The 72,089-nt window shown below is 35.6% G+C and overlaps 3 protein-coding genes across 3 annotated transcripts; 2 read left to right on the plus strand and 1 right to left on the minus strand.

The window, feature by feature from the left end:
• Positions 1-1,380: 1,380 nt before the first annotated feature.
• Positions 1,381-6,506, plus strand: LOC144564322 (uncharacterized). Its single transcript, XM_078313923.1, has 3 exons — positions 1,381-4,062; positions 5,223-5,279; positions 6,382-6,506. Exon 1 carries the CDS (start codon positions 1,413-1,415, stop codon positions 3,993-3,995), a length of 2,583 nt encoding a protein of 860 aa, XP_078170049.1. The 5' UTR covers positions 1,381-1,412; the 3' UTR covers positions 3,996-4,062; positions 5,223-5,279; positions 6,382-6,506.
• Positions 6,507-7,092: 586 nt separating this feature from the next.
• On the minus strand, positions 7,093-14,796 carry LOC144564323 (aspartokinase 2, chloroplastic-like). Its single transcript, XM_078313924.1, has 14 exons — positions 14,543-14,796; positions 13,661-14,080; positions 13,206-13,288; positions 13,061-13,101; positions 12,508-12,662; positions 12,115-12,264; positions 10,051-10,146; positions 9,854-9,970; positions 9,653-9,772; positions 8,613-8,705; positions 8,404-8,520; positions 7,843-7,959; positions 7,686-7,748; positions 7,093-7,447 (listed from the first exon to the last, which is right to left on the minus strand). The coding sequence occupies exons 2-14, from the start codon at positions 14,078-14,080 to the stop codon at positions 7,313-7,315; spliced, it is 1,707 nt and encodes a 568-aa protein (XP_078170050.1). The 5' UTR covers positions 14,543-14,796; the 3' UTR covers positions 7,093-7,312.
• A 15,027-nt stretch (positions 14,797-29,823) lies between these two features.
• On the plus strand, positions 29,824-30,896 carry LOC144563888 (uncharacterized). The gene is made up of 2 exons (XM_078313354.1): positions 29,824-30,637; positions 30,709-30,896. Exons 1-2 carry the CDS (start codon positions 29,824-29,826, stop codon positions 30,894-30,896), a joined length of 1,002 nt encoding a protein of 333 aa, XP_078169480.1.
• Positions 30,897-72,089: the final 41,193 nt, after the last annotated feature.

Raw genomic sequence — 72,089 nt, forward strand, 5'->3', positions numbered from 1 at the left:
TGTCATGTATTAATGTAATATTGGTTCTAGCACGACATTAACAGCAATGATAACACTAATAAATAATAATGCCAAAAATGACATTAAGAAAGACTCGAATCATGATTCTATTATTATTCCAATAACTCTATAGTGAGTTGGCAGCTGTTGCCATGAATTCTCAAAAAAGAAAAAAAAAACTCTATAGTGAGTTATTTTGGAAGAATATATCCTCAGAAGAATCGTCAATCGCATGGACGCTGTTTGGTAACAACAAATTAAATTTTCTTAAAATTTAATATATATATATATATATATATATATATATATATATATATTTAGCTTTGTTGGTCACTTAATTATATCGAACACCGGTTCTTGAGCGCGGATTAAGATTATCTTTTTTAACCTCATTTTGTCCAAAATGTAATCATCTATCCGGACTTTAAGGCACCTTTACTCTTTCCTTTAACTTCCTATTCTTTCACTCACAGATTAAGACAACTGAATATTGGTTCCTTAGCATTTTTTAAACTCTTAATCATTCACTCTTAATCTCTTGTTGACGAACAATCCCTGGGTTTAACTAGCTAATCGATACAGGAGTGGAGGTGGTCCAACGGGTATCACATCAAATTCAATATGATATCTGATCTAACGTGTGCACTTGATAAGTATGAATTCTAATGTTGTATGTACGAATCTTGATACAAATCAAGTTTCAACCGGATACCAGACCGAATTTGATTTGATGCCCATCGAACACGAATAAAGGCTTATTAGGCAAAGCAATGGAATAGATGAAAAGTGATGAAAAATAGAACTTGGAATAATCTTTCATTTCATACTGTTCTGATCGTGTGTTGATTGAAGGTGAAAAAGTGGAAGAGTATTGATAAATGAGTCAATTTCATTTTAAAAAAGACCAATTTCTTTATTTCACCTTTCATATGAAATAGAGAATTGCCTTGTGAAAAAAAAATGTTTGGTAAAAGTAAAAATTTGATTATAAAAGTTGAAACTCAAGAACTGGTATTTGATCTAGTGACAAACACACATAGTTTTTATGTGAGAAATCATGACAAAAATATTAAATAGTCAGATAAAAAAATTTCTTTATTTTAATAACAAAGATATTAAATAGTTGAATAATTTGACCTCCAACTTTAATAAAAAAAAATAAAAATGAAACTTAATTCCATTCATTTTTTTCCTTGTTCAGCTGGAACAGAATCAATTCCTCTATTCTTCCCTAATTAAACAGGCCTCATTTGTGATCGTTTTGAATAATGGGTGATGGAGCTTTAGTTATATCGGCCCATATCTTGCCCAATAAGATTTTGGTCCGATCGAGCCCAATAACATTTGCACCGGGTCGGATGTTAACCTTTGCGCCGGTCTCTTTCTCTCTTCTCCGTTCCTTTCTCCGCACCATGATCGGAGCTAGAACACTACCTCTAATCCGCTACGTTTCGATAAGAACCTCTCTCTCCAGCCAAACGCCTCATTCCACGTCAGCAAACTCAGCGCCAACCCTAGATGAGTTGGCGCGCCAAATCATCTCCGTCCTCTCCCACCCCTCCGACTGGCGCCCCTTCTTCGCTAGGTCTGATTTCCGCGGTAAGCTTGCCCCCTCCTTGGTCAATTGCGTTATACGAACCAGCGGCGACCTCGACCCCAGTAAACTCTTGAAGTTCTTCTACTACTCGAGTAAGAAATTTCCAAAAGATGCCCAGTTGTTGGATTCCTATTGTATCTTAGTCGTGAAGCTGTGCAATGCTTACCTACGTCATCACGCTGGCGGATTGATAGACAGATTGATCAAGACCCATCCGCTAGGATCTATTCTGAAATGCATAAAAGAATATCTCTCTGTGGAAAGTGTGAATACCAATTTGGTGGTATGTGATGAGTTAATTATAGCTTATAAGAAACAAGGTTTGATTGATGTGGTAAATGTTTTTCCTCTGATGAAAGAGCACAACTTGGCACCATCTGAGAGGTGTTGTAATGTATTGCTCAATGATCTGTTGAAGGCCAATTTGATGGATTTGTTTTGGAAAGTGCATGAATTTATGATAAATTCTCAAGTTGGATTTGATTTATACACCTATTGTTTAATTATAAAGGGGTACTTTGAAAGAGGTGAGCTAGAGTCAGCTAAACGGCTCTTTTATGAAATGGAGGCGAAAGGATTCGAACCCGGTTTGGTGATTTACAACACCATGATATTTTACTTGTGCAGATTTGGGTCTTTTGATGAGGCCCTAGAACTGAAAAATAAAATGGTGCAGAAAGGTTTTGTTTTGAATCATCTCACGTGTAGCGGGCTTATTGTTGGCATATGCAGGAAAAAGGGTGCAAAGGAGGCAAAGGGTTTGTTAGAGGAGATGCATAGGCATGGTGTTCCCCTTAAGGCCATAGTCTATAAGACCCTTATGGAAGGTTTCATGGTAGAAGGTGATATCGATGAGGTGTTTGCTTTAAAGCAAGAGATGGAGGCTAACGGAATAAACGCTGATAAGAATACATATGAGATCCTAATTCGCACGTTTTGTCATTTGGGTAATATGGAGGGTGCTCTTGCTGTTATTGATGGGATGGTTAAGGCAGGATTCACCCCCAACTCAAGGGCGTATAGTTACATTATAGAGGTGTATTCTCGGGAGCACAATAAAGAGAAAATCTTGTGGGTTCTAGATGAAATGAGGAGGCATAGCATAAAATTCAATTCCTCTACCTTCAGCTTTGCAATCAAGGGGCTATGCCTGTGTGGAGACACTGCTACAGCTGATAGGCTAATGGACGAAATGGTACAGAATGGCAAACATGCAAATATATCCCTTTGTTTGGCTCTTATTTCAGGCTATCTTAGAGAGGGGGATTTTTCAATGGCAATTGATGCCCTAAATAGAATGCATAAGAGAGGTGTTGGCCCAGATTTACGGTGTTACAATATGTTAATAGATGGTCTGTCTGAATTAGGTCAGATTGAATTGGCTACTATGTACTTCGACAAAATTCAAGAGATTGGCTTTGTCCCGAATCAGTTCTCATATGCTGCTTTAATGAAGGGATACAGCAGGTTGGGTAAAATGGAAAAGGTCGAGTTTTATTTAGAACAAATGTTAAAGAGTGGAACAAAGCCCGATCTGGTGATTTGCACGATGCTTATCTTTGGTTATCTCAAACTAAATGATATATCCAAGGCCATTTCAGTACTTTCTTCCATGGTCGAATTAGAGGTTAATCTGGATTTGAATACCTACAGTGTGTTAATTGACCAGCTATCCAAAAATGGACACATGAAATTGGCGTTTGAAATTTTTTCCAAATTAGAAAGCACCACAGGTTTATTTCCTGACGAGTACATATATAGCACTTTAATTTTGAGTCTATGCAAGGATGGGGAAATAAACAAGGCATTTGAGCTGGTAGAAGTAATGGGTACCAAAGGGGTTTCCCCAGATTTGGTCATATATAATACTTTAATTGATGGACTTTGCAGATCAGGTAATTTGCAACGTGCAATTGAAACTTTTGGTGTAATTTTGGAAAAAGGATTGGTGCCTGATTGTGTGACATACACAATTTTAATTAATGGAAATTGCAAATTTGGAAATCCTGATGAGGCTATTAGATTATATGAAGAGATGTTATCTAGAAAAATAGAACCGGATGCGAAGGTATATATCACCCTAATAGATGGTTTTGCCAGGCTGGGGATAGTAGATGAGACCGAGAAATTTTTAATCACTATGGTTAATAACAAATTTGTTCCGCCTGATAGACTCCTGGTAGATGTAATTAATGCATTTTGTAAGGTGGGAAGAACAGAACTTGTACAAAAGATTTTAGTGGGATTGAAGGAGAAATGTACTCTAAAGATTAACCAGCCGGTTTACTTGGCATTAATCGATGGACTTTGTTCAGAGGGGAAGGATGAAGAAGCTTCTAGATTGTCTAAGGAATTAGAGGAGATGGAGGGTTCAGGCCAGGGAACGAGCACTGCATAAGACCAGAAAATTGGCTCACAGGGTGGATTAATTAATGAGGCTAATACAGTCTTGGCCATGTTTTTGGGTAAAATTTTTTTATTTTATTTTTTACCTACTTTTAGGAGGCTACAAATTAGCACTTGGTGCCATAGTTTCTGCACCAACTAATGTATTGCAATTTTGGTAAAAGAGAGGGTTTGAGATGAATCTTATTTCTTTTGTTGCTTTCCAAAAGAAGGAAAATAAGCCAATCGGAATTTCCCTGGTTTGAAGATGTCATCTAAATTTCATATATTGTTTGAGCTTTCCTTGTTTGATTAATTGTACCTTACTGGTCATGGCCGCGCAGCTGTGAATACATGCAGTTTGGGGTTAAAACTCTTGATCTGTCTTAATAAGTTTGGACCTTGCATGGCAGATTGGACAGATCAAGTTAAAGATTGTACAGATCTTTGATCAAGTCTATGTTGGTAGTACATAGACTTGATCACTCTTTTTTCTCTTTATGCCAAATCTCTTGATCACGCTTTTTTTAATTTGATATTTTGGAATGCAGCAAGCAGGTGTCTTTGTTGTTTGTATGCTAAGGAACCTCATCCGAGTTACCACTTATTTTACACAAATAAGAAATAGGCTTTTGAAATTATCTAAATGATAGTTTATTTAAAATTTTCTTCCAATTACTTTGATTATTTTCCTATTTAAAAGGAGAAGTTTGAAGTTGCCTGCTTGGTAGGTAGGGGTGGCAAAAAAAGCTCATAGTTTGTAGCTCGATCGTCGCTCGTATGTGATTTGCTTGTCAACAGCTCGTTCGTTACTGAACTGAGCTGTTAACGAGGCAGCTCGCCACTAGTCCGGTTCATAATTGACGAGTTCGAATTGGGGCTTAGCTTGCTCGCCAACTCGCGATAGATACCAATTTGTGAATTTGTATAAATATGTGTGCATTTTATACGGTTTAACTCGGTCTGGTTCGGTCCAAAAAGTTTATATAATTTATTTTCTTTTTAAAATAAGATTTAGTCAAACTCTACAAGTCAGCTCATGAACTAGGTTAGTTAAGCTCATGACAATTTAAAGTTTAAATTTCAGTTCGTACCTCTAAAGTCATCTTGCTCGTGACTCAGACGAGCTAACTCGTGATGAGTTCAAGAGTCCAACTCGTTACCACCCCTAAATGATAAGTACCAAGTATAAATTTATTTCACTGTTTAATTGATGGCTCTTTTCTCGACTTTTTTTCAGGTTCGCCTTAGAATGGAAAATTTAAGCAGCTTAAATAGAGGCTAATACTCTTTTAAGGTTCATCTTTCTTTATTGCAAACAAAATCCTTATGGCCATATTTGATGATAACGCAAAAAATAGAGTATGTGCAAAATAAGAGAAGAATAAGTTAAATTATCACTTCAAAAAAAAAAAAAAAGTAACTTGCTCTACACTTCACGTATAAAGTTCACTATCATAAACAAAAATTCATTTTTCAATTTCTTTCTTCTCTAAATGAATTAATTTATCCACACTTATACTAGTGCATGGAAGTTTATGCTATTGCAAAAATACAGACATTCCTCTTTTCATACCATGTCTGAATTTTGGTCAATAATTTTCTCTTTAGAAAATTTAGGATCTATCAGTGTACAATATACCCCTGGCATCCGTACTTCTGTTTTGTTCTGGTCGGATATATGGTACCAAAATTGTCCCATGGCAACCAAATTCCCATATCTTTTTGAAATTTGCTCAACACCTGATATCACCCTACAACAAGTAATCAATTCCCAAAGAGATGCCCTTGGATTTAGGAGATCCCTTTATGACATATTATATGCAGAATGGATTGAATTGCTTGATATAATTAGTCATTTATCTTTTACGCATCTCGAGGATAAACTTAGTTGGAGATGGGATGCAAATGAAAAATTTATAGTCAAGTCCTTGTATAAATTCTTGAATTATAGAGGGGTCAAACTCAAACATACGATGCTTTGGTGGATAGTACCAATCCCTCTCAAGATTAGAGTCTTTATGTGGTTAACCCATAATAATAGAATTTTGACCACGGATAATTTGTTGAAAAAAGGTTGGCAAGGCAATACTATATGTCAATTCTGTAATCAGGCGGAATCCATTAACCATTTGTTTGTTACATGTGCATTTACTAAACAAATATGGTTTTTTCATGGGGTCATGTCAATCTGCTAGTATATTGTGGACTAAATTTTCTGATATTGTACATTTTGCTAAGCAGTTACCTAAACATCAAAGAGCTACCTTGTTGCTTGTTTGTAGTGCGGTTTGTTGGACACTTTGGAAACATCGCAACGAACTCTGCTTTGAAACAGGTAAGAAAAAATCACCACGACAACATTCTTCTAATTATCTCCCATGTGCATTATTGGACAGGTCGGGTCAAACCTCAAGTACAGGACTGTCTATCTCTCTGGTTGCCGGTGGATACGGAGGCTATTCCCATCTCTAGTTGGCATCCAGATGATCACTCCATGGAGCAGCAGACGACATCATCACCTGAGCACTATGGAACACCATCCGCTGTTGAGATTGAGCTCCCGATGGTTCTTTATGAAGAAGCTGCGCAATAGATGGCAGACTCTGGTTCTAATGGCCGATTTTGACTTAGCTAAAATTTACCCCAACCCTTTGTGGCTTGTTGTCAGGCCCTTTTTGTGGCTTAGAGTTATAGAGTTAGCTTTTATATTGCTGGTTTTATATGCAGTTTATCTTGTGAATTGCGTTTATCGCTGTTATTGGGCTCTCTTTTGTTGCGGATATTAGATAATGAACACATAATGCTGTAAATTAACTTTTTCTTGAATGAAAAGGGCTTCGGTCTCTCTTATCAAAAAAATGAATTAGTTTATATCACAACTTAAATTGCAAACAAGATGTAAAACAAAAATAAGATGAAACAAGCAACTTAATCCTCCCCAACACGGGCAGTTTATTATTACCGAGGATAACTTATTTAGCCAAACAAAGATACAAGGCAAAATGAACGATTATATTAACTACATAAAGAAATTATATATTAACTACATAAAGAAATTATTGGAACAGCTAATTGTTCACCAACTAGTACCGTCAATAACAATAGATACTCAAGCACAGATTATAAGTCGACAAACTATCCGCATTTTGGTCAACCAATACACTTTCTGAGTACCCAAGTTGCATTAAATTTAAACTCTAATGCCATTATGCTAATCTAAAATCACGTTTCAGCCATCTCCATTGAAAAAATGCCCTCCTTGAGTCAGTAATCACGACTCTTCAAATATCCACTTAAACTTCCATTCAAATTCATAATTATATTTTCTCACTGTAAAGACCCATTGTGGACAAACACTGGTGCATCAATTTCTGACTGGAAACCATTTTCAAAAAATGCTGAATGGAGGGCCTTCACACATTGTTTTGCTTCGCAATCATTGACTATCAAGGAGATGTTCACCTGCAAGTGCATAACCTGAAATTATTAGTATACAGCTAAATTTTATGTAACATCAATATATTTTTTTTGCTATCATTTTTTCATTGTTAAATGTTGCTTACTTTTGAAAAAAGAGTAATATGAATAACACCACCTTGTAAAAAATAACTCTTGCAGAATGCACACGTCATATATAAATTATAGGGCTTATGGTAAATAATGAAAAAATTTAAGGGCATCTAAGCAAAGGGATAAGTACCTTTGATGCCCCTTGCGATATCATCTGTACGTTTACTCCATTTCTTCTCAACACAGCAAATGCCTGAAAACCCAAAGTTTTAGAAGTGAGGAAGTTAAGGTGAAAAACCAAAAAAGGGACTTCAAAATTATATTATAGTGACAAGTAAAATAATTACCTTCTCAAGAATTAAAGAAGACCTCTGGACATTACCAATAAGTGAGATTATAGATCTGTGCTGAAGCAAACGAACTACTGCTATCTTCTCCAGTTCCTCCACTACATTATCTAGCTCCTGCAATTGAGAAACTCAGAATATAATTTTATGTTGAGTGAGGCTATGGTACTATGCATAGCACAGATTGGTCCGTACTATCTTTGTTTTCAAAGTCCAAACAGTCAATCTGAACCGTTCAACACGATCTCCGCATTTATATGTACGTGCAGACTAAGTTTTATGGTTTTTTAGATAGGTAGAACACTACTTTTGAATGGTCTAAAATCTTTAGATAAAGTGATTTTCTACCTATCTAAAAAATTAGTGAAAAAAATCTAAAAATTGTAAAATTTGATCTACAAGTACATATACATGCGGTGATCACGTTGAGCGGTTCAAATCGACTATTTAGACTTTAAAATGGAATATCGATCCATAGTACGGACCAATATGTGCTATGCATAGTACCATAGACTCACTATTAAACAAACTAAACTACACTCGACAGTAAAAAAATCTGACCTGTTGAATTAGTTCTCTACTCCAAAGCTTAGATGGGTCAAGTGTGAGAGAGACACTAACTTCACTTGTAGCCACACAGTCAACTGATATACCCAAGTCTTCAAATATAGAAAATACCTACTCCAGAAAAAATAAATGGAAAGAAATGAAATTAAACTAGAAAAAATATTTAGTTAGATTATTGAAGTCAATTACCAGCTTGCACGTACCTTAGCTAGGAAGCCAAATTGACCAAGCATTCTTGTGCTAACTATATCCAGCATTGTCACATTTGATTTCAAAACTATGCTTGTAAGTATGCTCTGCGAATATAGGAAATAAGGTCAACTTTGGAATAATTAATGACCATGTATAATAAAATTAGGAGAAAAATGAGACTGAAAATCAGGAATCAATTCAGAAAAGAAGAACAAAATTTGAAGGTATTATGGCACAAAAATTACAGAATTAAGAGGTATCTTGAACAAAAATATACAGCAATGCAAAAAACTTGCAAAAAACTCAAAAAAGTATAATGTACAACTGATAAGTTAGAATTACCATGCAAATTCTCAAACAAATATGAAATACTAAACAAACCCAACAATCATGAATGAATTGCTCATTGACATGTTCTTCTGAAAAACCAAACTAGCACGAGTTCTCAGCATAATGAAGGAGAGTTCAGGCTTAATTTGGGGTTTTTGATTTTAAAAAATTAGGAGAGTAGCCATGTGACAGGGTATGGATGTTTTATATTGAGTAGGACTTGTGGGGAAAGAGGATTTGACTTGTCAAATCCATTCCATTCCAGCAGGATTTCTTTTAATTCTGTTCCAACAAACAAAATGGAACCCACAAGTATTGATTCTGTTTGGGTCAAATTTTGGTCAATTCCAGCTAAAAAGCTAAAAATGGGAGGATTTCTGTCAATTCTGTCAGAGATTGGCAATTTTAATTTCCACTCCTGATTGTGTTCCATATCTATCAAAATTCTGAAGAAAAATGTGGTGGGAATCAAACTCTTGATGGTCACGTGCAAATCCAACAACCTTACCACCAAGTTTTACATGTTTTTCTTATAATATTAATATTATATTCCTACAGTAGTCTTTTTTAATATCATATACTGTAACAAATCTTAGTGTATGGAACTACTAAAATGAAATACAGAATTCTCTGAGATCCAAATGCTGTTCCAATGGGCAAGAAGGGCAAGCAGCCAGAATAAATTTCAAAATTCATAAATTTAAAAATGAATATTACACACCTTACTCAAGTCTCTTGATTTAGTGATAAGTGTACCGGGAGCTTGTGGATTGTATGAATTCTTTACTCTGACAGGTATTTCAGCTTCTCTAGCTGGTCTCATTGATTGAGGATGCAATACCTGTTAATATAAAAAACAAAAATCACTTAATATAGATAATTTCAAAAAAGAATAATCTAAAGAAAACAAGTAGAAATAAACCTGTGCACCAAAATATGCCAGCTCAGCAGCTTCATCAAAAGTCAAATAAGGCACAGGTTTGGCATTGGGGTATATAGTGGGGTCACATGTCAGTACACCATCGACATCCTTCCACACCTATAGAATGAGCAGTGGCATTATGACTAAACCCTAAAAACAAGTTCCAATTTTTTTAGCTTATGTTGAATTAAACAAACCTGGATTTCAGGAAGGCCCAAGGCTTTACCAATAGTTGTAGCTGTTAAGTCGCTGCCACCTCTACCTAAAGTAGTAATTGCGCATGATTTCCATCCCTGCCATTTTTGGCATATATAAACTATTAATTTTGTTGTTGTTTTATTTCATTGATAAGGTCTGTTGCAAAACAAGAGACCATTTTCTCGATGTTTAAATATTCATTCAGATGGGATCACTAGGCAATTATTTATTTTTACAATCTTAACAATTTAAAAAAAAATAAAGTTTAACCTTGGAATCCAATATTATAGGCATGATTTACATCATCCACATATTGTCTATATAAAATGATGAGATTTATATACTTCACCATAGATCAAGTGACTTAAAATTTCAAAAAATCCAAAAGTAAAGGTTGTTGAATCATAACATAAAAGAAACTTCCATTATATGAAATTTGATTGTTAGATATCTCTATGTCCAACAACATATCTATAAATATATTTTTCAATTTTCAATTTTATTTGAATATTTTGAAATACCATTGTCAAGTGATCCCTCATTCATATATAAATTATGTTCAGGAAGGACCTCATTAAGCCTCCTTAAGGTTAAAGGAGCCTCCTTTAACTTCCTTAGCCGCTTAATCCTGCTGAACTTGGATTAAGACAACCTCCTTTAGCTTCATTTTGCCCAGATCTTAATCCCCTGCCCCTTCTTTAAGGCACCTCCCCCATTCCTTTAGCTTCCTTTAGCTATCTTAATCCCCTACCCCTTCCTTTAGCTTACCAAACAACCCCTCCTTAGTGCGGATCAAATTTTAATCTCCCATGTGTTGCCAAACAACCCCATAATGTTTATTGAAACCTATGTTACCCAGATACGGCCCTGAGGGCTCCGTACCCGTGTCGGGTGCATATCGGATACGGATGCGTACCCGATACAGCCACGATACGTATCCGATACTCCAGCTGGCGTACTAGCTTACGTGGCGTATCCTTATTCTCTTGATACAGTCTCCGATACGGGTTGACTCGCTGGGATACGCCTCTGACACGCTTGGATACGTCTGGGATACGCTTGGTTCACGGTGCACCGCGCATGCAACTCTCACAGCCCATAGTCCACCATGCACCACGCAAAACCATTTTTTTTTTTTGTGACTGAGAAGAATCGAATCCAGGACCTATCGCCGCATATTAATAGCGCATTACCACTACACCACTTTGTGTTTGTTGTTAAATTACAGCATACACTGTATTTAATGTATACTAAGCTATAATTTTGTATTTTAATATGTAATTTATATAAACAAAATTAATAATATAATTAAAATAATAAAATATATATATATATAGAGGAGGGTTCCAATCCCTCAACTTTTTTATACCTCATCATACTTCATATTTTATATATTCATTTTCTTCATATTCAAAGTCTAAATTGTCGATCCGAACCGTTCAACATGATATCCATACTAAAATATGGTTAGGGGTGAAATTTTATAATTTTTGAAATTTTTTTACTATTTTTTAAGATGGGTAGAAAATCACTGTTTTTTGAACGGTTCAAAAACAGTGATTTTGTACCTATAGATTCGGATCGACAATTTGGACTTTAAAAACAAAAATATAAAATATGATGTATGATGAGGTATGAAAAAAATGAGGCATTGGAACCCTCCTCTCTCTCTCTCTATCTCTCTCTCTCTCTCTCTCTCTCTCTCTCTCTCTATATATATATAATAGACGTATCGTATCCTTGATTTTTGAAAATTGCCATATCGCCGTATCCGTATCGTATCCGATACAATACCCGTACCCGTATCCATGCAACATAGGTTGAAACAGTATGTACTGGTCAGTGTTGAACAGGCAATATGTTCGCTATTTGTAAAGCTTTTTTTGTGCTTTTCTTCTTGCTTTTTTTTTTAATTTTCTAATTATATATTGTCACAAAAAGCACCTGAATCACAATTGAGGATGTAGAAGTGAAGCTATGAATATGCAAAAGACAAACAACGATTATTTATTGTTGTTTATTTATATCTCTCAGTTTATTTGACAGTTTTGAGAAAGAGGTACCTTTCCAAGAAAGCCAGTGACAATAGGGATAGCATGATCTTTCACCCAGTCACTATGTAATCTCTTTGCTACAGCAGGATAAGTAGCCTCTAAAATGTCGGCATTAGTAAAGTCATCAGTAGTTATTATCCCAATTTCAAATGCATCATACTGCAACAATACATGATCACAACTATTTCAATAAAATAAAAGAAGTTGATAAAAAAAAGATACTCAATTTGAACATAAAACTTCTACATGTATTGAATTTTAAAATATATATTACTAATATAGAGCTCATGGATGTTACTTAACAATACACATATGAATAAGCATACACCTAGATGTTAAAACATGCAGGGTTACACACACACTTCAATTTTTTTCTTTCAAAGGATGAGAATATTTGCTTACCTGGCGAGCTTTTGCTCCAATTTTATTCAAATAGGCAGCAAAAATGCGGGTTGACATACATTCACCAAAAGAGACCAAAAAGTCTGTGGCTCGAGGTGTTAATTCCTTCATCATCGCAATGCCTTTTAGTAATTGTGCAAGCTCATCTAACAAGCCTTCAATTGAAGGAAAACAAATTTTTAAGTTATTAAATCCAAAAATTCCAGTAAAAAGAAAAAGAAACCAGCTAAAATGCACCACCACCAACAACAAGAACAACCAAGCCTTTATCCCCAAACAAGTTGGGGTAGGCTAGAAATGAAACCCAACTGGAGTTTAATGAAATTGTTGTTACAAAAAGAAAATGGGGCTAGCTAAAATGCACCAATAATGCAAAAAAAAAAAAACTGGTGTTTAAAGCTTTATGACATGCAACTGTTGTTACAAAATAAATTATAAATAAATGCTAGATACATGTATGCATGCCTGATAGAAAATGAAAAGCTACAGATTATACAAATGGAGAGGTGAAAGGCCTATTCCAAATTAATAAAAGAATCTTATGGTAACTAACCAGAGATTATTGCTTTATCTAGGCCTAGTTCCTCAATTGTCCTGAAAAAAGACGAAACAAAGGAAGATATTAACATTTGTCACTTGTGTACAATTGAGGAAAAAAAGTCAGTTTGATAGAAATCTAATGATAAGAAAAAAATTACCTATGATGCAAATCCCTTATAAAGCTTAATTCTTCAAGCTCATCTACGTTGGTCATGCCACAAGATACCGCCTTTTCTCCTGCCTAAGTCCATACATTAAAATTCCAAAATTGAGCCCGAGGATGCTAATATAAAGATGCATTATCAAGAATTTTCAGGAAAGCCCATTCTTTTTTATTATTTCAGTAATAATGTCTATTCTAGGAAGAATCTAATGACTGAGTCCCCAGTTCAACTAGTGCCACATGTGACCAAAGAAATCAGCCTACTCAGATTACAAAAATGATAGCTAGAAAGAACAACACTTCTAAATTCTGATATATGCAGCGGGAAAATCAATTCAAAGGAGAGTGACTTTTGGGACGGGTTAAATTTATTATTTTCCAATTTCCAAAGTGAATGCATCTCCACAATTTCTTTATAAAAATTACAAGGGTTTCAAAAATAGTTGATACCAGAAGGAGCTTGTTAGTAGTCTTCCCCATGGCCGAAAGAACAATTATGGGATTCTCCTCTGGAAACCCTAGAATCAAATCTGCCACATGTCTCATTCTCTCAGCTGACGCCAAAGAAGATCCACCGAACTTCATCACCACACTAAATTGATTAAAATTCTCATGGTTTCCATTTACTATTTTCTTGTCGTCTATTATTGCTGATGGCTCCCATCCTTTCTGACAGCACAAAGTTAGCTCTCTCCTCTTAGTTAAGTTTGATTCTCTCTCATCTCTCTTGTTGCACAGAAAGGTTAAAGTGGGGTTTAATTGGGGTTTATTAGATATTAAAAAAAGAGAATTGGGGAAGGAATTTGTTTTGGGTCTTGTACAGTGAGCATGTGCCCCAAATTGGAGAGTAGCCGCCATAGCTTCAAGCATCTGCATTACACAGTGTCAGATCAAATTGAACACATTATCAAGCAATAACTGACAAAATTATGAAAAAGTTAAAATAAATGCAACATAAAGGAGCTCTAATTTTTTTAAATTTCTAAAAGAAAAATAAAAACAACTGATTAATAAGGGTTAATTCGGTAAGCTACGTTGTGACATCTGAATTAGACAAACACAACACAATCATACAAATGCAAGCAGGAACCAAAATTACAACCTTGAGCTGTAACTGAGCTTGCTTTACTATTTTTTTTTCCCGATCCTAAACCATGAGCCAAAATCATATCTAATTATACCAGAAATTAGCTAACTCTTCATAAAAAAAGGGAGATCAAAATCTACTAAAGTTCGGAAGCTTATAAAAAAAAATCAAGTAATTTGTCTAAACAAGCTTGCATTGTTGTAAAAAGTTCGATAAAACTCAACGAGAAAAAACGCAAATAATACCAGATTGAAGCAACCAGTGCACGAGCCGACTCTGACTGAGCTACGGGCCCCGCCTAATTGCAAATCGTAAGGAGATCGGAAGAAATGGTTAAATTAATATAACATAAATTGTGTGATTCTGGCGCTTTAGGTTTGTTTCTCTCTCTCCTCTCTTTTTCTCCCGCGCGTGAGAAAGAGAGGGAAAAAGGACGCCAGAGCCAGAGAGAGAGAGAGAGAGGTAACGCGGCGGCTGTGAGCCGGGCCTCTTTGCGTTTGGTATATTATATGGTCTGGACTCGGGAAGCGACAAAATAGTTACAGAAATACATGTTATCGCCTGGCCCGCTGAGATTTCCGGATCACTCTTCATTTTCCGGAACAGGCACTAATATTTTATTTTAGAATAAATATTTCTTTTCCCCAATTTATTTCCCCCATTCATCCCCCAATCATTAATTGTATGAGAGAATTACAACTTTCAGTACAAAAAGACAAAATAAAACGTGTATTAGTCATTAATAATGTGGGGGACCGCTAATTAACTGAGGGACCACTTATATTTGAAAAACTTTACCACTGATGCGCATAAATATGTATACTTATACACGTAAGTATTAACATCTAATATAGTAAGTATTCATATGTAAGATATCAAGTGTTTCTTTAAACAATCTTTCTTATCACATACTCATTTTTTACACATTTTATGATTTTTTTTTCTTACTTCAATGTCGCCCATATTTCTGACAATTTGTGAATTTTTTTGCGAATCTAAAGTCACAGACGTTTTCTATGTAATTTTCTCTTTCAAATGAGATCTATGATGAAGTACTTTTGAGTTGTCCACCGCGCAAGTATTCATACTTGATATATTATATATTAACACCTGCGCGCATATGCATCCATATTTACACGTGACAGTTGTAAAATCTATAAAATATTAGGTGGTTACCTAAGTAGTTAGTGATCCCCCACTTAATTAGCGGTCCCCACAGGTAATGCATTACGAGGTATGAATACTTGCTCAACAAGATATGAATACTTACACGACAACGATGAATATTTGCATGATGAGGTATGAATACTTGCACGATGGACAACCCGAAAATATGTCATCATGAATCTCGTTTGAAAGAGAAAATTACGTAGAAAACGTTCATGATTTTAGATTTACAATTTTTCTCACAGATCGTCATAAATATTGATGAAATTAAACGGAGAAAAAAAAACTCAACTCTAAAAACGTGTAAAAGATGTGTGTGTGTGATGTGTCCATTTTTTTTTCGAAATACTTGGTATCTTAGATATGAATACTTGATATATTATATATTAACACTTGTGCGCATAGGTATCCATATTTGCACGCGTCAGTTATAAAATATATTAAATATTAGGTGGTCCCCAAGTAATTAATGAAGTTCAGTTAGTTAATGGTCCCCATAAGTAGTTATTGATTGGGGGATGAATGGAGGAAATTGACTGGGGGATAGTTAGTCGATTCATACAAGAGAGATTGCAATGTTGAGTTCATGAGTTGCTAACTTCAATTTTATCATGAAATTGAATTCATTGGTAATGACTAATGACTCAATAAAATTAATAGTATAATGCATTTTGTAAGTTGAATATAAATATGTATTTTATTTGATTCAATTAAAAGTTAAAACCGGTTCGAAATCTCTTGAAATATTAAATTTAGGAGGCGTCTAATTGTCCACAGCCTTTTGTCCACCATTTGTCCACAGCTTTGACTTGCGTGAATACTGTAAAATTACTTCTACATGCTGTATAATTATACAATATATCACATAAAATATATCACTTAATCACAAAACATCCAGCAACTATTTGAAGTGATCCCATGATAGTTAGAAAAAGATTGCAACTTGCACAACAGGACAAAATAAGTGTACTTTCAAACTGTACTTTCGGAAATTACAGTTATAAGAAGTTATTAGCAGTTAGAGTTAGTTATTAGCGGTTATTAGCACTGGGTTGAATCTTGTATACTGTAAAATTGAATATTGTATACTGTAAAATTGAATATTGTATACTGTAAAATTGAATATTGTATACTGTAAAATTAAATCTTGTATACAGTAAAATTTTCAATTGAATCTTGTATACTGTAAAATTGAATCTTCTACACAGTAAAATTTACAATTGAATCTTATATACTGTAAAATTGAATCAGCAGAACTGTAAAATTGAATCTTGTATACAGTAGAATTTTCAATTGAATATTGTTCAGATGAGTAAGAAGCATTTCTATCATCTTTTTCTTTCAGATTTTCACAAGATGAATATTGTAAAATTACAATATGAATACTATAAAATTACAAGATAAATACTGTAAAATTAACAAATCAATACTCCATATCGCCTTTCTATCATCTCTTTCCTTCAGATTTCCACAAGATGAATACTATAAAATGACAAGATGAATACTGTAAAATTAACGGGGCAATACTATAAAATTAACAGATCAATACTCCATATCGTCTCTCTATTATCGCTTTCTTCCAGATTTCCACAAGATGAATACTGTAAAATGACAAGATGAATACTGTAAAATTAACAAGGAAATACTGTAAAATTAACAGATTAATACTCCATATCGCCTCTCTATCATCTATTTTTTCCAAATTTCCACAAGATGAATACTGTAAAATGGCAAGATGAATACTGTAAAATTAACGGGGCAATACAGTAAAATTAACAGATCAATTAATACTTTCTCGGGGTAATAAATAGGAGATGAGCTAAGAAAAACTACCGATCAGGAGAATTGAGAAAACAACAAAACCATAATTTCCTTAATTTCATAGTTGAAGCCTCGCATCAAAATCAAACGAGGAATAAATCATTATTTACAAGAAACACCTATGGAAACCTACGATGGATCACATACATGATTCGAAAGATATATTCTCTGATCAACAAAAGTGATATTTAGATGAAGAGTCGAGAATCGAAAATTCAAAATGGAGCAGCATCGGATCCTTCCCATGATCTCAGCAGGGATTGCGGCCATCACACCAGACTTCTCCTTAAAAAGCTTGAACTTGCGGCACCGACATCTGATCTGTTTCTCTCTGTCAAATAAAAAAAGGAAGAAGAGAAAAATATTTTTTGTTTGCCGATAGAAAAAGAGCGAGTTCGTTTGAAGAAAAAAGTTCCAATCCTTTTTTGAGTAAAGAATAAGAGATCGGAGAAAAAAGTTACCGATTGAAATCGCCTTAGAAAGGAAATCGCCTCAGAATTGAAATCGCCTCAGAAAGGAAATCGCCTCAGCTTTACGGAGAAGAAATCGCCTCAGAAATTTAAGATATCGGAGAAGAAATCCTTTTTCAGATATCGATCGATTTTTAGATTCAGAAATTTTTATCTCCGTAAAGTAAAAAAGTAATATCGGAAAGAAATCGCCTCAGAAAGGAAACAAGTTGATCGGAGAAGAAATATTTTGAAAATGAGATTCACAAAAGGGAATAGAGGCACGGAAGGAAGGTTAAATAGGCGGAGTAAGTGGTTAGAAGTGGGGACCGGTGTCCGTTAAAATTAGTTAAACACGGGGTGGATAGCGCTGTGAACAAATGGTGGACAGAAGGCTGTGGACAAAAACCTTTTCTCTTAAATTTACTAGTTTGTTTACCTCTTAACTGTTATATTTTATTTTCTTTTCATTTCAGCGTTTAATTAGACCCAATTCAAATAAACTGAGTAATAAAATCATTAAACTAAATGATATATAACATTATTAAGATAAATTCTAAGAATAATAACAACGATAGTAACAATAAAGATATGATCAGTATATCATTCCTAAAAAAGATATCAGTATATCAGCCTTTTTGTAATTGTGTACTGAGGTGCAAGAAGTAGCTAGCGGTGCAAACGGATCGGATAGTGGTAAAACTATATCCGTATCTTGGTATCCGTATTTATTTTTTGGATACGGATACGGATTGGATATTTGACAAATATATAAGGAAACATATTGGATATCGAATATCCATAAATATATATATAAATATTTTCATAATATATATTAAATTATATGGAATATATTTATTATTCGAATACAAACAATTAAAATTTAAAATCATATTTGTATCCTTTTCCGCACTGATATTTAAATACCTGATATCCATATCAGATTTTCGGATACGAATCTGAATCTGAATATAATCGTATATTATCCGATCGATCCGTTTGCACCTGTAGCACGAAGTTCAATTACTTTTTTGCGAAAAATTAGAGATTGACTCTTTATCTCTGAGATGGAGAATCATGCATTGCGATTCAACTAATTTTCAAGATAAAAATAAAAACTAGACCTTTAAATTAATATTCGTAAAGGACCTCTATTATAATTTTGAACTTATAACTTCCTATACAGATAAATATTATTTAACTATAATCATTAAATCAAAGACTGATTCTTAACTTCCTATACAGATAAATATTATTTAACTATAATCATTAAATCAAAAACCGATTCTTTAAATCAAATAAATTTATTACAATAATTATTTATCAAAGCATCTGTCTCGTTCAAAAAGTTAAAATGGTGAAAATAAATTAATGTATCTGGCACTGGCTGTCAAATAATAATTACTTTCAAACAGTGCATATAATCCTGCAGATCACATGATCAACATCAACATCAAAAAAAAATAAAAAACACTGGAAATAAATTAATTTATTTAGCACTGGCTGCCAAATGATAATTAATTACTTTCAAACAGTAAGGACATCAATATCAATAATCCAGCAAAGACATCAATATCAAAAATCCTTACATCCAGCTTAATCCACTGACAGCACAAAAACAGAAACGAAACGAAGCGGATAACAAGGATAGAAATAGAAGGTGATATCATCTCTGTCCACAAAATTTTCAATTCATCTGGTTCCATAATCCATATGAACCAACAGACACATAAAAAGTGAGCAAATTATTTCAAATTTGGATTTGTTTATTTAGATTTTTTTTTTTTTTTGTTCTGATTGAGTGTTTTCATGTCCACAATAATATTGAAAGTAGTTCCTGTTCTTTTTCAAGAATAAATGAAGAAGGACAAAATTGTCCTTAAGAAAATCTAGCTTCAGTTTGCAAACAAATAAATTTTTAGTCAATAAAACCTCATAATTTAAACATTAAAAGTTCTCATTAAATCACAATAAATTTGACCATAAACACAACTTTGAAAATACAGAAATTCGCACCATTAGATTGATTCTTGGTATTTAAATTTACTACTTTTTTCTACAATTAGTAAACGATTTTGAATCCTACTATAAGCTGCATGCGACGACTCTTGTTATAAACACATCATACGTTCAGGCGACAATTTGAAATATGATAATTAAATTAGTTAAAACGAATACAAAGATACCTAGCATTGTTTGGGTGGTTCAAAATTATCTGAAAAATAGTGAACCAGTACTTATTAAAAAAAATAATAAAGAAGTTTCAAACAAAAATATAAAATTTGATCTCTAAATGCATTTTAATATGAAGAAGATGTTGAACGATTCAAAATAACTATTCAAACTTTAAAATTACAAAAATTTACTCGTAACTTAGACTGAAATTATAACATTATAATATTAAGTCAGTCTTTGATAAAAATCGAACTACCTAATTTTTATAAAATAACAAATGCTAATAATGAAAAAGACAAATTGATGCATCTTTACATTTTCAAAAGACAAATGAGAATTACATATTATCTTCAAATCCCATCGTTGGCTTGTCGCTGCATGTAAAACCTGACATGGGAAGTCCATGTCGATTTTGTAACCCTCATACTTAAAAATTGAGAAATGTTCTTTGTCCACTGATGTTTGTCCACAAATTGTCCACCACCTTATCCACTCTAACTGATTTTAACGACTTTACTTTCCTTTTATAAATCAGATCCCTCTTTCTCAATCCTCCGCCTTTCTATTTTTTTTCTCTCTTTTGAAAATCCTGGTGAGGTTCTGTCTCTCACTCTAGCAGCTTTTCTCTCTCTCTCTTGTGAAAATCTTGGCGAGGCTCTCTCTCTCTCTTCTCTTCTGCTCCGGCAGCGACGGTAGCGACGGCCGCAACGGCAGCGACGGTCGCAACAGCGGCAACGGCAGCAACGACAGCGACGGCCGCGACCTAGTGGAGAGAGACGATCTGTAATCTATCACCGTAGGACATGATCGAGCATGATTCCCTTGTGTATCTCTTTTACTTGAGTGCCAGATCCGACCCCTTGAATCTGTGACACTAGATCTGGGCAAGTGACAGATCCAACCCCCTTCTATGGAGACTCGTGCTTCCCTTGGCACAATGTCAAAGGTAAAATCAACTTGATTCAATCTTTGTTCAATAGATTCACATTGTCGTACTTTAAGTAACTGGTTTTTGTAAAAATAAATATTGAAATTTGATCTTACTTGACACTTTGACTTGTTTGAAGTTATTTTGTATGAAATAGGAACCATGTCGTCTCTTCTATATATGTTGATTTTCTTTTTCTACAATGTCGATTTACCTTCTCTGATTCATTTTTCCTTTCCGATCTCTCTTTTCGATCTCTCCTTCCCCTTTTCCAGTTTAGATTTGCGATTTTGATATTTTTAAAAATGTGAAGTACATTTTTTGTAGGATTTGTTATTAAAGTTACAGCATTGAATGATGAATTTTATAGTATTGGTGCATATTGAAAGTTTCTGGATGTTTGAAAATTTGAATGACATTTTTTATAAGATTTGTTATTTAAGTTACAGCATTGAATGATGAATTTTACATGATTGATGCAAGTGAAATGACACTTTTTCTTTATGTTTGAAAATTGTTATTAGATTATTTTACATAAGTTACAGTTTTGAATTAGGAATTTTACTGGATTTACCTTCTCTGATTCATTTTTCCTTTGCAATGTCGATTTTAATTGAGATTACTGACTCGATCTCATTTTTTATACATGATCGCAATGGAACCTTCAATCGTGGAGCGCGATCGAATAGAAGTTGTTTTTGTTGAAGAGCACGGCAAAATTCAAATCTAGTAAGTTTTCTATTGAATTTGTTGTTTTCGTTGTATGCAGTAACAGATCTAGCATTTCAAATGAAATCTGGATGAAAGAGATGATAGAGAGGCGATATGGAGTATTGATCTATTAATTTTACTATATTGCCCCGTTAATTTTACAGTATTCATCTTGTCATTTTACAGTATTCATCTTGTGAAAATTTGGAGGAAATAGATGATAGAGAGACGATATGGAGTATTAATCTGTTAATTTTACAGTATTACCTTGTTAATTTTACAGTATTCATCTTGTCATTTTACAGCATTCATCTTGTGAAAATCTGAAAGAAAGAGATGGTTTGTTAATTTGACAGTATTTATCTTGTAATTTTACAGTATTCATCTTGTAATTTTACATTATTCATCTTGTGAAAATCTGCAGGAAAGAGAAGATAGAGACGCTTTTTACTCATCCGAATAATGAACACAAGAGGTTTCTAATGTAAAAGTTATTTGTTCATAGTTTTTTTGTTGCTATTATGCTATTCTGTAAAAAAAATTTGTTGCTGTGGATTATTGTAAGTGTTACATGATTTTTTTTGTTATTTTGCAGTTTTTTTTACTGTCATTTTCATGGGATAGATATATATATGAAAGTTCATATGTATTTGTGCAGTATTAAGTTACTTAATTTACAATATTAAACTACTTAGTATATAGTATTGACTTTCTGATATGAGTTGTTTATGTATTCAGCAAGTAAAAGGAAGTTGGTCCTTGAAGATAGTGCAATTACAAAAGAAGGCAGAATAAGAGAGAAGCGATCAAAGAAAGATAATGATGCATTGCATCCTTCTTTTAGCCTTGGGATCGGACTTACACAGGATGAGGATGAGGAAGAGGAAGAGGAGCAAGAGCAGCAAATTATTGTAAGTCAAGAGCAGAATGAGAAAGATGACGAGGCTGCTGGAAACATTCAGGTAGAAGAGGAGGCAGATGGAAATAACGAGGCTGCTGGTGAAGATGGGGCTTATATGGAATTTCATTGGCATACGATCAGTTGGCTCAAGACTTTTCTTGCATGGAGAACTTGTGAGTGTTTTTTATTTTATTATACTTTCTTCTTCTTAAATTTTACAGTATTGCTGTACTAGTTTTCCTTTATTTGTGGGAATTAACTGCAGTTTTAATAATTGAACTTTTTACAGTATTGCTGATATTAATTTATCTTTCAGCCAAACCTGACTGGGTAGATGTTTGTGTGGATTCTAAGGAGTGCCCAAAACAGGGAGAAAATTCAAAGGATTGTGTTATCTTCGTGTTGCGTTTTGTGTACAACATTATCAGAAACAGTCATATGATTTTTACCCAGGTAAATAACTTGTAATATTATTTTCTAATTCTTATTTGATGACAAATGCAATTTCTTTTTGTTTAATTGTTTATTTTATTTTATTGTTATGCAGGATGATATATCAAAAGAGCGTGAGGTTCTTGTGATGAGGCTTCTTACTCATCCCAACAATGCACATCGAAAGTTTTTAGTCTGAATGTTGAATGATATAGTTTTGTATTTTTGTGGTGAATATTGGGATTGGGGTTTGTATTGGATGATTTTGAGGTGGATATTATTGTTTGTTTCGAACAGTTCTCGTGTGTGGTGATTGTTGAACAGATGATGAATGGATGTATAATTTTAGACGTTTTACAACATACGTGGTATTATCTTATAGCTTAGAAGTAGAAAGTTTACAGTATTTAGGATTCTTTTGCAGGTTGTTGTTTAAGCTGAATTGTTGCAGTATTTTGTTTACATTTTATTTTATCATTTTTGCGATATACAAGATTTAATTGAAAATTCTACTTTATACAATATGCAATTTTACAGTTGTACTAATTAAATTTTACAGTATACAAGATTCAATGATAAATTTTACTGGTTAGATTCAATTTTACAGTATACAAGATATAATTGAATATTTTACTGTATAGAAGATTCAATTTTGCAGTATACAAGTTTCAAATGAAAATTTTACTGTGTACAAAATTCAATTTTACAGTATACAAGATTCAATTTTGCAGTATACAAGGTTCAATTTTACAGTATACAAGATACAATTTTACAGTATACAAATTTCAATTTTACAGTATGCAAGATTCAACCCAGTGCGTTAACTGATAATAACCGCTAATAACTAACTCTAACTGCCAATAACTTCCTATAACTGTAATTTTCGAAAGTACAATTTGAAAGTACATTTATTTTGTCCTTTTGTGCAAGTTGCAATCTTTTTCTAACTATCATGGGACCACTTCAAATAGTTGCTGAATTTTTTGTTATTAAGTGATATATTTTATGTGATATATTGTATAATTATACAACATATATAAGTAATTTTACAGTATTCGCGTAAGTCAAAGTTGTGGACAAATGGTGGACAAAAGGCTGTGGACAATTAGACGCTTCCTAAAAATTTACGATTTCTCAACCGTATGTCATTTTAACTTCTGAAAAGTGAAAAGTACATATATAATTAAACACAGACCAGAAGTAAAATATTTGTAGAGATGGATGGTGGTGGCAATTAATTTTTTCCAGGAGCACACATATGGTGAATTCTGTTGGCCCCTCATTTTAGGGGTCTCATGTGATCATTCGTTTGTAGATCATTATGCGGTTATAGGTAGCGGAAACTTTCTAAGGTCGAAGAAAAATTTCATTTGTGATTATGTCATTGAATTTTAAATAAAAGTGTAAAACTTTTTTTCTGAATTTTATTAAATTTGATAAAACATTAATAACTAAATAATAATCAAGCTCATGTATGACAATACTGCACAAGATTATCCTGAATTAGGAAATATAAAAATTGACGCAATTACCCTTTCTTCGCTGGAAAAAAAAAATGAAATAAAGTTGTGCGAAAATGGGTCACATATACGGTGACAATTCTCATGTGCATAGATAGTTCGGAGGAGATTTCAAATTGCTAGCAAACTTGTGGGTCAAGTTTTCCGTCGTTTGGTCAAAACATAGTTCCATCTGGCCTTTTAAGATTGTTTTCAATTTTGGTGGCAGACAGAGTGTACCGGGAAGTCAAGATGTGCATGTGGCTAAGATACTGGGCGGTCCAAGGCATAATAGTTGTTATTTTTATTCAAATCTGTAGTACTTCGTAATAACTGTTGTATTTATACTGATAGCCACTATCAGATTTTTTTTTTTAAAAAAAAAAAAAATATGTTTTCAATTTTATTTGGTGGTTCCCCACGATAATACGCTGCATGATATTTACTATTTATAACAAATTGGGCCCCGCATCAGCAAATTGATGATCGGAATCGTTTTTGTTAAGAATAATTATAGTATATTCACAGGGCGGACGCAAGATTTTTGCCAAGGAGAGATAGGAGTCGGATTCAAATATCTTATCGGATTCAAACTCATTAGCTATCGGATCGATTCAATGCATTAAAAATCTAATTTTTTAAAATTCACAAAAATAAGATTTGAATTTATTGAAATAAATCCATAATAATGTTCTACGCGTTAAACTGAGAATTTCGATATGAAGAACGCGAAAAACCTTAAAACGGTTGATTTTATATGGATTTTACAATAATTAACGCACATGTACATTTGGGTGCAATTTGGGTGTGTTAGATGGCAATCCGACCAGTGAGGCCCACTATCATAGAGCCATCATTTAAATTAATTTGAACTCCTCATTTAATGTGACCCCTTCATTTTGGATACACCCATACCACATAAACCAAAACATGAAAAACATAAAAAAGTCATGAGCTCACCATAAATCAAGCCTATCCAAAAATTAAAATATAACAAAAAACATTCTATTGGGTCAATGACATGTGAGACCCTTTTGTAAGATTCTTTCTCCTCCACTGTTATCTGAAATTGGCCTAAAGAAAATGATTTTTAGAACTACAAAATTCAAGAGAAAGAGTGGCTTAGTCTCACGAAGAAATCAAGAGAAAGAACTTGACCCCTTTTTCTCCAGAGAGTAATTTTCAGGGGGGGGGGGTGCAAAACCAAAATCAACATATTTTTTCCACTACTTTCGAAAATCCAGGGGGAGCAGCTGGCCCCCCTAAACTACACTGGGTCCGCCCCTGTATATTCATACCTGAACTCATTTTCTTCTTATATCTTCGCACATACAGGTGAAGAAGGTTGTATTATGATCCCTACTAATTATATGGTCCCATTTTCAATCCCCACACTCGTTCCGTCTCAACCTTCATAGATATAAATTCTTGGAAGATAAAAAATTAATACTTGCAAACTAAGATATTAATGCTTGCATGCGTAACTTGATATTTTTGAAAAGTCCCTTAATGGCCTCTACATCAACTTTCCTCTAATGAAGTAGTGGGGACCTTGCATCCCCGCATCAACTTTCCCCAATCGTCCATGCGTTAATTTTTCTCTAACAAAAATAGTTGACCACATAGGTATAAATACTTGTAATACTTGATATTAATATTTTCAGACGTCAACCAGTGTCATATGTAAAAAATATATACATGCAAGTATAGGTATAAATACTTGCATGGCGAGGTATAAATACTTGTGTGACGACGAGCCCGAAAGTCATCATCATGGATCTCATTTGAAAAATAAAATTGCATAAGACGTTTGTGGTTTTTGATTCACAAAATCCTCATAGATTGTTAGAAGTGTGGATGAGATTGAACGAAGAAAAAAAATCCACCTCTAAAACCGTATATGGCCCCTTCCATGTAGTTTGAGTAATCATCTCATATAGTGGGAGAAACAATTATTTATGTAAAAGTTGCTCACCTTATAGGTATAAATATTTTTGTTCATATCTATAAATACTTTCGTACATAGATATTAATATTTTTAGAAAAAAGAATCAGTGATGGAATTTTTGTGGTCCCCAAACAATTATATACGATAGCTATGGTGCGGGGACAGTTATTTACGTACGAAAATATAGTTTCCTTCTTAGAGATTAATACTTACATTGTTCTTGTTAAATACTTTGATGCTTTATGTTAAATAGTTTTCTTTTTTTATTAATATTTTAGTGGTCTCCTAGAATAGTTATGGAAGTTAAATGTGAGAAATAATTGAAAAATAGAGGTGCAGGGACAATTATGAGAATTCTTTTGTTCATGATGTATATATGTACCCAAAACATTCTCGAGTTTTCCGAATTCTCTAGATATCCATTTTAAGTTCTCATCTATATATGAACTTCTTTTGTTTACCAAACTCTTCAAATATTTGACATCAATATTTTTATTATTAAATATTTGACAATTATGAATTTTATGTGTTCAGAAACATGAGCGAAGCCGTGATTTTTAATAATGTGGGGGCAACATTTTAGGATAATATATTATTTTATATTTTTTTAATATTAAGCATATTTTTATAATTTATATTGAGAAAAATATATAGAAATATAAACATAATTTGAGTAAAAGTTTTAGGATGAGATATAACTTTATAATTTTTTTGAATCTTAAGTATATTTTATATATTTTTGAAAATTTTAAAATCAGGAGGCAAATGCCTCTTCTAGCTTTTATGTGGGTGTACACACATAATAATATAGATATTGATATAAAAGTATAGATATAGATTAACGCGGCCATTTTTATTAATATTCTTAAAAAAATAGAAAATTTTAAAAATGCCCCTCTCTCTAATTTTTTTTCATACATGCCCTGACCGCCTGGGCCTGGGGCGGCCCAAAACAGCTAGTGAGGCGCCCCAGGGCCCGGCGGCCCATACCTTAAGTGAGGCGCCACCCCCTGGGGCGCCCCACTAGTCCTGTGATTTAAACGCATTTTCTGCCTCTGTCACTTCCCGATCTCAGACCTTCTCTGGAGGCGATAACTGGGGAAAATAGGTATGTTTTTTTAATTATAATAATTAGTAATTATAATTATAATAATTAGTAATTATAATTATAATAATTAGTAATTACTGTTCCAAATTTACTGTTGCACTTACTGTAGCGTACTGTACATTACTGTTGACATTTACTGTAGCGTACTGTACATTTACTGTTGACCTGTACTGTATCGTACTGTACATTATTGTTGGTATTTACTGCAGCGTACTGTACAATTACTGTAGCAATTGCTGTACACCTACTGTAGAAAAATTGTAATTTTTTTTAATTTTGTTTATTTATTTTTCAATTAGTCATTTATTAATGTACCCATTATTATGTCATGTAATACTTGTAAATTTTTTTTTTAAAATGTAGTTTGTTAAAGAAGAGATGTTAGTTGCACTGTATGTCGGCGGCAAGCTAGAAAGGGATGAAGATGGCGTGCATTACACGAAAGAAGTCGCATTTGGCTTCGAGATTAATGAAAATACCACATTTGAGGAACTGAAGCAGCTAATATACGAAAAGACATCTGTAAACCCCAACAGGTATGAAATAGAGTTGGCTACACGGATTGACAACTCACGTGGGGGGGGGGGTAGACCTTACTTTGTTAAGTTTCCAATAACAGATGCCAATTTGTGGAGAGTTGTGTATACTCAATTTGTAGCTTGTGGGGTCCCGGTAATGGACATATATTCGAAGAGGGTTCCCCGCACGAGGGCTGGACCTTCAAGTTCGGCTGGGGCTGGACCTTCAGGTTATGACAACCAGGGGTACCATCAGCACTCCCCTTATGACCACCAGGAGTACCACCAGCAATCCCCTTATGACAACCAGGGGTACCACCAGGAGTATCACAGCCCCGGTAATGACAACCAGGGGTACCACAACTCCCCAGAAAATACTGAAGAGTTACCACTACCACCCAGACAGACACCCATAATCCCTAGATTTCCAACTATGCCAGAGTCAGGACCGGTACCCGTTAATCGAAATGATGTTGATGTTGATGTTGATGCTATTGATGCCGTACCAGAAAGAGAAATGGAAACGGGGGATGAATACCAAGGGGTTTGGGAAGATGATGACTTATCAGATGGTGATGCAAATGTAGCAGGGTTGTCCAGGGCAGAAAAATTCCCGATTAGAGGTCGGGGGAATAAGCATCCGGTTGCCACATTCAACGACACCACAGCTTTCGAAGAGGCAGACATTAGTTTCTTTGGTCCTCGTGTTGTATACAACAAAGAACTTGCCGCAGGGCAAGTTTATACCAGCGTAGACGAGCTTGTAAAGAAAATATATGAGACTCATGTTCACGGCAACTGGGAATGTATAATACACAAAAGGGACCGAACAAGGTTAGTTGTGCTTTGTTCAACTCACCCGCACTGCGAGTTCCGCCTTTTTGCAACCCCTGCGGGTTCAGGGGAAGCATGGATGATTAAGAAGTGCGAACCACCTCATACATGCAAGTCTGCGTCCACAAGGACAGACCATTCAAATCTGACAGCATCACTAATTGCCGATGCAATTGAGGAGGACATTAAGTTGGATCCATCGATGAGCATCAAGGCGGTGGCTATGACCGTCAGACACAAATACAAATATGTAATCCCAAAATACAACAGGCTGTGGAGAGGTCGTGAACTTGCGATTTGCAGGATATTTGGTAGTTGGAAGGACTCATATGGCTATCTGGCACCATTGCTCCAGGCCATGGCAAGTACAAATGTCGGCACCGTATATGAGCGATGGCATGGCCCTTTTTTTGATAAAGACGGTGTACTAATAGAGGGAGCTAAACAATTCAAGGGCATAGCATGGGCTTTTGGTCCTTGTATCCAGGCTGTGCCATACATCAGACCTGTTATCAGCATTGATGCATGCTTCATGTCTGGCCGTTACGAGGGGAGACTACTCATAGCATGCGCATATGATGCTGAGAACCAGCTGTTGCCTTTGGCGTTTGCAATTGTTCGTAAAGAGGACGGCGAGAACTGGGGATTCTTTATGCAGTTTTTAAGAAGACGGGTGATTGGGGAAGGGAAGTTTTTCTGTGTGATATCAGACCAGCACAAAGGAATAAAATATGTTTTTGATCGTGAAGATTACGGTTGGTCAACACGTACTGGCCAGTGTGTGCACAGGTTGTGTATGCAACACGTTGCGGAGAACCTTTCCAAGGCAACCGGAGGCGACACGTGGGTTACTGATACATTTAGATGGAATTGCAGAAAGAAAAAGCCGAGAAGGGTGGTAGAGATGACTAGTAGTTTTGCAAGGGTACATGCATTTCAATTGTTTACATATATTATTGTACTTTAAGAAAACAATTTTTTTTTACTACAATTGTTTACTTACATTATTCTATTTCCTTATTTTCTATGTAGTACATGCCAAAGGCAAATCTCTACTTAATGAAGGTGGGGAAAAATAATCCCCGAGATGTCAACGAAGATCCAGCATACGAGAAAATATATCAATCCCGGGATGGAGGTTGGCGTTGGGGAATTATGACCACCAACGGATCCGAGTCGCTGAATGCAGTATTCAAGCAGAGCCGGATGTTGCCTGTGGCTGCAGTTGTAGAGGACACATTCTACAAGTTAAATGCCTGGTTTCAGGAACGGCGTGCTAAGGCCGCAGAATTAATAAGGATGAACCAGTCATTTTCAACAAGGGTGGAGGAGAAACTAAGACGACACAGAGACAAAGGTGCAACCATGACCGTGATCCCGATGGGTAACGATGGAACAGAATTCGAAGTGCAAAATCCAAATGAGTACGTTCCTACCACCCGTAAACCAGACGGCACTATGGCGTTTGTCAAGAGGGCTTGCAAGTACGTGGTTAAATTCGGAGATGCCAGGGCGGTAACCTGTACATGCCAAGGACCCCAGCTAAGTCACATACCCTGCAGTCACGTGATGGCGGTATGCCGAGTGAGGAACTACTGTGAGGATCACTATGTTGCTGACATGTACCGTACCGATTACCTTGCTTCCACTTGGGGTGGATCTTTCCATTCTTATCCTGATCAGCATGAGTGGCCTACATATGTCGGAGATAGAATATTACCTTCAGAAGGATGGATAAGAAAGGGAAGGAGGAGACACAAGCGTATTGTAATGACCATGGACGAGATGGGTGGTAGGCGACCGTCGGGAAATCGGGCTCGCCGTTCTGTTTCCGACAGGCGCAGGGCAGGTACGTAGAATTGTACAAAATTTATTTATGCTTTAATTATATTACTAACTGAATTGCATTGTTACATTTAGATGCAATAAACGAACACAACGAAAGAGAAAATGCCAGAGTTGTCGCTGAAGCAACCGGTAGAACACAACCCCCTCCTCCTGTAAGCCAATCATCTAGTAGCCAAGCCTCTACAAGTAATGCCGCACCTGCCACTGGTACCAGAAGAACTAGTCGTTTGTTAGGTTTATTCAGACGTGGTGGCAGATAAACTTGCTATTTTGCTTATGCGAATTGATTTATTTGGTATATGTGTATGTGTATGTGTATGTGTATGTGTGTATGTATATGTATATGTATGTGTATGTGTATGTGTATGTGTATGTGTATGTGTATGTGTATGTGTATGTGTATGTGTATGTGTGAGTTTTTTTGTATGTGTATGTGTATATATGTATGTGTATATGTGTATGTGTATGTGTATGTGCATGTGTGTATGTGTATGTGTGTATATTATACATATAGTTCACCAAAGAAATAAAAATAAAAATTAAAGTTATAAAAATTTACGACATCACTTCGTAAATATATCAAATATTATATTTTTTGGCATACACATACACATATACATAATATTTTATTTTTTGACATACACATATACATAAACCCAACACTTTTTTCAACAAAATTATTCAAATCAAAATACTAAGATTTCTCAAAAAAAAAAAAAAAAAAACCAAATTACTAATGGGGCGCCCCAGGGGGTGGCGCCTCACTTGGGGTATGGGCCGCCGGGCCCTGGGGCGCCTCACTTGGTGTTTTGGGCCGCCCCTGGTCCAGGCGGTCAGGGCATATTTAAAAAAAAATGAGGAACAGGGTTATTTTTAAAATTTTTTTTTTTTTCAGGGATATTAATAAAAATGGCCGAGATTAACGGATTATGTGATTTAAAAGAAGAAGAAATATGTATGTTGCAGCTGACTGTGATGATTTTAGCAGGGATAACAATTCTGTCGTTTTCCTTGCATTTGTTTTTTATATTTGTGATTTGGTGATTGGTGACTAGATTCGTGAAATATAATAAAGCTGAATTCTCACGTCCAACACCGACAGCGACAAGTATATACATGACGTGCATTATTGGTCCATAATTAATCTTTTAAAAATAATGTTATAAAAATCGTACCGGGTTGGACCAATAGAAAACGGATCCTTGTATTTAGAATTTGAAATAAGATTTGGAGAAGAAATATTTTATCAATTGCTAATAATACATTCGTGTTATTGTGTAAATTCAAAGTCTTATTATTTTTGTTCGTTTGTTTGTTAATTTCCTACGCGTGTACTTTTCGAAAGATTATTTATTATTGAACCGGTAAAACCAGATTTATTTACTGGATTAAACACAAAAATGGCAACTCGTTCAATTAAAAGAAAAAAAAAACGATTTTAAATGAATTTGACCCCCATCATATATTTACTTTGTTTTCCTCCGATCGCACAACTGAGACTTAGGGGTGAAAACAGATCGGATATTATCCGATCAAATCTGAATTCATATTTGAAAATTAGTTAGATTTAAAATGTTCAGATTTAATGAACAAAAGAGTAAATAAGAAAGTATCTTAAAATAAAATGAAAAAAAAATAAAAAATTAAGTATTTTGATGAGTAAATACACAATATATCCATTCTTAATTTCTTATATTATGCACGTAGATGTCCTGATCCGCTAACAACTATAATTGAAAGATGAAATTTCGTATTTAATATTAGCCCTCCAATAAAATAATATGTCTTCTTTTGATTAGATGCATCTTTTTTTACGTGTAAAAGTCTAAATTTAGTTAGAAACATACTCACCACACATACTACCACACGATAAGTTACAATTAAAATTGAATAAAGAACAAAATTGGAGAGAAAATCAATTTATTTATTTTCTTTTTTCTCATCTCTAGCTATCTCACACAATGTTACCAGAACCGGACCGGACATCAACTCAGTAAATCTTCAGGACAACAGTTTACTGGTCGGACTGACGGGTCAATCGGTTCAATTGCTGGTTTATTTTAATACTAACATATATATGAGAAATGAAAATTGTTATAAATCATATCATTTATATTGCATTTCTCATAATTCAGACGTGTATATATATACTAATATAATATTAAATCGAAATAAAAAATATATATCAAAATTTAACATTTATAAATAATTAAAATATCTATTTTATTAAAAAAGATCAAATATTTTTCCTTATAGGGAAAAATATAATCATTCAATTTTATTTATTTTAGTTTGATTATCCACAGGCAATTTTGATAAAAAAAGTTATGAAAACTAAAATCAATAATAAAATAGTAAGAATTGTTTTTTTAAAAGAAATAAATATGCACCATAAATATAATTTTTATACTCCAAATAATTGATTCTTTTGAACTATCTATAGTCGAGGTTCTATGTGCAAATTTCACAAGACAAAATAAAAACTAAATTATGTGTACTTTTTGACTTCTCCTGTGAGCTTTACGGAAACCTACTAGTCTAGCTATTAGTTTTTTACTCTCTCATTTAATGCATGGAAAGAGCATGAAAAACCGAACCAATTCAAATTTCAAAAGCTGTTTTTTTTTTTTTCTCAAACCAGTTACTGCTTTTTACTAAAACCGGTGCATTAACCCCAGATTTTTCGGTTCAATAGCATACACTGTCTACTAAATGAACCAAACCGGAGAATTAGCCGGTTCCGGTTTATTCCGACCAGACAGTCCAGTCCGGCCGGTCCGGTTTTAATAACAATGATCTCACATTCCTTATTTCTTTATTTAAGAATTATGATGGATGATCAATTTATTTTAAAAAATATCAAATGCTGACATCTTTTAAAAATATTTTATCAGCATATGATGTCTTATCAAATTATTTGATATTTTCAAATTTAATACATTACTCAATTTAAGTCATAGTGAATCTTTTTACAATTTTATTTCTTCAATTTTGATAAGATAAAATATTGATTTTTATTCGTATGTTCATGTTCGTTCTTAGTTTCAATTGTTCATTATATGAAAGACATATATTGAGGGGGGATTTTAATAACATTAACTATAATTAGTGCCACAAAATGGAACAACTAATTTATTAATAAGAATTCACTTTAATTAAATATTTTTTGTCCTTTTGGTTTTTTGCCTATGAGATGTATATATTTCTACAAGTTATTTGTCTTTTTTTTTTTCATCAAATCTCTTTACTTACATCAAATTTTGAAATTCAAATTATAAATCAAACTCTTGATCTTCTTCATTTTATAAAATATTTCAACAGATACATCAGCAATTCTCCTAAAAATTGTCTTCTGCCACCATATCAATACTGATTCTAATACTTCTGAAAATCAGAAATTAAAGCAAAGATCTATACTAGAAGCATTTCTTTAAAGAAGGCGGATCTTGAGATCTGTGCTTATACGAAGAAAATATACTAGAGGTACCAAAAAAACATTTTCAGAAATTAAAGCAAAGATCTATACTGGTTGCACCAAAACAAAAGCTTACCACCAACTTGCTAATTTATTATTTATTTTCATAAAAGTCTATATACAGAGAGTAAAGCTACCATGCTTTGCTGCAAATTAAAGCGAGTGTTTTAATTTGTGCTCATATCTCTAGTTTTAAATTTCAAAACATATATCCGAACCGTTCAAATTGTATCAATATTAAATTGTGCTTGGAGACCAAATTTTATATTTTTTTAGAAATTTTTTACTATTTTTTTAGAATTTTCAAAATCAGTGTTTTTCAGAAAATTATGGACCATAAAAAATAGTGATTTTAAAAAAATTCTAAATAAATAGTAAAAAATTTCTAAAAAAATATAAAATTTGGTCTCCAAGCACAATTTAATATGGATATCAACTTGAACGATTCGGATTGACTATTTGAACTTTGAAACTAGAGATATGAGCGCAAATTAAAACGACAACTTTAATTTGCAAAGCATGGTAGCCTTTCTCTCTCTCTCTCTCTCTATATATATATATACTCTATATATATAGAGAGAGAGACTAATGTGCATTCGTATGCATATGGCCCGATATGCATATGGTCCAAATTTGATATTTCAAAATCCAAAACGTCGATCCGAACAGTTCATCTTGTTCTGCATATTAATATGTGCTTGGAGACCAAATTTTACATTTTTCTAAACTTTTTTACTATTTATTAAGCCACTTTGAAAATTGCTGATCCAACGGTAGCTACTGATTTTACTATTTTGTTAAGCCACCGTTGGATCACCAATTTTCAAAGTGGCTTAATAAATAGTAAAAAAATTCAGAAAAATGTAAAATTTGGTCTCCAAGCACATATTAATATCGAGAACAAGATGAACAGTTCGAATCGACGTTTTGGATTTTTAAATTTCAAATTTGGACCGTATGCATATCGGGCCAAATGCATACGAATGCACATTAGTCTCTCTCTCTCTCTATCTATATATATATATATAGAGAGAGAGAGATGAGCTATGGTGAGTTTCGAAGTAAAATGCGTTTCTACTTCACTCCGTATTTTCATTTTGAAAGTCCAAACGATTCGAACCGTTAGATATGATCTCCATATTGAAATGTGCTTGGAGACCAAATTTTACATTTTCTGAAATTTTTTTACTATTTATTAAGCAATTTTGAAAACTGCTGTTTTGCTGTGAACAGTAAAAAACAGTAAAAATTTCTGGACTATCGGATTAGCAATTTTCAAAATTGCTTAATAAATAGTAAAAAAATTCCAAAAAAAAAAAATGTAAAATTTGGTCTCCAAGCACATTTCAATATGGAGATCATGTTGAGCGGTTCGGATCGATCGTTTGAACTTTTAAATCGCAAAATATGAGCGTGAAGTAAAATAGTCGCTTTACTTTGCAACTCACCGTATCTCTCTATATATATATATTCGAATAAACTTCCAATCTCACTACTCATGAGATCAGATCTTTTTTGCCTTCTTTTTTATTTTCATTATTTCATTTCAGAACTTTTATGTTATTATCTTGTAACAAAACTGAAGTTTAATGAAAATGGAGTCATGAACCCCACTTTAGCTAAAAAAGGAAATTCATATCATTGATATGAGATTATGAGCCCAGTAGGTGTCTAGGTTTGGGCTCAGCCAGTGAGCCCATCTAGCCTAAATTTAAGTCTTTTTAAGTATTAACGAACTTCCTACAAACATATCCTACGTAGGATAGAAGCCGTTTGCAATTTGGGATCCAAAAGACCCAAGGCCTACTGGAGATCAAGCCCAGTAGATTATTTTATTTTTTTATTTGATAAAAGTTGAAAATCCACCAATTTCGTTGCAATCATTATTTTAAATGTCTACCAAGCAAGCCGAAAACAAATATATGACAAGTATTGACACAAAATCCTTTCTTCAAGCATAACAAAACATCTTTCCTACAGTGCTCTTCAACCGTCAAGTTTCTCAACATTCAAATAACAACCAAAAATGGTCAAAATCACTTTCTCCTCCATCTCCGTTATATCTATGGCCAGCACTGGTAGATCCTTCACATCATACAACATGATTATAGAGTAAGTTTAAAAAATGAATCACCCCCTTTAGTATTACACGACCAAAGAAGTCAGTGTAATAAAGTTAGCACATATTGCTCTTTATAGTTTTGACTGAATTCCCCTTAAAGTTAATGCTATGTTATGTTGATCTAGCTAACAAAATTACCAAATAACAACACTTCTTATCAATTTAACTAAAATCATATCCTTAAAAGGAATTAGTGCATCAATAAAACCATAAATCCTAATAATATTGCATCAACAATTAAATTCATTAAAGGAAGCTATATATCCAACTTCAAATTGTGAATACAAAACGAACAATTAACAGAAAGATCTTCGAAAATTTCCAGTATTCCCAGCAAGCATAATTTTCTTTTCATCCTCTTTTCATAAGATTATATATATATAGTTAATATTCTGTTCCTTTTAACTAACATATAATTTTTTAAAGTTTGACTGGTATTTTAGATTTTCATATACTATCAATTTTCTTGTTTGAAATACCACCAAACTCTAATAAACTAAAAGGACTGAACTGATCAGAATTTGTCATCAGATGACCTTGTCCATTTAATCCTATCCTCTATATTATTAAGAATAAAAGACTGAATTGCAATGAGAGTCTATTCCATTCTAATAAATGTATTCCTACTATTGCCTCTTGAAAGAAGTATGTAATTATGTATCATAATGTGCTAAAAAACATCATCAACTTAGGTTTAGTGACAACAATATTATGAATGACATGAGGGTATAAACATTTTAATTTGGATGCAATCTCCTATCCATCTAACCAGAAAAAATGATTTTTCATTGATGGCCTATATCGAACTTTATTCTAACCTAAATAAATTAGTACTTTATCTTTAAAATTAGTTTCTAAAAAAAGAAATTCTTGTACGTTATGATTAGTGACATATTTTGCTAATAAGATAAACTTCCACCAACTTTTAACAGTTGGATAATTATTTCCAATCCATCATTTTGCTAATAATTAATGCTTCTACAATTTTCAGATATGATATTCCTAATTAAACCATCCAGAGATTTACTAATTGTATCATAACCAAATCATGCGTATAGGAGTCATGATCACTTTACATTTAGCAATATTAATTTTTAGTGTAAAGATACTGTCCCCCCTTTCCAGTCCCCTATCTGTCCCCCCGATTAATAGTTTATGGTAGTTAATTAATGCAATCATTAGTAGTTCCCCGCTAACTATAATTGAAAATCTCTCGCTGAACTCGCTGAACTTCAAATTTTCCTTCTCCACGGCTTCCTTCTCCGAGTCTCTTTCTCGGCGTGGTGCACCGTCGAGATCCGGCGAGAAGAGTGTGGTGCACCGTCGAGATCTAGCGAGGATAGCGTGGTGCACCTTCGAGATTCGACGAGGAGAGCGTCATGCACCATCGAGATCCGACGAAATCAGGCGAGGAGGGTGCGGTGCACCATCGAGATCCGGGCGGGAGAGCGTGGTGCACCATTGGAGGGGTCCATGCTAGCCTAGCGAAGGTTGTCAAAGTGAAACATATGAATACTTTATTAGTTAGATATGAATACTTCATTTGTTAGATATGCATACTTCATGTTAGATATGAATACTTCTTGGAAGATGTGGGGGTGAGAGAGATGAATCTGACAATGAATTTTGAATTGTATAAATTTTTCGAACATGTATGAATACTTCGTAATCGTCAGTATGAATACTTCTTGGAAGAGGTGGGGTGAGAAAGATGAATCTGACTTTGAATGTTGAATTGTATAAATTATTTTGAACATGTATGAATACTTCGTAATCGTCAGTATGAATACTTCTTGAAAGAGGTGGGGGTGAGAGAGATGAATCTGACTTTGAATTTTGAATTGTATAAATTATTTCAAACATGTATGAATACTTCGTAATCGCCATTATGAATACTTCATTTGTTTAGATATGAATACTTCTTTATTTAGATATGAATAATATATAGATTCGCTGTAGTGGTCTCCAATCTTGGCAAATGTCGCTTTCAGACGGTTGCGGTCCCCAATCCAGACTGTCACAAGACGTCAGAGGTCCCCCTGGTCGTTACCGGTCCCCTCCAACTTGTGTTTACATATGACGAATGGTTCTGATAATAAGTATGAATACTATAAATTCGTAGGTATGAATACTATACGTTTTGACTATTAATAAAATAGCATTAATCTTGCTCTTTGGTGGTAGTTAACACGTTTTAACTATTTTTTTTGTCTTTTAGTGCGGGGGACAGATAGGGGACTGAACTAGGGGGACTGTTAGTCGATCCCTTTGTTGAATCATATACATTTTTCAAACATTATGGAACATTAACGCTTAATAGTTACTTAAATTCATATTGGCGTTTCCCGAGCCATGGAGCCAAACTATATATATAAAAAAAATATAATTAATGAGTTAATCATTGTTTATATTGGCCAGATATATAGAACTCTTTGAATTAGTAATTTCCAACAGGATTTATTATAACCATTTATATGCGCCATTAATTAACCTGTTCCCAAAGCCATTGATCAAGAGAAAAGAAATTAAAATTAATGCATTTTCTAGGAGGTTCCTGAAATCTGCCCATCTTTTTTTAATTCATGCATGGGAGCAATGTTATCAGAACCGGACCGGACATCAAACCGGTAGACCTCCGGTTCATTGGTTCACTGGTCGGACCAGCGGTTCAACCAGTTCAATTACTGGTTTTTTAATACAATTACAACTAACATCCTGAAATATCAACAAGTTATTTAATTTTTCTTGTCTAAGTCCTTATAAGATAAACCTTCTTTTTTTAAAAAAAAAATTGGTAGCAACAACCAATGAATATAGTTAAAGGGAAATCGCAAAAACGTCATTACAACACCTCATACAAAGACAACTATCTACCATCCTAATGCAACCCGTTAACAGACCTACAAAGTCTGACCAAACAACGCACATAAAGCAAATCACAACATCAAACATCAGAGAATAAAAACTTGCAAAAACACAACAATATTTCCTATCTCTAATAAATCACAATTGGATGCTTCAATACACGTCAATAACATAAGAGACAATTAACAATACCAAAATATCATTTCAAAGTAAAAAAAAAACAAGTCTATTGTTACAAATAGTCTCACACGCCTCAAGTAGCCTCATACATCAAAAATAAAAGTTTTAACATTTCAACTGACTAAGAAAATAAACCAGCATCTAATTAAATTTAAAAACAAAAAGTTACGATTCTTAAAAAAAGACACCCCGGCATTAATCACCCACTTGGACATTGCTAAATCAACCTTCTTTTTTTTCTTCTTTTGTATGCAAAGCACTCTTAATAGATGGTTGAGCACCGGATGTGGTACGAGACATGAAGTAGTCGTCGCCATCTTCGTCGTTAGTAAGATCTATAGGAGATAGGTCTTCGTCAGAATGAATTTGTTCATCTACTTCATTTAACCTTTGTTTTTTGTTGTCAAGTTCATCAATCTTTTGTTGCATTTGCAAATGGACAAATATATTTTTCTTAAGATTAGTTGCCGATATAGTCCCTGCAAAACAGTAATGATTAGGTTCTTCAAAAATATACTTAAAACAAAGTTTCATAATTTTCTTTGAAGCAAAGATAAATATGGCATGTCAAAACTAATTGGTACATAGAAAAAAGAAAAACCAAAAACTCCACTGTTTTGGAATTTACGGTTTCATGCAAAACTACCAACCGAAGTCTAGAAGCACCAACTGACTATATCTATTAGGTCCAATACTACCACCTGTACAATTACCAGTACTAAATTGATATCATTCCGGTTTGTATGAAGACCTAATTCAACAGTACCAGTATCAAGCCGACCTGACTTGGATTTGATAGGGCCTTATATTAGCTTTTGTAATTATAGATCTCATATTTCACATCTTTGATGATAATGACATGTACTTTTCAATAAAAGAAACTAGAATATGATTATACAACATAATAATTGTAATACTAATAACTAATTATCAAAAATGTTCTTCCTTCAAAAAGATTATTGCAAAGAGTATACATGCATTGTGCATCTTGTTTACTTGATCTGCTTTCTCTTGTAGATGGCATTTGCAATGGCCAACCTCTGGAGCAGGTATTCAGTAGAATTTCATCACAAACAATAGTTGCTGCTAGTATAGGTCAGGTGTACTAGACAATTAGACACAATAATTGATAACTCTACCACTCTCATCTAAATCTTATTTTGGTTTAAGCATTTCATCAAACACCTTCAGTGCATTCATCTATTCAATACAATCATCTCAAAATTCAAGCTTTTCAAGTGCATGGACTTCAAATTCGAATTACATGATCAGATGAGAATACTTACAGTATTTGATGAAGGTTCTTTGGTGATTTCGTTTCAAACATAGCCTTAAGAATTTCCTTGAGCCTATGTGCAATACACCACAGTAAATATAAGCAGAATGAAGGAGAAAGGAGATCTAATTTCTCATTTCTTTTCATCTCACTGTATGGAGAAAGGGCAGGGAATTGAAAACCTAACGAAATTGGAAGACAGGCAAACTCAAGAGTTCTGCAAGAGGAAGATATAATATAAGAAGCAACATTCTAGCGAAATTGATTTGAACCGTGTTTTAACCCGATTTTCTCCAGCGACATTTTGACAAGAACCGGGGGATAAAATCGTTTTTCACTGATACAACAGCACAACCGATAATTTAAAAGAACCGGACAGGTGACTGGTTCTGGTTTTTTCCGGCCAACCAACCGGTCCGGTCCGGTTCTGATAACACTGCATGGGAGTATGTCGTGTGCGAGACCGAATCATCTGCCCTCCTGGGGGCAGGAAATTTCTGCCCCCAGAGTCACTGTTAGTGGGCCCCCAACTCAAAAATGAACAGTGACCGGTTGCCTTTAACAGTGATCGGTTCCAGTTGCAGAGATAGAGGGGGCAGGATTTTCCTGCACCCCGGGGGGCAGACGATTTGAGTTCGTCGTGTGCACCTAGAAATTCGCCAACAATAGTGATCAAAATTCTTGAACAATGTACAGTCATATGCACTCAACTCAGTTATAAAACGTACATGAGCACGTGTAGAATCACTACTACAAAATACTTTTTTGCCATCGCTCCTTTATTATTGGATGTGCTTCCGCACTGATGGTGTATGTCATGAGTGACAGCGCTGTAATTACGTTGAACTTTTTACCATCTGTTTTGGATAACAAACCGATGGCGTTGATGGACCCCCTCCTGTCCCCCTCCTTTGCAATCGGTTTAATTTAACAAATAGTTAGTACTAGGCGACTCTTCCACATTGGTTTGACTAAACATACGATGGCACTGAGGGAATTACTTTTATCATCTGGTTGTTTCATGATCTGTTGGCTTTTGGGTTGATCAACAATGACTGATGTCATTACTGGACCGAAGGAGATATTTTTTAGTAGCAGTGGTGGTAAATAATTAGAACCTAGGTCATGTATGTGCATTAGTTTAACCGATGGTGTTTCTCTAAAAAATAAAAGGGCGAGTCCTTGGTAATTTTCTCTCCCAGCAATCTAACTCTAGCTCCCTGTGAGCGAATTTAAAGCAAGCAACGAATTTAAGGCGATATATATATATCCGACCATCGATGATCAGCATGCCACATTAATTTTTGAGTCATTTGGATTTAAGGCACCACTCCCCTTTACAGTAATTATTCCCTCAAGGTTAAATATTATTTATTTTTCTGTTATTTTAATTTATGTCATTAATTTAATTTTCTGTCTATAATTAGTTTGACCAGATTATTAATTGTATTGTATATATATATATATATAGAGTATGGCTAATTTGCTGCCAGCAGCATTTCAGCAAAGTGCTGCCAATAATATCTACCGTTCATTCATCAATCAGATTTGCGCTGATCATCAGAAAATAACGGGAGCGATTAGCGAAATTATTTTCCGTCTCCTCCGTCTCTCCCTAAAATCTCTATTTCATTTACGCTCTCCTCCTCCCCGACATAACTACGTCAGGCTCCATCCCACCAAAACCTAGCACCATCCTCTAACTGCTGCTCTGCCAGCTCCACCATATCTTGCTCTGGTGCTCTACATAGAACTAGCTTCGCATTCATGCTCGCGAGCCATTCTTCAACAGCGGCATACTCGCCGGTGCCATTAAACTGAGGTGGTTTAAGGCGCATGAAGGAGTCGTACAACCTCCTAAACACTTCAGGACCCTCTCTTTGAACCTCCGGTATCGCGTCGCGTCTCTCCGCCTGGCGACCTCTCTCGTATGCCGCAATCAACCTATCATCTAGGTCTCGATCCCGGTTCTGCGCACCTCCAGGTCCAAGATCAACTCTCTGGACCTCAGGCCCTGCAGATCCGGCCTCACTCGCTTGAACGATTGGCTCGTTCTGTGGATCCTGGATAGGATCCCGATTCCTGATTCTAGGTCGTCCCCTACCTCGACGTCCTTCCATAATTCTTAAATAAGAAGAAAATAATCATTATATTTGCATATACTTATCTCATAGAACGAACAAGTCGTTAGCCGTGACGACCCCAAGTATAACGTACCCCACTCACGTATCCTATCAGTCTGGTTAGGGTTTAAACCTTGAGCTCTGATACCACCGAAGAGAGCTGTCACACCCCGCGGCCACGGGTCGTAACAGTCCCCCGCCGTAAGCATACAACGCCGTGTATGCTTACAAGGCTACTCACATTTCAAACCAAACAACAAGCAATTCAAACAAGTTTCTAATATATATATCAGAGTACACAGTCTGGTCAGCATATAATACAACAAAAGTATCTCATCCGGATACCAACCACGAGGCCTACCCTAAATCTATACAACAAAAGATATCTAGGGTCATATACTGGTAAGCTACTAAGGCCTACTACTCTCGTGCCTCTCCGGAATCAGTCGCACCAATACCTGTAAAATAACGGGGAAGGTGGGGGTGAGAATAAATTCTCAGTGCGAATTTGCCACATTTGAATTATTGGACTTGCAATCAAACTCTATATTCAATAATGAAACCCAAACAACAACAATGCAAACAGTTATATAAGAAAACATAAATAACATAATGCCACTACTCGACAACAGTTAATCAACCTGAAACACAGTTTACGGAATTTCCAAGATGAATCTCAAACACAACATATATTTTGGCTTAACTCGATTCCTAACTCAGTTCAGTAGGGCTTGTAGCAATTACAGATGTTCTTTCGAGCTGAACCTTTATCAAACCCACATCTGTAGGGTTACTGACACCTACAGATGGCCAACCGCTGGACCCTTTATCTGACACCCATCTGCAACCGCTTGGCTTAACAGTTTATTAAGGTCTGGTTCAAATCATGTAAAGAAAATCCACTTTAGAATCGTTTCCAATATTCGTCATATTCAATCGACCGTTCAAATGCATTAACACGTAGGAAAATGCTACCGAGCCATAGACGTTACACAAGTCAACCACGATTTCCAATCACACATCTCATAACATAATCACCCTCCCTCGTCCCAACCGGTACTGGGAATATCGAGGGCCGTTCACCTAAGGCCATTTAGGATCCTGGGAATCCAAGTCAGCATACAGCCCGACTTGGCAAATTCATTGGATCCAAGTGATTAACTTCGTAAATCCATTCACATACATTCACATACACAGTTCGTGGTGACTTTCAATCAAAATCAGATCACAATAGATCAACATAACCTATAACCATACCAGCATGCAAATCATTCAATTCAGATCAATTCGAGTTTAATTTAATTGGGCTATGCAAATGCTCTACGCAATTCAGTGATGCAGTCAATGATATTCAACATGACAAACGAATACACAGTTTAATTCCTGAAAATAAAGTATCAAACAAGTCCAAGAATCCCGCACCTTATTATGACGAGCGTACCGCTTAGTTACGGATCGGGCGTCTCGAATTGCCTCGCTAAGTTTTGCTCGACCGAGCCTACACCTATATTATACGTATACTTGGTTTAACATTGGTTCACTATTGGAAACATTTACTCGAGTTACATCAGGCTTACACCTTAATCAATTTCCTATCCTTTGGTACCAATCCGTTCAATTCCTGATTTCTTACTTACAACCTTTCAAATCACACCATTTACCTCGGGTTCCTTCAAACCCTACACGATTATAATTAGGTAACCATTCAGTCACAGTTTCACTACTTTGGTTCTCGGTTAATTTCAATTTACCGTTTGGTTAACCCTAATTTGGTCAAAACCTCAAATCAGCCGTTAAATGTTCTAAAAATTCACGACCAGGAAGCAACCATACCGATTACAAGTCTAATTGGTTGGGTTAAGCAAATCAAATCACGATTATGCCAACTTTCAATTTTGGCACGAAACCCTAGAAATCAGATTTCACAAATCGGAAGAAATCGGGAAAAAGATTGACAAACAAACTAGTAAGGAGTGTAGAGGAACTAGTCCTCGAGCAATTCGAACACAAATCTCGAGTTTAAAACGAAAATCCGAGAAATCGAGAAAATTCGAGGTTTCGAAAGAAATAGAGAGAGAAAGAAATACCAAATAAGAGGGTTAGGAGAGATCCTCGGCTGCCTACCCGGTTCCAAACTCGATTTCTCGCAACAATCGGAAGTCTGGAAGAAACGAGAACTTCTCACACTCTTTTTCTTCTATTTGGGCGAAAATCTCATGAAAATGGGGAATGGTGAAGAGAGAGAGAGAGAGAAGGTTGGATTTGAGTTTTAGGGTTAAAATTTCCCTGAATGCGGATGCACCCATCCGCACTGCGGGTGGCTTGACCCGCACTCGAGACTTGGAAAGTTGTCAACAGAAATTTCAGAAAATCCGAGCCTAGTGCGGATGAACTCCACCCGCACTGCGGGTCAACCTCATCCGTACCCAGTACTTAGCCGATTTCAGGAAGTTTAACACAGAAATTCATGAGTGCGGCTGCACCCATCTGCACTGCGGATCCCTCACCCGCACTCACTACTTAGTCAATTTTAGACACAATTCCAGAAAAAGTCTGAGCCAACTGCGGATGCCTTCCACCCGCATTGCGGGTCCATCCATCCGCACTCAGTACTTGGAAAATTCAGACCAACACAGAATTGCATGAGTGCGGATGCACCCACCCGCACTGCGGGTCAATCCCATCCGCACTGAGCCTATAAAATTTTAAAATCTCGAAATTTCGATGCGGTTTCGATTCACACTTAACTTACTTATTTAGGGGAACCTTAATTAAGGTTTAAACTTCCATTTTATTAACACAATTAACTTGATTCTTTCTTTTAAATCATTTTAATTTAATTGTAAAAATTTCGTAACGTAACAGTATCTTTGGTAATTAGAACAAAGTAATATACAATCAACGAGTTCTTACTGTAATTATCATGTCTGTATGAACATAATAGAAGGGTATTTTAGGTATAGTCATAAAAAAGGTAATTTTAGTATAATGATAGAACCATAGAAGTAATATTTTGTAAATTCATGTTTGTATAAACATGATCAAAGTTGGTGTCTTAATAAAAGTGTAATTTTTATGATGTGGTGCTTTTTATGAATGATGTTATTTTTGGTATAGTCATAGAAAGGGTGCTTTGTTTATCGTTGCTCTCTGTATTTTGTTGTGATTTCTAAGTTGATGCAAGATTTATGTAGAACACTAAACCAACATTATCATGTCATAAACTGATGCAAGAGATTGGAGAAGTTAAGTTGTATATGTTGAAAAAGATACTACACTGGTACGGAAACTGACTGGTACATGGAAGAGAAGATAATGGGCCTTTTTTTTGTAAAATTCCAAGTTTTTGCATTTTTTAAATTTTCTCTCTTTTGTTTTTTCTGTCAGTCATTTTACTTTCCTGTACCAGCTCAGTTGTAAGAAAGGTTAAATTGAAAAGGCAGCGGATACAAAAAAAGAAGATTGCACTTGGGAATCTTGTACCAGGAAAAGATTTACTTGAGCAATACCACAAACAGTTGATGCACAGTAGAAAATCAGATCCATACCAGTATTGGTACAGACAGGAAAACAACAATTTTCAGCAAGAAAATAGATTAAAAACAATGATAAGCAAACACAAATTTTTCTGAAACCAGAGGCACTTTTTCATTGATAAATATAAGGTTGTTACACTTACAAAACTATACACACATCTTTAATTTTGTACACAGTGCCCTTGCTAGGACTCACTTAACTTCCTAACATAATGCTCTAATTACATCAGTGCCCTTGCTGGGACTTGCTTAACTTCCTAACATAATGCTCTAATTACATCCATGCCTTTGCTGGAACTCTCTTGACATCTGATTCTGAACTGCACCTAATACCTACACATTGAAAAACAAACCATAAACCAGAAATTAGCATTATAATGCAACAAAAATAGAAAATCAGAAAGTTTTGATGGATATATATCTAAGTTCGTTGAGGAGAAGCAAGATAATTAAAGTTAATTGATATAGAGTCAGTTTCAGATTTTAGTCTGGCAGCTCTAAAAAAATTACAGAATAAGAATTAAAACTGAAATTTTCCTCTGGTCCAATAAAAAATTACAGATTTTAATTTTCTTTGAAGTGCCTATATATGTACTTACCACTCAGCATTTGCAAGCTACACGAACTGTGAAATTGATCAATTGTTTAAATAGTAACAAAAGCAACACCTAAAGAAATTGTGTACATGTACTGTAAAATTGGTACCAGTGAAAGAAACATCCAAGTTGTGTACCTGTACTATAAAATTGGTACCAGTCAAAGCAACACCTAAAAAAATGGTGGGCCATTCGCTTTTGACCATACCGGTGCTAGTATTTTTTATGGTAAATATACCTCTTGTGTCATAAAAGTCCACTTTAACTTCTCTAGGATTTGAACAGAATGTGAAGGAAGGCTCTTCTTTTATTTCATCTAGGCTCAGCTGACAACCATCTACAGAAAATAAAAGTTAATATTTTTAAATTCAGAGAAACAAAGAGAAAGAAAGAATTAAAATCCAAAATAAATATCAAGTACAATATAGATGTACCAGATTTATAGCCACGGAAATATAGAATTGCTTGTACAAATTATCAGGAAGTCTCAACTCCTCAAGCAATAAATTGCTTGTACAAATATTCGGGATAGCACCAGTTAGCTTGTTCAAGCTAAAATCAGCAATTTTCAGAAATTATTTACCAGAAAAATTCTAATCAGCACTCATACCAGAAATTCTTTCCCTCCCTACTTGTACCTCGAGTTGGGCTGACCTGGAGTAACGCTAACCAGGGAGAGGCGGCCAGACAGGAGGACCACTATGGGGAGGCGAGGCACAGCGGTGATCTCTCGTAAGGCTGAGAAGGAGATTGAGAGATTGAGCGAGGCATAACAGTTCGAACGAGAGAGGGATAGAGAGAGAGAGCGCGCAAACGAGAGAGGGATAGAGAGCGGAGAGAGAGATTGAGCGGGGATAGAGCGCTGATTTCTCGTTTTCTTCAAACGAGATTGAGCGGAGAGGGTTTTAAAAAAAAAACAGAGATTGAGCGGAGAGAGAGAGAAAGAGAGCCGAACAGGTCAATCGAAAGTGGAAACGGAGCTGATTTTTCTTCTTCCGTCAATTCAAATCAGCGTCTCAAGGCACGAATCTAATTTCAGATCCAACGGCTTACAGAGTTGGCAGCACTTTGCTGAAATGCTGCTGGCAGCAAATTAGCCATACTATATATATATATATATATATTGTGAGGATGGTTCCAATTAATACCTCATGTCTTTCATACCTCATCATACCTCATATTGTATATCTTTGTTTTCAAAGTCTAAATTGTCGATCCGAACCGTTGAACATCATTTCCATACTAAAATATACTTGAATGAAATTTTATAATTTTTGAAATTTTTTTACTATTTTTTAAGATAGGTACAAAATCACTATATTTGGACCATTCAAAAGGAGTGATTTTCTACCTATCTAAAAAAATAGTAACAAATTTCTAAAAATTATAAAATTTCATCACTAAGCATATTTTAGTATGAATAGCCAACTAAGCGGTTCGGATCGACATATTAATTGGACTTTAAAAATGATGATACAAAATATAGGTATGATGAGGTATGGAAGGCATGAAATATTGGAACCCTCATCACTGTATATATATATATAGAAAGAGAGAGTGGCTAATATCAAAATGTTTGCACCAACCCTCCCGTGCAACCGAGTGAGTTTCCAATTTTTAAAGTCCAAATGATAAATCTGAACCGTTAGATGTGTTCTACATATTAAAATCTACTTGGAGACCAAATTTTACATTTTTTGGAATTTGTTTACTATTTATTAAGCCACTTTGAAAATCGCTGATCCAACGGTGGCTGTTTGGAACAGTAAAATCAGAAGCCACCGTTGGATCAACGATTTTCAAAGTGGCTTAATAAATAGTAAAAAAATTCCAAAAAATGTAAAATTTGGTCTCCAAGTAGATTTTAATATGTAGAACACATCTAACGGTTCAGATTTATCATTTGGACTTTAAAAATCGGAAACTCACTCGGTTGCACGGGAGGGTTGGTGCAAACGTTTTGATATTAGCCACTATATATATGTATATATATATACATATATATATACATATATATATATATATATATATATATATATATATATATATATATATATATATATATATATATACACACACACATAGATAGGCTACGGTGAGTTGCGAAGTAAAGCGACTATTTTACTTCACGCTCATATTTTGTGATTTTAAAGTTCAAAACGTCGATCCGAACCGTTCATCTTGTTCTCCATATTGAAATGTGCTTGGAGACCAAATTTTACATTTTTTGGAATTTTTTTACTATTTATTAAACAATTTTGAAAGTTGCTGATCTGATGATCTAGAAAATTTTACTGTTTTTCACTGTTCACAACAAAACAACAATTTTCAAAAATACTTAATAAATAGTAAAAAAATTCCAAAAAATGTAAAATTTGGTCTCCAAGCACATTTCAATATGGATTAAACATCTAACGGTTAGAGTCGGTCGTTTGGACTTTCAAAATAAAAATACGGCGTGAAGTAGAAACGCGTTTTACTTCGCAACTCACCGTAGCCCATCTCTCTCTCTCTCTCTCTCTCTCTATATATATATATATATACAACGATTTTTTTATGGTCCAGATTTGCTGAAAACAGCGATTTTCAATAAATCTAAAGAAATAGTAAAAAAATTCTAAAAAATGTAAAATTTGGTCCCTAAACACATATTAATATGGAGAACAAGATGAACGGTTCGGATCGACCATTAGGATTTTGAAAAGTTGAAATCCAAGGCGTTGCATGGAGGGGCTCTATGCTATGCATAGCATGCTATATATAGGTCGGTGTATGGTGATCCATATATAGTGTCCAGAACATCATGAATTAGGTTGCCTCTTATAGGTCGGTGCCCGTTCAAAATTAATTCGATTGGGATTAAGTTTGAATAGTCTCTGATTTGGAACTGCTCTTTGAATGTTGTTGTCTCATCTAGGATGTGAACTAATGTAAGCAGATTTAGCATTTAAGAAAGATTTGGTTGCATTTCTCCTTACTGTTCCCAGAGTAGGTATTGTTCATTTCTGTGTCTAAACGGCCGGAGGTGGTTCTTACACGTACCTGGGGAGCATAGGGGAAATGCTACTGAATTTTCCTTAAATGCTAAATCTGCTTACATTTGTTCACTAATGAGACGTCTAGCATTCAAAGAGTGTGTTAGGATTGTGCACCAGCCCTATATATAAGCTTTGAATGGAAATGATATAAGACATTAATTAATCTTGTTGTTGTTTTATATCTTCAATTGCAGATATGGATCCCGAGACAGAAAGGGTTCTGCGAAAAGTTTGGATATATGATCGAGACTGTAATAGTCCCGAGTTTAGGTTGGGTGTTGATGAATCTATAAAATGTGCTGAGAGACACAGTGAAAAGGTGAGAGAAAAAAATATTTGTTGTCCCTGTCGTGACTGTTATAATATTAGAACGGTTGTTGACCCTATTGATATTAAAATGCATTTGATTTTTAATGGGTTTAGAAGTGACTACACACATTGGGTATGACACGGTGAGGGATCAAAGAAAGGAGAAATTGTGGTGATGTTGGGCAAACTAGCATTGGTGCTGGTAATTGTAATAATAGTGATTTAATGCAAATGAGATTTCTGGTGGGGAAAATAAGGAAATTGGTGATGATATTGGTAATGGAGAAATTGGTAGTAGAATTGGTAGTGAATTTAGCTGTGATGATTATGATTCAAACCTTAATAATGATAACTTTGATGATATTTATCTTGAGGTTGAGCAGGAATTTACAGAAAAGGAATACGGACAATTTTCAGATAAATTTAAAAATGATTACAAATGAAAATTATATCCCGGTTGTACTAGATTTACAAAATTACAAGCTGTTCTGAGACTGTATCATTTGAAGGCTAGTAATGATTGGAGTGATAAAAGTTTTAGTGAATTATTAGAACTCATGAGAGAGATGCTTCCCGATGGCAATAAGCTCCCAAATTCATGTTACAGAGCCAAACAAATGTTGTGTCCATTGAGTCTGAAAGTACAAAAAAATACATGCATGTCTAAATGATTGTGTATTGTTTCGAGGCCCTTACAAAGATATGGTAAACTGTCCAAAATGCGGTGCAGACCGGTATAGGAAACCCGAGACAAATGACAAGAGTAACTGTGATGATGATTTAGACCAGAATGGACCTCCGGTTAAAGCCTTACATTTACTTTCCCGTGCTACCGAGACTAAGACATTTATTCGCAAATAAAAATGATGCAAAATTAATGTGTTGGCATGCCGAAGGCCGAAAAAATGATGGAAAATTATGACACCCCATAGATGTTATTTAGTGGAGTAACATTGACAGGAAGCATAGAGAATTTAGTGATGAGATAAGAAAAGTAAGATTTGGATTTAGTTCAGATGGCGTGAATTCGCACGGTAACACGAGTAATAAGTATAGCACGTGGCCGGATCTATTGTGTATTTATAATCTTCCTCCGTGGTTAACCATGAAATGCAAGTATATCATGATGACATTACTAATTACAGGCCCCAAGCAACCCGAAAATGACATAGATGTTTACCTTGCTTCATTGATCGAGGACCTAAAGAAGTTGTGGGTTGATGGAGTGGAGGATTTCGATGCATATAGGAATGAGAGATTCACATTAGGGGCTATGCTATTTTGCACCATAAATAATTTCCCAGTGTATACCAACTTGTCTGGTTATAGTGTCATAAGACGAAAAGCGTGCCCTATCTGTGAAGAAGAGACGGATGATTTGTATTTAAGTCATTCAAATAAGAATGTGTATATGGGTCATCGTCGATTCTTTATGCGTAACCACCCATATCGGAGGAATAAAGAAGCCTTTAACGGAAAAGACGAGAAATGAAAAGCCCCTCGTACACTGTCCGGCAAGCAAGTGCATGATAGGATAAAGGATATTTTGAATGACTTCGGAAAAAGTAAGAAAAGAAAGTCATCGCTCAATAAGGCTGCCACGACCTGGAAAAAGAAATCAATATTGTTACATTCTGAAATTTTAAAACATGATTAAAATTCTTAATCAATCATTTGGTTTAAATAAAAAGTTTAATTAATTTAAACGATCGTTCAGAAAACTTCTGACCGACTAAAACGAAACTAAAATTTCGAAATATAAAGGAAGTATGAAATTATGTATATTAAAAGTTAGAGTTAAACATAAAATAAAATATAGCACTATAGATAAATTGTGACTATTCGGTAAATTCATAACTTAGAAAAATTTGTTACGAGTTCATGGAATTTTAGAAAAGGAAATAAATTGACTCGTTAAGTAATTGACCTAGTTGAACTCTAGATTTAAAATATAACAATACGAATTATTTGTACACATAAATTATGAAATTTATAAATCTTGTTTATTAATGAATTATAGGAGTTTAATCAAATAAATATATATATATAAATAGAGATGTACAATTAATACCAAATGATTTGAATATTAGAATAGAGAAATAAAAGTACAAAATATTCATACGAAATTAATTGCAAAATTTTACGAAACTTCGATTCGAATTTATAAAAGAAACAGACTTTAAAACCAATATAAAGAAACAATGTTAAATTCTGAATTGTTTAGACCATTTGATTCATCTAGCACGGATCTTAAATGCTACAAATTAAGTGTTGGAATTTTATTAGCCACCCATCCCACCCAGCACGAATCTTAAAGCAACCCATTTAATATCCCACCCTCTCCCTTCTCTCTTTCTCTCCTCTCCCTCCCAACCCGTGACAGACCCAGCCCCCCCTCCCCACCCGTCCCCTTCCCTCCCTGTTACGCCAAAGGAAAGGAAAAAAAGAGAGGGGCTCCGCCCCCTCCGCCCCATCCCGTCGCCGGCGAGCCGCCCACGCCCACGCCCACGCCCACACCCCCCCTCTCCTCTCTCTCTCCTTCTCGGTTTGGGAAACCCCAAACCCCACTCCCTCCCCTCTCTTCTACACCGAAAACAGGGGCTGGCCCCCTCCCTTCCGCCGCTGCCACGGCCAGCAGCGCCGCCGCCGCCACAGCCTCATCTCTCCCTTTCCTTCCCGGTCCGACCCGCCAGACCCGTCAGACCCGCCTAGGATCCGAAACCCTAGAAATTAGGGTTCGGTTTGGTGCTGCACGAGTGCTTGATTGGTGCTGCCTCGGTGTTGCTTGGTGCCGTTCTGGTGTTCGATTTTTCTGACAACCGTTCTATTGCCCTTTTCTTTGTGCTTGCCCTAATTGGGTAAATTATCGATTCTCTTGTTCAATTGGTTGTATTTTGTAAAATGAATTGTTGTTAATTTCACCTTTGCTCGGGTTGTTGATTTTCCCGGCAAAGGTGCTGACTTGTGGCTTGTGCCTTGCTACTGACTTGTTGATGCCTTGTTTGATGTATTGTTGAGTTAGTGGTGTTGTGCTAATTACCCGAAATTGGTACTGTCTGGTTTTACATGTTTACCAGAATATTGGATTGACAGGGACCAAAGTTTAAAACTTATGCTATTTGGGGCTGTCATGGGAAATTGTAGGTCATACGTGAATTGTAGAAATTATAAGGGCCTAAGTGAAAGAATGTAAATTTTAATAAGATGGCCAGCCATATACGTGATTTGAATAAAATGGGCCATGAGTGAATTGGGCTTGTATTTTATAAGCCTTGAAAATAAATTAATTGGGCTCTGATTTTTGTTGGGCCTATGTCTAATTTATTAATGAATTAGAACAAGGCTTGGGCCTTGGTACTAATAGGCTTGCCAGATTTTTAAAAAGGATAAAAAGAATTATTACGGTACCTGAAATTTTTCTAGTTGGCATAATTTGTCGGATAAAACACGGCTTTAAAATTTAGGTTTTTATAATGTAAGTGAAGGGGGCCAAATTGTAAATGTGGTGAAATTTATGTATAAGACCGGCCATATGTATGCATTGGACTAAATTAAATAAGTAGGCCATTGGATTAAAATGTATGACATGCATGAGAATTTTATACATGGGCCTTGAAAGTGAAAATAGTTATAATGGACTTGAAATGAATTGTGAATTGTTAATTAGAGGCTTAAACCTTTGCTAAATTATGGGCCTTTAATTAAATTGAATTGAAATATAACATAGTTCAAAAATGAATTATGCATCTCAAAATTTAGATTAGAGTTGGACTGTTTTAATTTAAAATGATCTGGACTGTACATATATGGATTGTCAGAGTGAATATGAATTGGAGTGGATTTATTGGACGTGATTTTAGACTATTAGATTAAAATAAATATAAAGGAAACAAATAAAATAATAACTGATAAATCGTGTTCTTATTTATAATGATGTATTGTTATTAAATTAAATCCAGATTGAGGGTGATTATAGGTGTGACATATTATATGCATGGCTTGATATTAGGAAGTCCTATATGGCTCTGAAATGTAAATAAATTAAATTGAGGGTTGTTTTGTGCAAAATACAAGCCTTGGGATATACTTGAATCGAATTGAAATGATTGATTGTTTTGGACCTTATTAAATTGGACTTGAATTAAAATGATTATAAATGAGCCGAAAGGTATAAAAGAATTGACGAATTGAAAGACGGCTTTTGGAATCTAAGTTTTGAGAATGTATCCGAACTAAACCAAGTAATCGTATAATATAGGTGTAGGCTCAGTCGAGCCAGATTTCGCGAGGCAATTCGAGACGCCTGATCTTTAAATTAAGCGGTACGCTCGTCATAATAAGGTGCGGGATTCTTGGACTTGTTTGATACTTTATTTTCAGGAATTAAACTGTTTATTCGTTTGTCATGTTGCATGATTAATTGTTGCATATTTTGGAATTCATACTGCATATTGATTCTTGCACAAATGAGAATGATTGAATTGTTTTAGTTAAGGTTGATTGGCATGTTGGTATGGTTATTATTTGTTTAGTTCTATTAATTGTGCTTGTTGTGAATGAATCTGCCAGGCCGACCTGTTTAGGTGGCTGGTTAAGGTAACGGTGACCTATCCGTTGACCGGTGTTTATGAATTTGCCAGGCCGACCTGTTTAGGTGGCTGGATAGGGTGACGCTGCTGACTTATGCGTTTGACCTGTTAGAATTTGCCAGACCGACCTGTTTAGGTGGCTGGATAGGGTGACGCTGCTGACTTATGCGTTTGACCTGTTATGGATTTGCCATACCGACCTGTTAAGGTGGCTGGATAAGGTGACGGTGACCTATCCGTTGACCATGTGTAATGAATTGTGCGAGGCTGACCTGTATGTGTGGTTTTGATATATTTGCTTGAGATTTAGCAAAGTGGACCTGTATATGTAACTTTGATTCCGTGTGATTGCATTTGTCAAGTTGACCTGTATTGGTGACTTGTAACCGGATCTTAGAAAATGGTTAAGCCAAACAGCAATTGCAGATGGGTGTCTGATAAAGGGTCCAGCTTGGTTGGCCATCTGTAGGCGCTTGTAACCCTACAGATGTGGGTTTGATAACGGTTCAGCTCGAAAGAACATCTGTAATTGCTACCAGCCCTAACGAACTGAGTTAGGAATCGAGTTAAGCCAAAATATATGTTGTGTTTGAAATTCATCTTGGAAATTCCGTAAACTGTGTTGCAGGTTGATTAAACTGTTGTCGTGCATTGGCATTCTGTTATTTATGATTATATGTATCTGTTTGAACTGTTATTGGTTTGGGTTTCATTTTTGAATATAGAGTTTGATTGCAAGTCCAATAATCTAAACTGTGGCAAATTTCGCACTGAGGATTTATTCTCACCCCCACCCTCCCGATTATTTTCAGGTTCATTACACGGACGCAGCGAATGAGGATATTGGTAATGCATATAAAAGATCCACTGCCTTGCGTGTATATGTGACATCTGATAGATACACGCGGCAGGCTGTCAGACCTCGGTGGATTTGGGGTGTGACAAATATTCTGGGATTTACGCTATTGGGAGGATTTAGATGTTCGACATTGCCTCGATCTCATGCACATCGAGAAGAATGTATGTGAAAGTCTAGTTGGGACGTTACTCGGCATTACCAGTAAGACTAAAGATGAGATCAAAGCTCACAGAGACATGAAGGATATGGGCATACGACCAGTGTTACATCTCAAACTTGTAAACGATGGAAAGTGTTATTACCTCAATCCAGTAATGCACACCTTGTCAAAAGCTGAGAAGAGACAGCTTTGTCGATGCCTTCACGGTGTCAAAGTTCCATCCAGATATTATGCTAATGTGAAAAAACTTGTGATGATGGATGAAATGAAATTGTCAGGGATGAAGTCGCACGACTGTCATGTGTTGCTGACACAATTGCTACTAGTTTCAATCCGAAATATATTCCCAGAACTCATGAGACGCACGATTTACAAGCTCTGTTATTTCTTCAATGCAATTTCTAGCAAAGTTACAGATGTGATTGAACTTGAAGCATTGCATAAAGAGGTAGTCGTCACTCTGTGTGAACTGGAGATGATTTTCCCACTTTCATTTTTTGATATCATGGTTCACCTAATCGTGCTCCTAGTTCATGAGATTAAGGTATGTGGTCTGACATTCTTGAGGTACATGTACCCATTCGAGAGATACATGGGTTTCTTAAAAGGGTATGTGAGAAACCGGTATCGGCCTGAGGGGAGCATCGTATAGGGTTACATAAATGAGGAGGTCCTCGAGTTTTGCAACAGTTATAGGGCCGATTTACCACCTATCAAGGTCCCCATAGCACGACACGAGAGCAGACTACACGACAAAGGAACAATCAGACACAACTCAATCCAGGAAGGTGTAGAAGAGTATAAAATGGCACACTTTAAGGTGTTACAACACATGACGAGCATTGCTTCATACTTTACCGAGCACACAAATGTGCTACAGGAGTTGTACCCTTTGAGACCGGAACAATGGATTATGAATGAACATTACAACACATTCGCAAGTTGGCTAAAAGAAAGAGTCAAAGTCCAGCAAGGACATGTAGATCCAAGTGTGAAATGGCTGGCGAGAGGTCCCTCGTTCACTGTCATAACTTATTAGGGATATTGTTACGGTATTCTCTAGATTAGCAGGTACATTTTTAAAATTTTCTAACATCTAGAGATGATCTTACGATAGAACATGCAATCAATCCCACACAGTTTATGGATCGTGCTATACGCACGATCAAGCAAAGTGTTATAATACATACCTCTCCATTAAATGGAGGGAGATAGGTTGCCAGCTCCATAGTCACCCTTGATTAGTCGCCTCGCTAGTTTCCAAAATAGGAAACCTCAAACTTCGCACACCAGGGTTTAGTCGAGAAAAGAGGAGGTCGAATGCTAGTTCTACAGTCCTTTTCCCTTGCGAATTCGAATGCTAGCACACTACAAATTGCTTTGAATAGCATTCACATAGCGCATCAACACAATCTCATACGCTTCTTGATAATCCAAATCTCAACTCGAATCGAGGAGGTAAGGAGATATCAAAATCGAGAACCAATGGATCTAGATCAATCTCATGCAAGAAGGAGATAGATCAAGCTCGGCGAGATGATGTGGCGGCGACACAAGGCGCTTGGCCACATGAGGAGGCGCATCCATAATTCTGAATCTAAACAAGGATTAGATTACATCACCTCAAATAGATCAAGTCAAAATCGATCTAGAAGAGGCGGAACCAGCAGACCTGATCCTCTCGGCTTGGAGGATCGGTGGTGGATGGCAGAACATCGCCTAGGCGGCTCGACCTAGGTCCGGCTCGGGTGGAGGCTCGACGACCCAGCTTCGAATTCGATCAACATGGATCGGCTCAGCTCAAGCCGATTGGGTCTAGCCAATCAAGGCAAGGCGGCGCGCAGCTCACGGCGGTGGATCGGCTTGGATCAAGTTGAGGCGGCTCGCATCTTCTCTCATCTGATCAAGCATGGATCAAATAGAGGCATAACAGATCAGATCTGATCTGGACTTGTTTGCAGCTCGACTTCAAGGCGATCAATCACGCGGTGTCAAAACGACGATCAAAAGAGAGTCAAATCTCTTTATTTGGCTGGAATTACTGTAGCAACGTAGAAATCACTGTTCACGGGTTACTGTAGCAACTCGAACTTTAGCAGATCCGAGTACAGTAGCTCGATCCATTACTGTAGCAGTTCTTCTCTTTTGCAAGAAAGAAGAATCAAATAGAAGGAGAAGAGAGAATTAGATCCAAACAAGTGATCTAATTGAAGAGAGAAAAAGTAGATTTTACCAGAATGAATTTAGCTTTGATGGAGGGATCATGTGTTTAAGTAGACACGAGGGATTACGATCATACCCCTCCAATTAATTAGAAGGGTGCATTAATTAAAGGGGTACAAAAGTAATATCATTCAAAAGTGGTGTATGGACCATGAGTCCATTTAAATCTAATTCAAATGGAATCCAATGCTTCCCTCATGGTCCCCACTTAACATCCCCGTGAACCATCATCGAAAAAACACATAATCCATAGTGATGTTCACATATGGTCAAATTCGATGTTATATAGACATTTATATGCATCTGTGACATTGAACCGGCAGCAAGTCCGAGTTGTGCTTAAATCACAACATTCAATCGTCACACTAGCCTCGAGTGCAATCAGTGTTTCTTGCTAATTACTTTGGCTAGAGATACTTTAAAGTTCATTACTTTTATAGTGTGGTTGTCACTCAATCTAAAATCATAGATGAACTACAAGTAATGCAACTTCTAGGCAACAAATTGACTCCTGTCAACCATTCTATAATCCATATCAAAAAACAACATTAAGTTTGTTCTAAGACACTAATCCCTTTCAGATATGACATAAATGGTTGCACGTTCTACACATCAAAGCAGGACAGTAAAAGCACCTCACAGAATTCTGACGTTACTTAGATAGCCTTTACACATGGATACCCCAGAACCTGAGATGCACGGGCGACTCACGCGAAAGAAGCCTATTATGGTAAAATTGAAGAGATATAGGAGTTGTCATATTTGGCATTTCTAGTTATTCCTTTATTCCTATGTAAATGGGTCAACAACAGGAGCGGTGTCAAAATCGATGGCAGTGGGTTTACGATTGTTGATTTCTCAAAATGGGGATCTGAGGATGATCCTTTCATACTTGCCAAACAAGCCAAACAGGTCTTCTATGTTGAATATCCTTGTGATAGCAGAAAACATGTGGTCCTTTACGGTAAGATACGGATAATTGGCGTCGAAAACGTGGTCGACGAGGAAGACTTCGACCATTGTGATGAAATTCCTCCATTTTCTATTGGATTGCCAAATATCATAGGACATAATGATGAAGGCTACGTGTGAGTTGATCACAGGGAAGGAGAAATGAATACAATATAATTGAGCGATAATTAAAAAAGGCCGATGTTACGTTACGAAATCGTTACTATTAAATTTAAATGATTTAAAAGCAAGAATCGAAAATCGTGCTAACAAAATAGAAGTTTAAATATTAGATTATGCTTCTCTAAACAAGTACGTCAAGTGTGAATCAAAATCGCATCGAAATTTTGAGAGTTTGACACTTTATAGGCTCAGTGCGTCCGCACTGGTGGTGAGTGCGGGTGGCTGACCCGCACTGGCCTCTGTTTTCCTTAGATTGTTTTCTGAATTTAGGCTCAGTGCGTCCGCACTGGTGGTGAGTGCGGGTGGCTGACCCGCACTGGCCTCTGTTTTCCTTAGATTGTTTTCTGAATTTAGGCTCAGTGCGTCCGCACTGGTGGTGAGTGCGGGTGACTAACCCGCACTGGCTTCTGTTTTCCTTAAAATTGTTTGCTAAATTTCTGTGAGTGTGGATGGGTTGACCCCCACTGGCTATCAGTGCGTCCGCACTGGATATCAATGCGTCCGCACTCATGAATTTCTGTGTTGATATGAAATTCCTGAAAAATCGACTAAGTGCTGGGTGCGGATGGGCTGACCCGCACTGGAGTCTCAGTGCGTCCGCACTGGGCTCGGACTTTTCCAAAATTTTCTGAAAATAACACTAAGTATTGAGTGCGTCCGCACTGATGGTGAGTGCGAGTGGATGACCCGCACCGACACCAGTTCTTTTTCCATGCGGAGCGCTGAAAATATCAACTAAGTGCTGAGTGCGTCCGCACTCAGATCCAGTGCGGGTGAGCGATCCGCACTAGATGATTCTGAGGGTTTATTTGCATAATTTATGTGCTCTTTCCCTTCCACTTCATTCCTTTCCCCATTTTTAAGTGATTTTCACCCAAGAGAGAAGAAAAAGAGTGAGAGGGTTTTCTTTTCCTCTCAAACCCCCGATTATTGCGAGAAATCAAAGTTGGAACCGAGCAAGCGGCCGTAGATCTCTTCTAGCTCTCCTATTCGATATTCCTTTCTCTTTCCGTTTCTCTCTAAAATCTCAAATTTCTCGATTTCTCAGGTTTTAATTTTAAACTCGAGATTTGTGTTTGAATTGCTTGTAGACTAGCTCATTGAGCATCTTTGATTATTTATTTACCGATTGTTTCCCCGATTTCACATCGATTGTGGATTTTGATTTCTAGGGTTTTGTGCCAAAATCAAAATTGGGCATAATCGTGAATTAATTAGTTTAATCCCACTGATTAGACTTGTAATCGATAGGGTTACCTCTTGATCTTGAATTGCTAGAACGTTTAACAGCTAATTTGAGGTTTTGACCAAATTAGGGTTAACCAATCGGTAAATTGAATTGTTACGGGAACCAAATTTGTGAACCAAGGTTAAACCAAGTTTATGTGTAATATAGGCGTAGGCTCGGTCGAGCAAGACTTTGCGGGACACTTCGAGACGTCTGATCCATAAGTACGCGATACATTCGTCGTAAACAGGTGCGGGATTCTTGGACTTGTTTGATATTTCATTTTCAGGAATTAAATTGTTTATTCGTTTGTCATGTTGAATGTCTGATTGTTGCATCATTGAATTGCATAAATCATTTGCATAGCCTAATCAAATTAAACTCGAATTATTGTGAATGAAATGATTTCCATGCTTGTATGGTTGCCATTTGTGTCGATCTATTATGATCTGATTTTGATTGAAAGTCACCACAGACTATGTATGTGAGCGGATTTACGAAGTTGAGCTGTATAGCTGACTTGGATCCGACGAATTTGCAAAGTTGAGCTGTATAGCTGACTTTGAGCCCTGGATCCTTCTAGCGCTTTAGGTGAACGACCCTCAGTTTTCCCAGTACCGGTTGGGACGATGGGTGAGTGATTGTATTGATGTGTGATTTGGAGTCGTGGGTGACATGTGTAACGTTTGTGGCTCGGTGGCATTCTCCTACGTGTTAATGTATTTGGACAGTCAATTGAATGTTACGAATATTGGAAGGATTCCAAAGAGGATTTTCTTTATATGACTTGAACCAAACCTTAATAAACGGTTAAGCCAAGCGATTACAGATGGGTGTCAGATAAAGGGTCCAGCTCGGTGGAACGTCTGTAGGTGTCAGTAACCCTACAGACGAGGGTTTGATAAAGGGTCCAGCTCGAAAGAACATCTATAGTTGTTACCAGCCCTAATGAGTTGAGTAAGCCAAATATGTGTTATGTTTGAAATTCATCTTGGAAATTCCGTTAATTGTGATTCATCTGGTTGAATTGTTGTCGAGCATATGCATTCTTTTATTTATGAATATATATCTGTTTGAATTGCTGTTGCATGGATTGCAAGTCCAATAATCTAACTGTGGCAAATTCGCACTGAGAATTTATTCTCACCCCCACCCTTCGGGTTACCTTACAGGTTTTGGTGTATCCGATTCCGGGGAGGCACGCGAGTAGCAGGCCGTTGGTAGTTTACCTTATATGACCCTAGAGATATTTTGTTATATAATTCTAGGTTTAGCCTTTTGGTTGGTATCCGGATGAGATACTTGGTTGTATTATACTCTGACCAGACTGTGTACTCTGATTATATTTAGAAACTTGTTTTATATTGCTTATTGTCTTGATTGAATTGTTAATTGTCTTGTAAGTATACACGGTATTGTATGCTTACGGTGGGGTATTGTTATGACCCATGGCCGCGGGGTGTGACAGTCGATTTGTAATTTAAATGTGATGTAGAAATTTTAATTTCCTTTTTTGCTTTATATATTCTATACATAATTAATTAAAAAGGTTTTCTAATCCAAAACCATTTTTTATGACAGAATGACCGATTGATGAGTACGTACTCGGGCGGGCTAGCTTGCTGCATGCATGGGTAGCTGTATTAATTAATTAGTTGTCAATTATTACTGTTTAATTAAGTAATTAAGTAGTTCTATTTACTATCTATTTGTGTAATGATGTTTAATTTGAAGTCATTTAATTTTGTTTGAAGACTATTTGTGCATATATTTTATATTTGATGCTTGAAGATATTTTTGTTGATTAAGACTATATATATATATTCGTGTAATGATGTTTCAACAATGCTTATATAATTTTAAATAAATTGGAAGCTATATATCACAAGCTAGGGAAAAATTAAGCAGTCAAATTCTAATTTACAGAAATTAGGCTCTGGCGCCAAAGTAGCGAGCCTAAATTTCACTGGATATTTTAATGTAACTTTTCAAATAATTGTAGGTCGTTGAGAGTTACACTGAGAAAGAGGAATGAGAATAGTGCAATGCGAAATAGGATTCCGGGATATCCCTTGACATACCTTCCGGTTCACTTTTATGACGGGCATACAATTCATAATTAGCATGTCGGAGTTTTATTATTTGATTATAGGGATGATTAACTCCCGACGGGCGCAAGCCCTCACCGTTAATTACATTAGACGACTACTCGGGTCAGTCTGAATACCTTGTTAATTCCAGGATTTATGTCTATTTTGGTGTAAACTGGGTAATCAGGGCTAAAGGAGGACTCACGTCAGGTTCATTTGATTGTTTGGTAGGTTCTCGGTTGGTTTGGACATGATTTGGGCATTTATTCTGGGCATATGTGCATGTGCATGTGCATTTATACTTTTAAGGCATGTGAATATGCATGGAAATGTTATTTATATGATTTATATTTGAGAAAATACATTCAAACATATTTTTTTTATATTCCCCATTTATAAAAATATGTCAAGAGATGGGTATTTTGGTCATTTCAAATTTTTGATGGAGCTTGGATATGTTCAATTACTACTTAGACTTATAGAGAATTGAATTTGAGTTCATTTGGAACTAGTTTGAGTCTATTTGGACTTAAAACGAAGAAGTTATGACTAAAAAGGATTGAAAAAGGCTTTTCTGTGAAGTTTTTGTACTTCCAGGGATCTATTTGTAAATTTTCAAGGACCTAAGGCTGTGTTTTGAACTTTTGACAGGGTCTGGGATGAAAAATAGGCTTCCAAGGGGTTGTTTGAAAGGATTTTATGATTTCAGGGACTGATTTGTAAAGTTTCAGGGACTTTTATGTAAATTTTCAATAAACAGAGGAGTTTATATGTAAAAGAGATTTATTTAAGGATTTTTGGGGCTTGAGATTAGTGCTAGATCATTAATCTATGTACTAGGCTTTGGATTCATGACAAATGAGCTTTAGGATTAGTGCAGGGGTGACTTAATCAAATAGGCTTTTAAGATTTGGGCTTTTGCATTAATTAGTGCACTGGACCATCAATTAGTGTGTAGGGGTTTGGATGTGTAACTATGGGCTTTTAGATTCGGGATGGATCATTTTAAATTATTGAAACATAATGACATAATGACATGTAGGTCCCATCTTGTCAGAGATCCGTTGAGTTATGGTTTGAATATGAGCCTTTAGATTCTCTTTCTTGCTTCAAGATCCACACTCAAACATCAAAACTCATGCTACGTGGCTGACAGGTTAGGTTCATCCCTGATCAACTATGTCCAGCCGATTCCGACCACGGTGGCGCTGACCATGAATACCATTGGCATCGTCTGGTCGTTAGGAGTGAAATGCACCCATTGTCGACGGCGGATGGTCACCGGAGACGGTGGTGAAAGCTTCTACAGTAGTCAGTCGGTACCGATGACGATTTGATCCGATTTTTGTTGGTTTCTTTGTGATTTCTTTTGGAAATTTAGTCATTTGACATCGCATTAACACATAGAAGTGATCAATAGCATCAATTTTACCTTTAGGGAAGATTTGAGCATGATTTTGTTTTTTCTCTCTTCGGTTTCAGTACCAGCTTTGTACCAGTGGCCGGTACAGGGGTTCTGGAGTGGGTTCAAGAATTCAAAGAAGTTACTTAGACTGTTGTTCGCACAAAAGTATGCTACAAAGTTTCAGGTACAGCTAGCTGTACCAGTTTAAAACCTTGAATCAACTCTCGTCTAAGACTGCAAGTGCGCAATCCTATCCGTATAGTATAATAAGGTATCGATCCTCAGGGACGGTATAATTCGACTCTAAATTCCTACTAATCTGAGTTAGGTACTAGAAGTGTAAAATGTTGGGTTTGGTTTGTTTATATTTCCTAATTTCAAGTGACGATTCAATTAACAGTAAATGAAAGCAATTAAAGGTTTTGGTTTTGAACAATGATAAAAGGCGTTCCCAGGGTTTCAGGTTTCATCCCAAACTTTGCCCTCTCTGGACCTGTCATGCGATTCGCATCATCTCTGATGCGACCCGTATGACGCGACTCGCATCATCTCTGATGCGGGTTGCTTGGCCCTCGAGCTGAGCTGACATGTGTTCGTATCTAAGTTGATTTCTTGTGCGAGGCTTCAACCTGTAGCTCTCACCTACTGGTATCTAACCTAAATTGATTGTCTGGTTTGCTAGAGGTATCCACAACCTTTCGATAATGGAAAGTTCACCTCTCGGCTACTATTGATCTTAGATCTACCTCAAATACTCAATCACAATTGCAAGAAACATCAAGGTCAAAGTACTAGAAGAGATGCTATAGACATCTAACAGTAGACAATCAAGAATCAATCAAACAATCAAAATCAAGCAATCAAATGAATACTCAAACAAAGAATCACACAAGTTCAAACTTAGATCAAAACAACATGCAATTCAAAAAAAAAGTTTAGAGACTACATCCTAACCCTAGGAACTAAAGATCTACTCAAACATGATAAAAGAAAGCATAAAAGAGGGGAGAAGAGAAGAGATCATGATGAAGCTCGAAGATCCAAGGTGGATTGGAGAGGATCTTGCAATCTTCTCTTCTTCTCCAAGCGATCTCCAATCTCTCTCTTCTTTCTTGATCAACACTCCAATTCTTGAGGTTTTGAATCTTCAAATTCGGAACCCTCTCCCTGGTAGCAGGGGTGGTCTATTTATAGACATTTCAAAACGAGTGCTTCAATTCTGGGCCTTAATTGGGCCTTTGCTGCCTGCTCTGGAAGCTCGCGATGCGACCAGCGTCAGGTCTGATGCTACCCGCATCGACTCTGATGAGGGTCGCGTCAGATGTGATGAGAGTCGCGTCAGATGTGATGAGGGTCGCGTGCAGAGTCTCAGAATTCAGTAACTTCCCTGATTTCGCTCGTTTTCTGCAAAATAAGAATGAAATAGCAGCAGTACCACATTCTATGGATATTCAATGTAAAATACGCGATTTGGTGGTTTAAAATGCAGATTTTGGTACAAGAATTGGTCGGAACAATAGATCAAATATGGAGATATCAACTGTTTAGAAGATCTTAGAGCATCATGAAGTCATTAGTTTATATTGAATTAAATTCTAGTCAAAGGAAGGGGCATGAATATACATTAATTAACACTTTTAATCCAATTTATCTTTAATTTTGTACAAGATATATGAATTTTATTTCCCAGGGTCAAGGATATCTAGGAACTCACATTTCAAATTTCACAATTTTTGGAGCATTATTGCTCTATTTAAAAGATTATACAGTGGTAAGGGCAAACTGGTAATTTTTGACAGAAAATTCAGAATTTTATTTTTTAAAGTTGTACTTTGGAGATCGATAAATTTGTGTAGGCATGTCCAAATGAGGTGAATTTTGTATCCATTTTATGTGTTTTTAAATTCTCTACAAGTTGATATATTCACTTTTATAATTTGATCCTCATATCAGTTTAGAATTGTCAGTTTACCAGTAGGTATCAATTTAGTGTATTTCAATGTATAACATTGCTTGAACAGCACTTCTCATGTATTGTACTGCTGAGTTTGACCTTGATATGATGTCAGGGGTTAACCAAGGATTCATTACACTCATCCAAAGGCTTGGTTTAGGTTTTGAACATATTCAAGCAGCTTCAAGCTACTATTACCATACCAGTATGTGCATAAAAGAGATCCAGAGCTCCAAAATTAGTCAAATCACTTTAAAAAAACTTTAAATATTGTTCAATCATGACATTTTTGCAGGGAGACCCTTGGATTGTTTGAAAACATACTTTTTACTTGAGCATTGGACTAAATCATTGAGACTTTATAAGAACAAGAGTGCAAATGACTTGGTGTGACTGAAATCACTGCCTATTTGCATCTTAGTCCCTGGTCTCTCACTATTTTGCATATAGGTTCATTAATTCCTTTATATTGCATAATCTAGTATGCATAAGTCATCTTATAAAGGAACTAACTTCTCCATACACACCATAGGTCCATTTAGAAGGAATTAAAGGGGGATACCAGTTGGCTCAACTAATACATTCTCATTACTTAACCATTTTAAAAAGAATCAAAGAGATGAATTTCAAGAAGAAGAAAAAAGAAAGAAAGAAGAGGAGGCAGAAAGACATTTTTACAAGTTATATATATATATATATATATATATATATATAGGAATATGCTAGCATGTTATGCATAACATAGAACCACTCCATGCAACGTCTTGGATTTCGAGTTTTCAAAATCCTAATGGTCGATCCAAACCGTTCATCTTGTTCTCCATATTAATATGTGTTTGGAGACCAAATTTTACATTTTTTGGAATTTTTTTACTATTTCTTTAGATTTATTGAAAATCGCTGTTTTCAACAAATCTGGACCATAAAAAAACAAATAGTAAAAATTTCCAAAAAATGTAAAATTTGGTCTCCAAACACATATTAATATGGAGAACAAGATGAACGGTTCGGATCGACCATTAGGATTTTGAAAACTCGAAATTCGAGCCGTTGCATGGAGGGGTTCTATGCTATGCATAGCATGCTAGCATATTCCTATATATATATATATATATATATATATAGGAGGGTTCAAATGCCTCCATTTTTTGTGCCTCCATCATGCCTCTATTTTTTAGAACTTTAATAATTCAAAATTTAAACTTTAAAAGTTAAAATAAAACCGTTAGATGTGATCTATGTTATTTTCTCTATATACTCATAAAAAATGATCACATTTCAATTTTGTTTTTATGTGAATTAATAAGTTGAAAAATCAACGTCTATAAATTATCAACATTAGTACGTTTTTTACAAGCTCTTGATGACAATTAAAATAAAATTGAAATGTCATAATTTTTTATGAGCACATAGAGAAAATGATCTAGATCATATCCAACGGTTTTATTTTGACTTTTAAGTTTTAAATTTTGAGTTATTAAAGTTTTAAAAAATGGAGGCATGGTGGAGGCACAAAAAATGGAGGCATTTGAACCCTCCTCATATATATATATATATATATATATAGGATTTGGCTAATATGCTATGGGTAGCTAAGAGGCCTCCCGTGCTACGGCTCAATATTTGACTTTTTAAAATCCTAACGGTCGATCCGAACCGTTCATCTTGTTCTCCATATTAATATGTGCTTGGAGATCAAATTTTACATTTTTTGGAAATTTTTTACTATTTTTTTAGATTTATTGAAAATCGCTGTTTTTCAGACAAATCTGGACCATAAAAAACAACGATATTCAATAAATCTAAAAAATTAGTAAAAAATTTCCAAAAAATGTAAAATTTGATCTCCAAGCACATATTAATATGGAGAACAAGATGAACGGTTCGGATCGACCGTTAGGATTTTAAAAAGTCAAATATTGAGCCGTAGCACGGGAGGCCTCTTAGCTACCCATAGCATATTAGCCAAATCATATATATATATATATATATATATGAGATGGGCTACGGTGAGTTGCTAAGTAAAGCGACTATTTTACTTCACGCTCATATTTTACGATTTTAAAGTTCAAAACGTCGATCCGAACCGTTCATCTTGTTCTCCACATTGAAATGTGCTTGGAGACCAAATTTTACATTTTTTAGAATTTTTTTACTATTTATTAAGCAATTTTGAAAGTCGCTGATCTAATGGTCCAGAAAATTTTACTGTTTACAGCAAAACAACAATTTTCAAAAATGCTTAATAAATAGTAAAAAAATTTCAAAAAATGTAAAATTTAGTCTCCAAGCACATTTCAATATAGATTAAACATCTAACGGTTCGGATTGGTCGTTTGGACTTTCAAAATAAAAATACGGCGTGAAGTAGAAACGCATTTTACTTCGCAACTCACCGTAGCCCATCTCATATATATATATTATCATATTTTATTTTAGAATAGCAAAGAAAGATAAAATGGCATAAAAGGAGCTAAAGTATGCTAAGATAATAGTTTATATTGTTTTTAATACATTTTAAAGAAGAAACATAGTAAGAAAGCATATTTTTGTGATCATCAAGCCTATGCAACCTAGATCCATGACAAAGGAGCTTAGACAATGCATAAACTTTCACTCTTTCACATTTAAGTAACATAGGAACAAAAGAACAAGATAATACACAAAGAAAACAAAGTAGAATGTATGACAGTACAAAAAAAGAAGGAGAAAACATCAAGAAAAGAATTTATTCATGAAAATATTTGTACAAAACATGGCCTACAGTAGCTTACATCTTCTTTGAACTTCAATTACGTAAACAATGACTTGTTATAGGGAAAGAGAAATGTTTAAGGCTTATGATGAGCCAAATTATAAGAATTTAGGGTTTTGAGCTAGACTATAGTAACTAGCAGAGGTTTGGTGTATGTGTGTGATCTCTTGAGCTTGGTTATATGTGCCTTTATATAGGCAAGGCATGGTTTTAGGGTTTAGGTATTGCTGATGTGTCTTCCATCTTGCACATCAACTATTTGATCAATGGTCTTGTTTGAATTGCTTCATATTGTGTGCTATCAAGGCATAGGATCACCCTATCATGTTTAAACACATCACCCGTTAGGTGTTGGATGCACTTCAGTCTTTGGATGGCATTGAAAATAGCACATGGCATCTCAGCCCTTCAATTTACTGACATATGAAAGAGGGAAGGTGAATTGCGTGCTCCCATTGTGCATGAGAAGATTATTCTTTTTTGGAGTCTTCTCAGGTCCATTTGACACTGTAGATAGTGTCATTTCATGTCTGGGGGGGGGGGGGGGGGGGGTAATCTCTTGAGTTGAGGTGAGCTTTCATTCAATTGCTCCTCAATTTTCATGAATTTAGAGTTTCAATCGGAGCTTAGAACGAGAGAAAGGAGGAAGAGAGAGTTGTCAGGGGTAAAGGGCCCGCATGTCAGTGTCTCTGGCAAGGCTCCCTTTCTCTTCAATTTATTTCTTTCATTTGCATGAGCTCAGCATATCATGGCTTAGGCGTTGACAATTTGGTCTACAACGCCCCAAGTAGGCGCACCAAGTTCAATGCACCATGAAGGGACCAAAGCGCCGAGTTTAAACTCAGCGCTCTTTCCTTCAAGCTTGGGTGAATTTGGCGTATGGTGAGCCATGCGGCTGTCAGCTTGGTGCACTGAGTTTATTCTTCATGCTCCAAGTTCGTCCAAGTTTAGATTTCAGCGAAATTAGCCTTAAGAGGCTGACTTGTGGGCCCTGATAGTAAGGCTATGCTTGGTAAACCCCAATTTGTACCTAGGACCACTAAGTTAAATGCTAGGGGTACCCATGCCAGGTGGCACCACTTAGAAGCTGCCATGTTAGCATATATTTTAAAAATTCATAACTCTTCAACCATTTCAAGTTAGAAAGTGTATAATATATCAAAATTCATGGTTTAACATGTAGAATATTACCATGTATTCTTTCATGCTATTATTAGTTCATTTTAAAGAGCCTTCATGTATTTTGACATTTTTCAAGCATTTAATGTTATTATTTTCCATTTATTTAACTTGGCAATAATTTAGGGTACAACAATAATAACACCCCAAAGTAACACAAATTTTGAATTTAGATCTGACTAGTACGATATGAGGTAGCATGGATATTAAGACATAAATGGAGATCGAACGGTCTAATTACAAATTCAATATATCCATTACTATTAATAAATAATGGAATTTCATCTAAACACTACCATCGGTTCAATTACCATCGATGACGTTAAGATAATAATTCACCATCGGACTTAAGCCGACGGCGTTGCGACCGACTATTATCTAAGCTGGTTAATTAAATCGGCTATAATATTCCTCTGAATAACAGGGACCTTGAAATTCTCAATCCAGTCATTCATTTCTCTTCATACACGAATCTAAAATACAGATGGTTTAGATTCACGAATCTCAAAATAGATGAATGGGTGGATTGAAAATTGCATGGTCTCTATGATTCTTTGGAATCAAAGCAGATTTAGCCTTATTAATAAGGTGACCATTTCATCTCACCCCTGCTATATTTCTAAGAGGTCTGGATCCGCCATACACACGAAAGCTCCGGAACAAGGGTTGCGCATTGTTGCCACTCGCTTTCTAAGTGACGCAATATATAGGCCAGCAAAAATAAATGGTAGCTGACCAAATAATAAAATTTATTTAAAAAAAATATAGTGTCGGCTATTTAATAAATAGCCGACACTACTAGAGTGCTCCAAACACCCTCAATTGGAGTGTTGTATTAGGGTAGTAAATACACTATTATCTTGCCTTATGGAGACACTACTAGAGTGCTCCAAACACCATCAATTGGAGTGTTGTATTAGGGTTGTAAATACCCTATTATCATGCCGTATTGAGACACTACTAGAGTGCTATCAACACCATCAATTGGAGTGTTGTATTTGGGTTGCAAATGCCCAATTATCTTGCAATATAGAGACTCTACTAGAGTGCTCTACACACCATCAATTGCAGTGTCGTACTTGGGTTCTAAATGGTCTATTTTCTTACATTCCAGAAACACTACTTAGAGTGCTCCAAACACCTTCAATTGGAGTGTTGTATTTGCGTTGTAATTGCCCTATTATCTTGCCATATAGAGAAACTATTGGAGTGCTCCACACATCTTCAATTGGAGGGTTGTATTAGGGTTGTAAATAACCCATTATATTGCCATCAGAAGACACTACTAGAGTGCTCCAAACACCCTCAATTGGAGTGTTGTATTAGGGTAGTAAATACCTTATTATCTTGCCTTATAGAGACACTACTAGAGTGCTCCAAACACCTCAACTGGAGTGTTGTTTTCGGGTTGTAAATGCCCTTATTATCTTGCCATATAGAAACACAATTGGAGTGCTCCAAACACCGTCAATTAGAGTGTCGTATTAGGGTCATAAATACCCTATTATCTTGCCGTATAGAGACTCTACTAGAGTGCTCCAAACACCATCAATTGGAGTATTGTATTAGGGTTGTAAATACCCTATTATCATGGCGTATTAGAGACACTACTAGAGTGCTCTAACACCATCAATTGGAGTGTCTTATTTGAGTTGTAAATGTCCTGTTATCATGTCATCTGGAGACACTACTAGAGTACTCCAAACACCTTCAATTGGAGTCTTGTATTAGGGTAGTAAATATACTATTATCTTGCCGTATAGAGACACACTACTAGAGTGCTTCAAACACCATCAATTGGAGTATTGTATTAGGGTTGTAAATGCCCTATTATCATTCCGTATTAAGACACAACTAGAGTGCTCAGAACACCATCAATTGGAGTGTTGCATTTGGTTTGCAAATCCCCAATTATCTTGCAATATACAAACTCTACTAGAGTGCTCTAAACACCATCAATTGCAGTGTCGTATTTGGGTATAAAAGGTATATTTTCTTACATTCAAGAAACACTATTTATAGTGCACCAAACACTATCAATTGGAGTGTTGCATTTGCGTTGTAATTGCCCTATTATCTTGCCATATAGAGAAACTATGGGAGTGCTCCATACATCTTCAACTGTAGTGTTGTATTATGGTTATAAATGACCTATTATATTACCATCTGGAGATACTACTAGAGTGCTCGAAACATTTTCAATTGGAGTCTTGTATTAAGGTAGTAAATACCCTATTATCTTCCCTTATAGAGACACTACTGGAGTGCTCCAAACACCATCAATTGGATTGTTGTTTTCGGGTTGTAAATGCCCTATTATCATGCCGTATATTGGGACACTACTAGAGTGCTTTGAA

Source organism: Carex rostrata, chromosome 13 (genome assembly GCF_964058835.1).
Source record: "Carex rostrata chromosome 13, lpCarRost1.2, whole genome shotgun sequence".
Taxonomy (NCBI): Eukaryota; Viridiplantae; Streptophyta; class Magnoliopsida; order Poales; family Cyperaceae; genus Carex; species Carex rostrata.

Coding starts and splice junctions, on each gene's coding strand:
- LOC144564322 (XM_078313923.1), top strand. CDS start 1,413: ATGATCGGAGCTAGAACACTACCTCTAATCCGCTACGTTTCGATAAGA.
- LOC144564323 (XM_078313924.1), bottom strand. CDS start 14,080: ATGCTTGAAGCTATGGCGGCTACTCTCCAATTTGGGGCACATGCTCAC. Junction 8,521..8,612: donor AATTTGGCTTCCTAGCTAAG/GTACGTGCAAGC, acceptor TTTCTGGAGTAG/GTATTTTCTATATTTGAAGA. Junction 7,749..7,842: donor CTTCTTTAATTCTTGAGAAG/GTAATTATTTTA, acceptor TTGGGTTTTCAG/GCATTTGCTGTGTTGAGAAG.
- LOC144563888 (XM_078313354.1), top strand. CDS start 29,824: ATGCCAAAGGCAAATCTCTACTTAATGAAGGTGGGGAAAAATAATCCC. Junction 30,638..30,708: donor TTCCGACAGGCGCAGGGCAG/GTACGTAGAATT, acceptor TGTTACATTTAG/ATGCAATAAACGAACACAAC.